This window comes from Jaculus jaculus, chromosome X (genome assembly GCF_020740685.1).
Source record: "Jaculus jaculus isolate mJacJac1 chromosome X, mJacJac1.mat.Y.cur, whole genome shotgun sequence".
NCBI classification, from domain to species: Eukaryota; Metazoa; Chordata; class Mammalia; order Rodentia; family Dipodidae; genus Jaculus; species Jaculus jaculus.
In genome coordinates, this window is record NC_059125.1 from 99832200 (window position 1) to 99904288 (window position 72089).

The 72089-nt window shown below is 38.7% G+C and overlaps 1 protein-coding gene across 8 annotated transcripts; it reads left to right on the top strand.

Annotated features, from left to right (window-relative positions):
- Positions 1 to 26339: 26339 nt before the first annotated feature.
- Pwwp3b (PWWP domain containing 3B) lies at positions 26340 to 56499 on the top strand. 8 transcript variants are annotated; one of them, XM_045141054.1, is made up of 8 exons: positions 26340 to 26391; positions 27110 to 27225; positions 27598 to 27706; positions 28181 to 28243; positions 29002 to 29182; positions 46712 to 46846; positions 52413 to 52592; positions 54071 to 56499. In XM_045141054.1, the coding sequence occupies exon 8, from the start codon at positions 54291 to 54293 to the stop codon at positions 56322 to 56324; it is 2034 nt and encodes a 677-aa protein (XP_044996989.1). In that variant the 5' UTR covers positions 26340 to 26391; positions 27110 to 27225; positions 27598 to 27706; positions 28181 to 28243; positions 29002 to 29182; positions 46712 to 46846; positions 52413 to 52592; positions 54071 to 54290; the 3' UTR covers positions 56325 to 56499. The 8 variants fall into 8 exon arrangements, with proteins under 8 accessions (XP_044996989.1, XP_044996988.1, XP_044996993.1 ...); XM_045141053.1 differs by having other exon boundaries at positions 28181 to 28238; XM_045141058.1 differs by having other exon boundaries at positions 28181 to 28238; positions 46715 to 46846.
- The last annotated feature ends 15590 nt before the right edge of the window (positions 56500 to 72089 follow it).

Consider the following 72089-nt stretch of genomic DNA (forward strand, 5'->3'; position numbering starts at 1 on the left):
CATAGGTTCATAAAGGCTGTGTAAGCTAGGCAATGTGTGGCAGGGTCAGAATCACTGAAACAGTGGCCCCGAGAAGCCATCTGTGAAGCTGTGAAGGTAGTTTCAATGGAGACCTCATGGTGTTGAAGACATTATAACTACAAAAAAGCATCAAGCAAAGTGTAGAAAGAGGTTATGTGTGTTGCAAATAGCAGAGGTAAAGGGGTGGGTACTCCAAGCCCTTTGAAGTCAAATCTTCCTTTCATGAGCCTGACATAGAGCTACAGAATTTCGTGTTTGTCCTGCTAGATTTTCATCTTACTTTGGTTCTATCTTTTCTTGCTTTGTATCCCCATCCATACTTTTTGGAACTTGAATGTTTATTTTGTAACATTGTATGTTCAAAGCATATAATTTCCTTTTTTTAATTTTCAAGGACCTTACAGTTGAAAAAGTGCCTTAAGTCTCAGAAGTAGTTTTGGACTTGGAACAGTTTTTAGACTATTAACTACTTTGAGAACTTTTGAAGGAGTACTAAATGATTTTTGCAGTATAAGATGAACACTAGACTTTAGGGAACATGGGTAGAATATTATGATTTTAAAATAATATGTTTGGTTGTCAAGTGGTCAAGGGGTGTGATGGTTAGTGTTGTCAAGTTTATGGTCTTTGGAATCATCATGGAAATACACCTCTACGTGTATCTATGAGGATGTTTCCAGGAAAGTTTACCTGAAAAGTAAAGATAAACCCTGAATGTGAGTGTCACCATACAAATGGCTGGGGACCCAGAATATAAAGGAGAAAGATAGATGAGCACGAGCTTTCAGGTTTCTGCTTCTTAACTGTGGACATACACTGACTAACTCCCTCATGATCCTGCCACTATGATTTCCTCTCCATTATGGATGATTCTCTCAAACCGTAAGCCAAAATAAAACTCTCTCTTCTTAAGTTGTTCCTTGTAACATATTTTGATCTTTGCAGTGAGAAAAATAACAAATGTGGGAGGCTGTTACGAACCAGAGATGAAGAACTATGTGTTCTTGTCCTTGGAAGGGCTCCAGGGATCTGTCATGCATTAAGGCCAAGTGTCACGGACAAGCCAAGAGCTGTAACACTAGTCACTGTCAAATGTTCAGACTCCTTATACTTTAGAGTTGAAACATGTAACACTAGTCATTGTTCTAATACTCAAGGCCCATTTAGGAACTATAATTTTAGCAGTCAGTGCATACAGCTGTCTGCTGCTTGTACCATTCACTATGCTATAACTTGATGTTATAACTTGAGGATTACAGTATCTGCCAAGTGCCAGAGTCCCTGGTTGTTAAATTCTAGAGCAAAAACAAATCTTCAACCAGAGTTTCTAGGCTATAAATCTCTGCCTGCTAAAGCCTACGGCAACAGGTCTCTAGACCTTCTGGCTTCAGGCAATAATCTCCCATGACTTGGGTCTTCAGAAGCATGTGGTTACCAACAGAGAAGAACTTGTCCTTTCTTACCTGTGATTTCTATCTTGGTTGAGCAGAAGGACTCCAGCCAGCTAATTGTTAACACAGTTGGATCTGGCGAGGTTTTTTTTTTCCCCCCTTTCCTATCCTTTTGTATTTTAAGTTAAAGAAGCCAATTGATTGCCGTTCCTAGACTCCCTTGCCAGCTTGGTATCTGCTATATTCTATCAATGGGAGACATCACTAGGAGATTGGAAGGTAAGAGAAAAGCCACTGTTGTTTTTCTTCAGTTCTTCCTTCCCTCCTATCTGCCTCCTTGCCTCCCTCCATCCTTTATTCTTTCTCTTTCCTTTCTTTTCCTTCTTCACTCCTGGCTTCCTTTACTTTCTTTCTTTCTCCTCGTTTTTTCTTTCTTCCTTCCTTCCTTTCTTTCTTTTCTCCCTTTCCTTCTTTCTTTCTCTTCCTTTTGTACAAGGTCTCATGTACTCAAGGCTGGCCTTATTCTCTCTTTGTAGCCAAGAATGACCTTGAGGACCCTCTTGTCTTCCCCTTTTAAAGTATGTGCTATCATGCCTTGTTTATGCAGTGCTAGGGATCAAATCAACAGCCTCCCACATGCTAGGAAAGGACTCTAGCAACTGAGCTGTAACCCCAGTCTCTCTTTCTCTGTCTATGAGTAACTGGGTCTCTTTCTTTTTCCCCCTTTCTTCCTCCCTCTCTCTCTCCAAAGATTTGCGAAATTGTGATGGCAGTAGTGTCCTTAGGAAAGTTAGCTCTTTAGCATTATTTCCTTTATCTCTGCTTAGGCCAAAAAGTAATGGGCATGGAGGCAAATTACAGTGTCTCTGGCAGCTTGTAATGGCCTAGGCATCAGCATATTCCTGACTCTAACAGAAGTAATGGAAGTTCCAGCAGCTTTGGTAGAACAGAACTTGTGTTTTTATTCTCATAGCTTTAGGGAACTTCTGGGCTTTGGATCTGATGAAAGGGGGCAGGTGATTTGAACACATAGACCTATATATAAAATCCATGTTTCTTTTACATATGTGAATCCAGACACATGTATGTATGTATGTATGTGTATATATATATTTTTTTTCAAGCCACATATATATGACTTAAGTCAACACTAATATGGCTTTAGGATGTTATAATGCCACTCTTATAGTTCCTTTGTCTAGCATAGTCCAAATGTGAGGCTTCATCTGTATAATCCTATTCTTTTTCTTTATTTTCAGATTTCTTCTATATTCTCAATGACCACTTTCTTCTTTGACATAAGACATTCCTTTGCTGGATCTTCTTTTTATGTTTTGTTCCTTACATTAGTATTTTTGTGAATACTTTTATTTTATTTATTTATTTGATAAAAGGAGAGAGAGAGAGAATGGGCATGTCAGGGCCTCCAGCCACTGCAAATGAATTCCAGATACATGTGCCACCTTGTGCATATGGCTTACGTGGGTCCTGGGTAATCTAACCTAGGCCCTTTGGCTTTGCAGGCAAGCACCTTAACCACTAAGCCATCTCCCCAGGCCACATTAGTATTTTTAAATAGTTCCCAGTCAAAACAAGTATTCAAATTCTTTTGCAGCATTAGGTTGAACAGATAGTCAGTAAAAAGGAAATAAATTGGCTATCAAAAAACAAGAGAGCCGTATTTAAAAGCACTGCTTTAGTAGTGAGTAAGAAATTAAAAACAGATAGATGTTCTGTAGATTTTTTTCTAGACTTCAGAGAATTCTAGAAATACTATCTTTCTATCCTATATTCATATATGCCAATGAGTCATGTCATATGTATTTTTCAATTCACTTGGGTTTGTTTTCCTTTTTCCTCATTTGTGTTATACTGTCATTACCTGGTTGTTACATGCTTATGCATATTACTATAAAAAACCCTTAATCTACTTTTTTACATGACCTCACATACAGTAATGTCAGTTTTCCTTAATTTATGCAATTTTTTTCAGATGTTTCTTGGAAAATCTTACATACCTTAATTTTAGGAGAACTGCAGTATTATTTTGATCACTTCTGTTGACTCTAGAAACAAAAAGTAGTCACATGTTAAAAATGACAAAACTGAAGTATGTACATGCTATGGAACTTAAAATGATACAATAAGTGGTAGAGCAAGGAAATAAGTTGACATTATCAGAATGCCATATGCTGAGGGTATCACATATAGAAAATTCTGAGTATATGCCTCCTTTACTATTTATAAATACTAAATAGAAGCTCTTGTGAACTATGTATTCTCACTAGAAAATGACGATGACATCTGGTTACAGTGGACAGAAGAAAAAAAATGATTCAGCCTGGTCCTTCACTTATGGTTCCTCTATGAAAATATCACATGGCTTCTTCTTGCTTTAGGTTCCCCAAGATTGGCTGCATAAGACACTACTATTTGCTTGTCATGTTGGAACTGTTTATCACTGTTTATAATATCACAGTGTGTCATGGGCAGAGTTTGTTTGGTAATCACCCATGCACTGTGATGATATACTTGTCAGGGTTTTTTTTTTTTTTTTTTTTTTTTTTTTGGTTTTTCGTGGTAGGGTCTCACTCTAGCTCAGGCTGACCTGGAATTCATTATGTAGTTTCAGGGTGGCCTCGAACTCAAGGCAATCCTCCTACCTCTGCCTCCCAAGTGCTGGGATTAAAGGCGTGCGCCACCACACCCGGCTACTTGTCAGGTGTTTTTTTTTAAAATTTATTTATTTATTTATTTGAGAGTGACAGACACAGAGAGAAAGAGGTAGAGGGAGAGAGAGAGAATGGGCGCGCCAGGGCTTCCAGCCTGTGCAAACGAACTCCAGACGCATGCGCCCCCTTGTGCATCTGGTTAACGTGGGACCTGGGGAACCGAGCCTCGAACCGGGGTCCTTAGGCTTCACAGGCAAGCGCTTAACCGCTACGCCATCTCTCCAGCCCTACTTGTCAGGTTTTTAAGAGCCTTATTTATATTTAAGATATTTGTATAATGCCACCTTATACATTCTCATTCATATCACTATTGGTCATTAACAGTGTGTAGGTCTTAGTATTGATTAAGAAGTACAAAACCAACAAATGTGGCCAATTCAAAGTAGTGTATCTATGGGTCATGGGTTATAAAGTATGGAAACTCATCTGTCTCTGGGAGCACTATTGCCACCCCATTCCAGCATATTTTATTAGAAATTGCTTGGCCCCCTTTGGTTCTAGCAGTGACAATAGTGAGGCAAACAATGCATACATTAAAAGTAGGATTTTAATTTTTTTTTCTTTTCATTTATCTGTTCATGATTGATAGATAGATAGATAGATAGACAGACAGAAAGAAAGATAGATGGAGAACCAAACATGCCACAGCCCCCAGCCACTGCAAATGAACTCCAGACACATGCACCACCATGCGCATCTGGTTTACATGGGTTCTGAGGAATTGAACCTGGGTCCTCAGGCTTCACAGGCAAATGCCTTAACCACTAAGCCATCTCTCCAGCCCAAAAGTAAGTTTTCTCAGTAACTATTAAATCACAACTTACTCTATAAGCTTTGGCTTGACCTGTACACTCCAGAAACCTAGAATTTTATTTCCAACCATAAAGCCCATCTTATGGTCACTCATTCATTCCCACAGAGAAGGAACTGAAGTGCCACCATTCTGAAGAAAAAGGACACCCTAGCACTTAGCAATGTCTTCAGGACCAACAATCAAAATCCTGTTGTCCAGTTTCCTCATATCCAAGAGCTTTGCATCTGTGTCTAGTGGCTCCTATCTTTACACCAGAAATAAATGACTTGCTGCTATTTCTGTGGCTGGTGAAAATCCAGCACTGCCCTCAATGGGGCCCATGCTTGAGAAGTAGCATTCCAACCTCTAAGGCAGCAGAAGTCCCAACAGATTTTAGATGTGTGGGGCCCAAATCTGGTAACCAGGCCAAGGTAAGGTAACCTCCAAAAGACCCTTGCTTGCCTAGACACCCAGCCCAGAATAGCAAATTTAGTAAGCAACCCAGCCAGTACCAACAAAACTTCTTTTAGGGGCTACCACATCTCAATTCATACCTCAGCCACCTTCTTCACAGAAGTAGGGGTCTGCCTTAAGCAGCCATCTTCTCTAAAGTCTGGGCCCAGTCCTCAGCTGCCATCTTCTCAGAAGTCTGAATCTGCCCCTACTAAGTGGCTATCTTCTCTGAAACCTCAGCTCAGCAGGAGTGACCAACATCAGCTTGCTGTGAGAAGTCACCTACCCTTTGGACCTGCCCTCTGCAGCACCACTATCATGTCAGGCCATACTCTTCGACAACAGCTCTCTATTGATCTCCAAAGCCAAGCCAATCTGCCAGGGTCTGGTCTTCAAATCAGTGTATCTGGGTCTAAACGAGTAGGCCGTAATCTCCACAGACAGGCTGCTCCAACTGTTCCTGATCCTTGCAGCAGTACACAGGGGCCTAGCCCTCAACTGGGCTGCCATCGCCATGGACGTGCCACTCCTCCAGTGCTTAATGTACATAGCAGTGCATCAGGGTCTAGTCCTCAACTAGGCCATCTCTGCAGACAGGCTACTCCCAATGTTCCTGGTCCTTGCAGCAGTGCACAGGGGCCTAGCCCTCAATTGGGCCGCCTTCTCCGCAAACGGGTCTCTCCTCCAGTGCCTGATCTTCGCAGCAGTGCACCAGAATTAATCCCTCAACTCAGATGTCTCCGCAGACGGACCACTCCTCCTGTTCCTGGTTTTCGCAGCAGTGTTCCCAGGTCCAACCTGGATTTTGGCAGCCGCCGTGGTGGCTTGAGAGCAGGTGGTAATCTCCGCCAAAGGGCCACGCCTCCTGTTCTGGGTCTTCGAAGCAGTGCACCTGGGTCCAGCCCTGATCTGAGTGGACAGGCAGGCCGTGGTCTCCGCAGATTGGCCACTCCTCCAGGTCCTACTCTTCGAAGTCGAGCCACGTTCACAAGCCTGGATATTTGCAGCAGTGCATCAGGGCTTGGTCCTGACCATCTATGCCAGGCATCTACATCTACCCTTCCTGGTACCACCACAATGACACACAGCTCTGTTTCCAGGGGATGCTCCATCCAACAAAGGTCAGCACTTCCCAGGGGACACTCTATGTCTGGGTCAGCTGGAGAGAATACTACCTCCCATTCTACCTTTGCACAACTTGTCTTTCCAAGAACCTCTACCTCTTCTCACCCGGAAGCCAGAAGCCAGCCTTCCCATTCTGTTTGGCATGCAGTCCGTATGCGTGCCTCCTCCCCATCACCTTCTGGTAGGCTCCTCGCCTCAACTACTCATTATAGTGAAAGTTCCTCTTCCTCCTCCCCATCTTCCTCTCCTGGGTCCTCCCCCTCTGCCTCTCCCTGGTCCTCCTCCTCCAGTAATCCAAGCCCCTCTTCTATTCCCAGTAAGTCTTCTGGTCAGAGCTCCTGTTCCTCTAGTAAGTTTGGTGGCTTACGATCTATCTCCACTCCCAGCCCTCGTAGCCTTAGGCGTGCCTTTATGTCTGACTAATCTGGATGTCCTGGGTTCTGCCTCTCCAGAAAAGCCAGACAAAATAGGGGGTGCACCTCACCCTCCTACACCACCTGTTTTGTGACTCCTTTTGTGATTATCCTCCCTGACCCACAAAAGTAATTAGCATCCACACACTGTTTGAATGGTTGTTCTGTGCTTATCTGTGAGATATCTATACCCATTCACCAATATTTTGAGCATTTTGAAGCCTACTGTACCCCTGACCCACCACTTACTTCCTACGGGGCTGTGATTCCATGCTCCTTTAGCTTTACTCAAAATTATCTTTGCCTTCCCCCAGTTGAGAGTTCTGTTTTACAAGTTGTATTGTTAAAAATTACACATTTAAATAAATAAATAAAATGTTGGTTTCAAACAAAGAGAATTTATTCTTTAACAAGGTCTCTAACACAAAATGTTCTTGGCAGTTGTGGCCATAGAAGATTAGGAAGTAGGATGCATGCTGATTATTAGATAAAAACAGTGTACATAAGTAGCAAGTGCTAAGACTTGATCTGTTGAAGTAAAGTTTCTGTTCCCCTAGAATACTGTGTAAGAGGAACATCTAAAAAGAAAACATGAAAGATAATATATATTATAGGTAAAAAAAGCTATTGATAATGATTTATTTTCATTCTGAGAACAAAGATGAGGAATAAAAATTTGTACGTTTCTTCTTGCCAACAATTGTTTTCCCTAACTATCCTTTTGAGGCCTTTATCCCCACCAAAGGAATAGTTATTATATTAATAACTATTTATTATATTATATATTTATTATATTAATAGTTATTATAGCTTATTGTGGGAACATTTAAAATTTAAATATGTACCACATCTTCATTATCCATTAATCAGTTGATGGGCATATAGGTTGAGTTCAATTTCTTCCAATTGTAAATAGGGCAGCAGCCTACACAATCTCTAGCCTAGTAACATTCCACCATGTGTGCAAAAATCATACAAACATTAAAGTAGAAGAGGGACTAGTTGAAAAGGAGAAAGGGTTCAATAGAAGGGGAACAGAAATGAGAACATATGAAAAGACATTTATGATCAAGATACACTATGTACATGTAAGAAAATGTAAACTACTTAAAGAGTGAGATACTTCTATTTTCTGTGATTTTGAGAATTAGAATGAAAAGGATAGAGGGAAGGAAAAGCTTAAAGATTTAAGCTGGTATAAGACTGTCAGAATATAGAATACTAAGTGCAATATTTAAAACATACCAATAAAACAATCACAACAACACTTTTTACTTGTGTTTGGTGTGATGTGTGGGGGCTAAGGACATGTGTACAGATTAGTGAACTGCATGTACATGCAGGTGGAAACCAGAAGAAAATCAGGAGTATTTCACTGAGATGGGGGGGGGGGTATTATAGTTAACCTTTTCATTGCTGGAACAAAATGGCTGACCAAAATGATGGGAGAAATGGATGATGTATTTTGGCTTACAATCTCAATGGAAAATTTCAGAATAGCCTGGTATAAGCAGAGGTTGGAAATCACAATGTGCCACAGCAGGTGGAAAACAGCAACAAGAGAGTGAACTGTACTAAAACTGGCAAGGTAAGGGCTAATGAATCTCAAGGTCCACCCCAATGATACACCTATTCCAGAAACTTTCTACCTCCCAAGTTGACATTGGGAACCAAACACTCAAAATACATGAGTAGACATATATGACCACACCCAGGGGGCCTGAGACCTACCAAGTTGTAATCTCCAGAACCCACATAAACAGATGGGTGTGGTCATACACATTTGTAATCCCAGTCCTGTGTGGCGTGGAGACTGGAGAAATACTAAGATTACAGAAAGGCAAGTTCTGGACTCTGTTGCAAGGAAAAACAGGCAGGAGTGATGGAGAGGGAAACCTAATGCACTTCTCTAGCCACCACAGGTGAGCTCAAAGGGTACTGAACCAGCATGTACATGTGCCTACAACACAGAGCACACATACTGCAGACACATACACACACACACACACACATACACATGCAGAATAAGGGGTTAAATTTCTCAAATAGTGTTGCACACCTCCTGTAATCTAAGCTGATCTCACTCTTGCTTGGAGCATCTGTTCTATTTAAAGATGGCCCAAAGATATGACAAGAAGATAGTTGACTTTCCACCATTAGACTTGCCACTTCTACCACATCTGCCAGGGCCCAGGAAAAACTGCAGAAAAAATGGCAACATAAACATTGCTCTTACTGCTAGCCTGACAACCAGATCCAGGGTAATAGTGACAGACACAATGACCAATCAAAACCTATCAAAGCAGAAATCCAGCCGGGAATGGTGGGGCATGCCTTTAATCCCACCATTAAGGAGGCAGAAGTAGGAGAATAGCTATGAGTTTGAGACCAGCCTGGGACTACATATTGAATTCCAGGCCATCCTGGGCTAGAATAAGACCCTACCTCAAACAAAACCAAAAATCAAACAACAAATAAAGCAGAAATCCAGAGGTTACAAGGAACTCATCATTAAATCAGACTGCCAATAGGCCTACCATGGCTCAGGGAACATTGCAGAAGCAGAGGCAGAATGACTGTAAGAGCCACAGAGTGGGTAGGAATATTCTGAGGCAGTCCCCACCCCACAACCCTGCTACCCCATAGGGACAGACTGAGGCCTTCATGACCCCACGATGAGTACTATAACCCTACTGAGGAGGGCTCCCAGGGTAATGGGAGCTGAGGTGAGGGGAGAGGATGAAAGAGTATATAAATGAATTTAAATTTTTAAAATGTAACTAGACAGAACTCTTGAGAAAATGATACAAATACAATATTTATTGATTTCATTTAATTTGAGCTTTAAAACAGAAATACTGCTATATGTAAGAATCTAGGTAAAGGTTGTTATGCTACAACTTGATATGCTGATATTCTTGGGAATTTTCTTTTTTAAACTTTATTTTTATTTATTTATTTGAGAGAGAGAGAGAAAAAAAGAGACAGAGAGAGGGAGAGAGAGAATGGGCGAGCCAGGGCCTCCAGCCGCTACAAACAAACTCCAGACGCATGCACCCCCTTGTGAATATGGCTTATGTGGGTTCTGGGGAATCGAATTGAGGTCCTTGTGCTTATTATTGGAAATTTACTAGCTACCAACATTTTCATTCATTATTTTTAAGGACTCTAAGTTATTTAGAGAACTCAGTATTTAAATTTAGTGTGATTGTAGCAGACAGCTACAGGTTCACTGAGATGAACTTCCAGACCAGGCACAGTTATGGAGGAAGGGATATTTATTAAAGCCTACAGATTCAGGAAGTTCCATAAATGGCAGAAGAAGCTGGCCTGCCTTCACAGGACCAAGAAGAGAGAGAAGTACAAGCCCAAAAGCCAAAAGCCACACAGCACACTTCAGGAACTCCAGCTAGGCACACTTTGCATATCTTTAGATTGAAATCTGAAACCCACCATCACACCTTCAGATCCACCCAGTGACACTGCCTCCACCCAGGTGGCTGCAGATGCAAACTACAAACAAATAAACAACTGAATATATTGGGGGCCATCTATTCTATTCAAACCACCACAATGATGTTAAGAAAATACAGAGTTGGGCTGGAGAGAGGCTTAGTGGTTAAAGCACTTGCCTGCAGAGCCTAAGGACAGAGGCTTATTTCCCCAGTGCCCACATAGGCCAGATACACAGGGCAGTGTGGGCTTCTGGAGTTAATTTACAGTAGCTAGAAGCCCTGGCATGCCCATTATCTCTATATCTGCCTCTTTTCTCTCTCTCTCAAATAAGTAAATAAATAAAATATTTTTAAAAGCAAAATTGAATTGTTGATAGGAAAATGTTGGCTTTATTGTAGTACAGTCTACTGGAATAAATGTACACCTGTATCTTTTATAACATTGTCTGAAGTTTATAAAAGTTAATCTTCAATAAAACATGGTATATTATGATTAAATTTCACATTATCTTAAATATTTAATTATCATATAGGAAATTTAAGAAGTTAAATTAGTCATTATGATAAAATAATCTAAATGTTGCAAATCCAGCAAAAGGCAAGTGAGATGAATTATGTGGGCTCTGATTCTATACACACATTTTTTTAAATTTATTTATTTATTTATTTATTTGCACGAGAGAGAGAAAAAGAGAAAGATGCAGATAGAGAGAGTGGGCATGCTAGTTCCTCCATCCACTGAAAAAGAACTACAGATGCACGCACCATCTTGTGCATCTGGCTTATTGGGCCACTGGGTAAGTTAACCTGGGTCCTTAGACTTTGCAGGTGAGTAACTTAACCACTAAGCAATCTCTTTAGCCCACTTTTTTTATTGAAATTTTTTTGTGTGAACATCTTCTGTATTGACCATATTCCCATCCAGATATAATCTTATGTTCCCTCTCCTTCAAGCCCATTGTAACGATGGCCCCTCTCAATGAAGTTATATAAAAAATTGACACCCCAACAATATGTCATTTATAAAATCAATAATGCATCATGTATATTTAAAACATATTTATAAATTGAAGTTTATAATGTAAATCAAAGTGAAAGTAAGCAAATTTTGAACATTTACCTTCTATGTAGCATCAGATGACCTTACATGTGGTCTGGAGCACCCATACCTTTCCTTACAGACCATTTCTTAGCTATTATTTAGACATGCTGTTCTTCTTAAAGCCTTAAATGGTTTTCTGTTGTCCTACTTTTTTTCTGTTAATATTATTTTTATATTTTATTTATTTTTTAAAATTATTTTTGTTTATTTATTTATTTGAGAGCAACAGAGAGAGAAAGAGGCAGAGAGAGAGAGAGAGAGAGAGAGAGAGAGAGAGAGAGAGAGAGAATGGGGGTGCCAGGGCCTCCAGCCACTGCAAACAAACTCCAGATGCGTGCACCCCCTTGTGCATCTGGCTAATGTGGGTCCTGGGGAACTGAGCCTTGAACCAGGGTTCTTAAGCTTCACAGGCAAGTGCTTAACCGCTAAGCCATCTCTCTAGCCCTTTATATATTATTTTTTATTTATTTACTTGACAGAGAAACAGAGAGACAGACAGACAGAGAGAGAGAGAGAGAGAATGGGCACGCCAGGGCCTCCAGCAACTGCAAACGAATTCCAGACACGTGTGCCCCTTGTGCATCTGGCTAATGTGGGTCCTGGGGAACTGAACCTGTGTCCTTTGGCTTTACAAGCAAAGGCCTTAACTGCTAAGCCATCCCTCCAACCCCTCTGTTGATATTCGTAATGTTCAGTGGTAGAAAATAATGTCAAAATTCCTGAGAAATATAAGTTCCAATTGACACTCCTATCACAATCATGTGAATTTTACATTTGTTCCTTACCAGTATTTGTAATATTTCAGTATTTTAAATTTGGCATGATTATGTCTACTAGGTTTAAAAACATTTTAAATACCAAATAAGATAAACTAATAATATCTACAGCAATAAAAGAATACCTCATCTGAGAAGAGCCGTTGTGTTCCAAAATAGCAATGTGCTTCATTCAAGGTCTTGTGATTATAAAACCAACAACAAAGTTTATTAGTTCCCTCTTCTTAATGTTGTTATGCTTCTTAACATCATGCCCTTGATAAAAATTAACAGAACTGGTTTAATAATTTTCCACATTCTCATGAACAGAAACTGTCTTTATAGAATTGATGTATTGAGAAACTTTCATTTTTTATGTTATTGTAGAGCTATTGAAAAACTTGCTGCTAGATGCCATACGAATGAACAAGCAAGACTCCAGCAAATTAAGCAGTTTCTTTACAGCACAAGAAAATAAAATCAACATAATGGAAAAGATAATCCACAGGAGAAAATATTTCTAACCATATGGCTAATAAAGCATTATAATTCAACAGTAACTCCATTAAGCAATTAAGCAACACACAAAAAGTTATTCAGTTTAAAAATGGACAATGGACCTTTTTATTTTTGCAAAAAATTACAAATTACAATATATATATATATATATATATATATATATATATATATATATATATATATATATAAAAGCTCTTCAGCAGCATTAATCAAGAGGAAAATGTAAATTTAAGCCATTCTAAAATATCGCCTTAGCTGGGTGTGGTGGCGCACACCTTTAATCCCAGCACTCGGGAGGCAGAGGTAGGCGGATTGTCGTGAGTTCGAGGCCACCCTGAGACTCCATAGTGAATTCCAGGACAGCCTGGGCTAGAGTGAGACCCTACCTTGAAAAAAAAAAAAAACCAAAAAAAAAAAAATATCGCCTTATGCCTATTAGGGTGCTAACAACCTAAAATCTAAAAGTTAACAAATGCTGATGATAGAAAAAAGTAAAATAAAGAAAATTGCTTTTTGTGGTTGTTGGAAATGTAAATTGGCATGCTAGTTTAGGGAAGAAGCATGAGCATTCTTCCAAAACCTAAAAATTAAATATCATATGATCTAGCAATTCCACTCTGATATAGTCATTTCAGCCCTGTTCACAATATTCATGATATGGAAACCATTTATGTCCATGGCTATGTTAAGAGTAATAAGCCAACACAGAAAGCTAAACAACATGTGATCTCACATAAGGAATCTTTAAAAAAATTAAATTTGAGGACTTGGGAGATCTTCATCGAGTTGAAAACGCATAAAAAGGCTGGAGAGATGGTTTAGTGGTTAAGGTGCTTGCCTGCAAAACCAAAGGACCCAGGTTTGATTCCCCAGTACCCACAAGGTAGCACATGAGTCTGGAGTTCATTTACAATGTCTGGAGGCCTTGGTAATCCATTCTCTCTCTCTCTCTCTCAAATAAATAAATAAAAATATTAAAAAAAATAAAAGCAGGAAATTGAAGGATGGTTCCCAGGGATTATTACCAGCTTGAGGGAAATAGGAGGATGTTTGTTAAACCATACACACTTTCAGTCATAAAATGAATAGATTCTGGAGACTTGAACAACGTTCAGCGGAGTGACTCTAGTCATTAATAGTATAGTGTATATTTGAAATTTGCTATATAAGGTGATAAGTCTTTTCACCACACCACAAACAAGTAAGAGGCCCAGGGGACTATATAAACTGGATCACTATTGTATAAAAAAGAGATCAGATACCTCTTATTTTCTTCCAAATTCATCTGTCCTGTAGGGTTGAATGGAAACTGAACGGATATACCTTGCCCTGACATTTCAAAATTCTTTAAAAGCAACAGTTCGTCCCCTTGAGCTGTGTGTTGGTTTAACTAGCGGACTCCCCTCCGTTTGCACGAAGTAAGACCATCCTGCGCAGGAGGCGGAGCATCATTCAGCAGCTGGTAAACTCCAGGAGCCCAGTCCAAGGGGAGGAGCCCTGCATATACACAGGCTTCCGCCCAGAGAGGCACAGAAGTGGAGAAGCCCTGAAACCTCATTCAGGTCAGAAAACCCCCAAAGCAGCGTCCGGAGAATCGCTTTCAGGCTGTGGCCTTTATTTTCGGAGACTTTTTAGATTTGGCGTAAAGGTGAGAAAAGCCCGGGCTGTGGGTTTAAAGTAACAGAAAAAAAAAGTGGCGTTTTGTGTGTTGTTTCTGCGAACTTCGTGTTCTACCAGATATTTTAAAACTCTAAAGTGGGGGTGGTGGTGATCATATTACACCTGCGGAAAATCATTCTTCATGCGGGAACAAATGGCAACTTTAGAATAGGACATTTTATGTGATCTGAAAACAGTAGTAGCTAGGGGAAATGTTGAAACAGAACTTGGGAAGTTAATCTTTACTTTGAAAAGGAAGCTGTAGTCACAAATAAAAAAGAATTGTGAAGGATATTAGATTTTATATAGCACTTTTGATGTGCTCCGTGTATTTTCAACAATTATTAAATCTTTTATGGAATTTGCATAATAATATAAATCAATTTATAACTTTGTAGATTCAAACACCTCAGAGAATTAGAAAAGTGACTATGTCAAGGGATTGATGCTCAGTGTTTTAAAAGAATGGCTTTTTAAATGATGTGTAAAAGGTTATCTTTGTCTACACCTCTAGATTAACATCAAAACAATGTTTCCTATTTGTACTACAACATATTTTCTCAAGTTTGAGGGACAGGAGTGGGTGTGGCATAGCACATAGTCCCATCTTTTGGGAGGTGAAGGACGGAAGATCTGTAGTTATAGGCCAGCCTTGGCTAGAAAAAGTTTGAGGCCATTCTATCTCAAAACAAAACAAAATCTGAGAATCACAAAACTAATAGTTGTATCCAAATATAATAATCACAATGAACCATATAGCAATAAAGTATATCTAACAGTAAAGGATATTGAGGGGGAAAATAACATTTTATTTTTTTTTCCAGATTTCACTGAACCTATAGTACTGTGCACAAACAGGCAACCCTAATTAAACTCAGTGGGTCACACCCACACACAAGAAAAAAGAGACAAAGGTAGAAGTGGGACTAGGTGGGAAGAAAAAGAGGTTCAGCAGAGGGGGAATTAGAAGTGTCAAGAGAAGGTAATGGGAAGGATTATGATCAAAATACATTATGGAAAATATCAGGAAATGAAAATGTACCTGAAATAAGAATTTAATTTATTTAATAAGCCAGGCATGGTAGCACATGCCTTTAATCCCAGCACTTGAGAGGCTGAGGTAGGATAATTGCAAGTCCAGCCTGGGATACAGAGTGTATTTGTTGCTAGCATATAGGAAGGCTACTGATTTCTCTGTGTTTATTTTGTATCCTGCTACATGGCTATAGGTGTTCATCCGCTCTAACAGTTTGCGGTAGAGTCTTTAGGGTGCTTTATGTACAGAATCATGTCATCTGCAAATACTGATAACTTGATCTCTTCCTTTCCAATTTGAATGCCTTTTATGTGTGTCTCTTGACTTATTGCTATGGCTAAGACTTCCAGTACTATATATTGAATAAAAGTGGGGGCAGTAGGCACCCTTATCTTGTTCCTGATTTTAGTGGAAAAGCTTCATGTTTTTCTCCATTTATTGTTATGTTGGCTATAGGCTTGTCATAAATAGCTTTTATTATGTTGAGATATGTTCCTTTTATTCCCAGTCTCTGTAGGACTTTTATCATGAAGGGATGTTGGATTTTGTCAAATGCTTTTTCTGCATCTAATGAGATGATCATGTGATTATTGTCCTTCTGTATATTTATATATTATATTACATTTATCGATTTGCATATGTTGAACCATCCCTGCATCTCTGGGATAAAGCCTACTTGATCGGGATGAATGATCCTTATGATATATTCTTTTTTTTTTAAATATATTTTATTTATTTATTTATTTGAGAGTGACAGAGAGAGAAAGACAGATAGAGGGAGAGAGAGAGAATGGGCGCGCCAGGGCTTCCAGCCTCTGCAAACGAACTCCAGAGGCGTGCGCCCCCTTGTGCATCTGGCTAATGTGGGACCTGGGAACCGAGCCTTGAACTGGGGTCCTTAGGCTTCACAGGCAAGCGCTTAACCGCTAAGCCATCTCTCCAGCCCATTATGATATATTCTTGTATTCTGCTTGCCAATATTTTGTTGAGAATTTCTGTATCTATGTTCATGAGGGAGATTTTCTATAATTTTCTTTTTTTTGTTCTATCTTTGTCTGGTTTTGGTATCAGGATGATAATAGCTTCATAGAAGGAGTTTGTTAGGAGTCCTTCTTTTTTCTATTTTAGGGAAAAGTTTAAGAAGAATTGGTGTTAGTTCTTCCTTGAAGGTCTGGTAAAATTCAGCAGTGAATCCATCTGGGCCTGGACTTTTTTTTAGTTGGGAGATATTTGATAAGGTATAGGTTCTCCATACTTGTTATAGGTCTATTTAAATGGTTAATCTCATCTTGATTTAATTTATGTAGGTCATATACATCAAGGAAATTATCCATTTCTTTCAGATTTTCAAACTTAGTGGCATATATATCCTTATAGTATGTCTCTATGATTTTTTGTATTTCTCTGATATCTGTTGTGATGCTGCCTTTTTCATATTAATAATATTAACTTTTGTCTCTTCTCTCTTTTGGTCAGATTTGCTAAGGGTTTCTCAATCTTCTCTATCCTTTAAAAGAATCAACTCTTAGTTTCATTGATTCTTTGGATTATTTTTTGGTTTCTATTTCATTAATTTCTGCCCTAATCTTTATTTCTTCCGGTCTACTGATTTTCAGTTTGCCTTGTTCTTCTTTTTCCAAGGCTTTAAGGTGAAGCATTAAGATGTTTATTTGAGACCTTTCTAATTTCTTAATATAGTCACTTAAAGCTATAAATTTACCTCTTAGGACTGCCTTCATTGTGTCCCAAAGGTTTTGGTATGTTGTGTTCTTATTAACATTTTATCATTTATTTATCTATGAATTTTTTCATTTACTTCTTAATTTCTTCATTGACCTGTTCATCATTTAGTAATGTATTATTTAGTTTCCATGATTTTGTGTATGCTGTATATATTTTCTTGCTATTGATTTGTGGTTTGATCCCACTGTGATCAGATAGAGTGCAAGGAATTATTTAAATTTTCCTATATTTGTTAAGACTTATTTTGTGTCTTTATATATGGTCTATTTTAGAGAATGATCCATGTGCTACTGAAAACAATGCGTATTCTGAAGCATTTTGGTGAAATGTCCTGTATTTATCTGTTAGGTCCATTTGTTCTATTACCTCATTTAATCTAGATACATCTCTGTTTATTTTTTGCAGGGATGACCTGTCAATTGATGAGAGTGAGGTTTAGATGTCATGCACTACAACTTTGCTTGGTGTTATCTGTGACATTAGTTCTAAAAGCATTTGTTTGATGAAGTTTGGAGCCCCAATGTTAGGTGCATATATGTTTAAGATTGTAATGTTCTCCTGTTGGAGTGTTCCTTTAAGCAATATAAAGTGACCTTCCTTATCTTTCCTAACTAATGTTGGACTGATGTCTACCTTGTCAGATATTAGGATAGCAACCCCTGCTTGTTTTCCAGGCCCATTTGCTTGAAACACCATTTTCCAAACTTTCACCCTAAGATACTGTCAACCCTTTTAGAAAGGTGACTTTCTTAAAGGAAACAAATTGAAGGATCCTGCTTTTAAATCCAGTCTGCAAACCTATGTCTTTTTGTTGGGACATTTAGGCCATTGATATTAGGAGTTATTATTGAGAGGTGTGTATTAATTTCTGCCATTTATCTTGTTTTGTAGTTCTTCTGGTTTTACCTTTGCTTTCTTGTATTAACTAGTATTTGGGTATGGTTTGTTTGTATGGTTTGTTTTTTCCAAGTTCCTTATATGTGTGTTTTTCTTTCTCTTCAGCATGGGGGATACATTCAAGTATTTTCTTTAGAGCTGGTTTTGTCTTCAAATATTCCTTTAACCTGCTTTTGTTGAGGAATGTCCTTATTTCTCCAGCTATTTGAATGGATAGCTTTGCAGAATAAAGTAACCTTGGTTGACAGTTGTTGTCTTTCAGAACTTGGAATACATTATTCCAAGCCCTTCTGGCTTTTAAAGTTTATGTTGAGTATCCTGCTGTGATCCTGATGGGTTTGCCTTTGTATGTGACTTGACTTTTCTCTCTAACTTCTTTTAATATATTTTCTTAGGTTTGTATGTTTGATAGTTTAATTATAGTATGGCGAGGAGAGGTTCTTTCTAGGTTTTGCCTGTTTGGTGTTCTAAAGGCTTCCTGTATCTACATTGGCATCTCTTTCTCAATTTGGGAGAAGTTTTCTTCGATGATTTTGTTGAAAATACCTACTATGCCTTTGGAGTGAAAGTCTTCTCCCTCCACTATACTGTGAATTCTTAGGTTTGATCTTTTTCATAGTATCCCAAATATCTTGAAATTCCCATTCATACTTTCCTATTAATTTGTCTTTTTCCTTTTTGGACTGTATTAGATCTGCCACCTGGTCAGTTTAGATATTCTGTCCTCTCCTTTATCCATTCTACTGGTGAGATTTTTCTAGAGTTTTTTTTTTTTTTTTTTTTTTTTTTTTAATTTCATTGACTAGTAATTCATTGCTAGTAATTCTGACTGGTTTTTCTTTATTATTTCTATTTCCTTATTTTTGTCTTGTATTGACCTCCTTATTTCATTAAATTGATTTCTTGTGTCTTCTTTCATTTCTTTGATGTCCTGCTTGATTTCTTTGAACATATTTATAATCATGCTTTTAAAATATTTCTCAGGCTTCCTCTAAATCAGTGTCATTGGAGGTTATTTTTGATGCATTATACTTTTTGGTGGATCTAGATTGTCTTGATTTTTTGTGCTTCTTGTATTATAATGTACATTTTTTGCATCTTGGATTAATTTAATGCTTGGATTTTCTAATTATCTGCAGTATTATTAGATGTATCAATCAATCTGATGTTATATGTCTTCAGGGTAGGAGCTTAAGGTGCTAGGTGTGGCTCTTAAGACTCTCAGAGTAACTAGAAAAATGACCCTAGGTGTTGGGTTTGCCTGCTATGAGAGTATTCAGGTAGACTGAGTCGAACAAATTATAGGCAGATTCTAAAATTTAACTATATGGTATACGCATTCATGAAATGCAGCACAGAGCATTTATGAAAGAGTAGGTATTATGACAACCAGATACTCTAACAAAGTCACAGTCCCTTAGGATGTGTGTTGTCCCATACCCTTAATCCTGTCAACTAGGAGGCTAAGATTTCTGGTCTGTTGAGGGTTCCAAGTGAGCTTGTGACCAAGTGAGACCCTTTCCTAATGAATGACAGAAGAGAAAACAAAGGCACTATAAATCAGGAAACAACAAATGAAAAGCCCAAAATATAGTTTATTTAAGAATGGAAAATCCTGCCGGGCGTGGTGGCGCATGCCTTTAATGCCAGCACTTGGGAGGCAGAGGTAGGAGTATCGCCGTGAGTTTGAGGCCATCCTGAGACTACATAGTGAATTCCAGGTCAGCCTGGGCTAGAGTGAGACCCTACCTCGAAAAAAAGAAAAAAAAAAAAAAAAGAAAGAAAGAAAAGATAAAAGAATGGCAAATTAAACTATCCATCAGATTTAACATGTAATTTATTCTGACATGGAAGGTGCAATTAGCACTTCTGATTCAAGACTGTAACAGGCTTATTTGGTGGGTACTGACCTTGTGTAATCCCAGTTACCTTTTGGGATCGTTTTGTTCTCAATTATGCTGTGCTCCTGCTTGGGTCTCTTTGCTGCATTGTGGGTTCAGGTAGGCTGGCTGGGTTACTGGATCATTCCTCTGATAGCCTGTGTCTGGTGGTGTGTAGGTGAGCTCCTTTCTTCAGGTCTCTGATGCATGCTGGTGTTTGTGCTGGCAGTGGGGGAGGGGAGGCTATGGATATTGGCTGAATTTCTCCTGCTGGTACTCATGATCCTCTTCCTACAAAGATGATCCTCCATTAGTCCCTGCCATCCTACCTTCATGTTTCTTGAGTTTGCAGGGAGCTCTGGTGTGAGAGGACAATCCTCTCACTTGGCTTTGCCTGCAGCTCAGGCCAAGCCTTGCAGCTGTGGCCACACGGACCTGGTTCTGCTGCTGCTGGAGCAGCTTCTGCCTGCTTCTGTGGACTCTAGATGCTGTAGATCTCTCCTAGTTCTCTGCTGAAGTGAATAATTTCTTATACTCTTCACATTTTAGTAGAAGAATGTATTTGCTTGGTTTATTTTTAACTTTTTTTCCCGTAGGCTGCTTTGGCGTGGTTCCTATGCCGCCATCTTAACCGGAACCAGGGAACTGTTTTTATGAAATGGACAGTCAGAGCAAAATGTGTATAAATATTTTTTTTAATTTATTTATTTATTTATTTGAGAGCGACAGACATAGAGAGAAAGACAGATAGAGGGAGAGAGAGAATGGGCGCGCCAGGGCTTCCAGCCTCTGCAAACGAACTCCAGACGCATGCGCCCCCTTGTGCATCTGGCTAACGTGGGACCTGGGGAACCGAGCCTCGAACCGGGGTCCTTAGGCTTCACAGGCAAGCGCTTAACCGCTAAGCCATCTCTCCAGCCCTGTATAAATATTTTAATTTACTTATTTGAGAGAAAGAGGAAGAGGGAGAGAGAGAATGGGCGCGCCAGGGCTTCCAGCCTTTGCAAACGAACTCCAGACGCATGCGCCCCCTTGTGCATCTGGCTAACGTGGGACCTGGGGAACCGAGCCTCGAACCGGGGTCCTTAGGCTTCACAGGCAAGCGCTTAACCGCTAAACCATCTCTCCAGCCCTGTATAAATATTTTAATTTACTTATTTGAGAGAAAGAGGAAGAGGGAGAGAGAGAGAGACAGAATAGGTGCACTATGGCCTCCAGCCACTGCAAATGAACTCCAGACACAAGCACTACCATGTGCATCTGGCTTATGTGGGTACTGGAGAATCGAACCTGGATCCTTAGGCTTCACAAGCAAGTCCCTTAACCACTAATCAATCTTTCCAAGTCCTCAAAGATTCTTTTGCAAAGCAGCTTCACAGAGTTTGGTTTATAGAACACACATGAGAGTCGTTTCCTTTCTTTCATACCTTCACCTCACAATTTTCTGAAGGGAGGGCATTTCATTATGGACCAAATCTATAACTCTCTCCAAAGCACTTCAAATTATAATAACACATGGAAAATAAACACAATATATTAGATGTGAGATTTCACTTCACATCTGTTTCAGAATGGAATGTCTGCTAGAATTCAAGTAGAGAAGTTCCTTGGTACTTTTTCCCATGTTATTGGTTTGATTGTTTTCTTCCTGCACAGTCTAGGTTGCCATCAGAAGTGCACATAGTGTGGACAGTCTGTGTGTAGTAAGGCAAGGCAATCACAGAAGTGCCCAGCAGGGTGAAGGCTCTGTGGAGAAAGCAGCTGGAGTGGCAATCAAGACAGCTATTTCATGGGGGCAGGCCATCATATCCACATGACAGAGACAGACTGTCCATCTCATGAAATATTTGAATTTAAAAACATGTTGAAATATTTAAGGATCATTTATTTTACTTCCTGTTTTGCATCTATAGCATTTTAATTTTAAAGCCAACTTTTACATTAAAATTATATTCAGTTGAGAATTTGGAGTACAGTTTGCCTCCCTGATCTGCATCTTTATGACATATAATTAAAAGGTAAAATTTGGGGCTGGAGAAAGGGCTTAGTGGTTAAGTCACTTGCCTGCAAAGCCTAATAACTCATGTTCCAATCTCCAGGTCTCACATAGCCAGACACACAGTGACACAAGTGTGTAATGTTGCACATGTGCACAGGGGCACATGCATCTCCAGTTCTTTTATAGTGGCTGAAGGCCCTGGTACACCCATTCTCTCTCTCTTTCCTTCTCTCTCTCCCTCTGTCTTTCTGCCTCTCTCTCTCAAAATGAATAATAAAAGTTAAAATTTCTAGTCTTGAATAATCTAGTGCTTTGAATAGAAGGAATCTTGCAAGTGACTATTCACAGTCAGCCCATGGCCTGACCCTCCAGTATGTGAGAATTACACTAGGTTGTCATCACTACATACTAGCTAACACAGTTACACATTTTGTTAAGACCTGCTTAAGGTCTTACAGCCTTCCATAGATAAAAATCTGTATGCTCGCACAAATATTTATAGTGGTTTAACTTAGTCTATTTTTTTTTTCCAGTGAGAAATCTCTGACTTCTAAGTTTGTGCTTTTACTTGAGTTCTTCTGGTGGGCCAATGTCTGTGTCTCTGAGATTTCTTCTGGTCACCTTGGATAAACAGGACAGCAAATACAGCTCAGAAAAAAATTAAAACCTAGCATTCCTTATGATAACCCAAGAGATCCAAAAGTCTCCAATTATCCAGGAACACAAATAATGACCCTGATACTAAGAAAGATCCTCCCCCACACATGCCATTCTCCTTTTATAATAGAAAAAATAAAGATAAGGTATCCAGTTTGGGTTTTCATGGTATTTCTCTGTTTTCATTGACTCTTCTAACATGCATTCCTTGTCTCTGTCCTCTTCTTTCTGGTAATGTTTTACTGACTTGTATCTTGTCTACACTCCCATTGTCCATCTTATCTCACATAGCAGAGTAAACTTCTACCTGATACCTTTTATTTTTTGCTGTTTTAATCTAATCCAATAATCAGTGATCAAAAATATTTTATTCAGACTAACTTAGGAAGTTTTAGGGGAACAAAAAGAGGCTGTAGCAAGTAAAAACCATTTTATAGCTGTATATCCATCTTCCAAAACACTATCTGGGACAAGGTATCTATACCTTTTTATTATCTGTCACAAAATGTCATTAAATATTTGATATTTGGACAACCTAAATTAACATCAGATGCACATGGGTCATCTTCATTAACTATTCTACCTGAGGTGTGAAGGTGATGTATGGATGTGAAGAATTTGAAGGTGTTCCTTTTTTTTTTTTTTTTCACAGAGCTAGTAAAGGACAGACCCATGGCTGTCTGACTTCTTGCTGGTCAGAATAAAAACTTCAATAATATAATGTCATAATACCTCCACTGTCAACTCTTAAATTTCCGACATTGTGTCCTACCAACAGAGATCCACATCTCATCAAAGAACCTAGGGCTCCCTTCTCCGAGTGGTTTCAGAATGACTTGAACCCTGTCTAACCCTTCTGTTTAAGGTTTCTAGTAAAATGATGGTGTCTTCTTTCTTTGGAAGTTGCCACACAGAAAGTTTTCTTTCTGTTTGTTTATTACTAAAGGAGTGCTATACTTATAGTGCTGCTCTGTTTCTCTAGTCTGAATGTCTAGCTTGTGGCAAGAGATATGCTTTTGTTCACTGTAATAATGAATGGACTTTAAAAATGATTAGAAGTTTTGTGTTTAAACTTAACACCTTAAGATACATGAATCCAGAAACTTTATCCACTAGCACTGTTTAAGTTTTAGTTCTTTCTACAAGGTAGAAACTCAAAGGTAAAGTCAATAACACTCTAAATGTCAATCTTAATTTCTTTTTTTAATTTTTTAATCTTAATTTTTTTTCTATTGACATTTTATATGTATATACAAAATGTTTTTTTTAAGTTTGATTTATTTATTTGTAAGAAGAGAGTGATAGAAGAGAGACAAAGAGAATGGGCATGCCAGAGCCTCCAGCCTCTGCAAATGAACTCCAGATGCATGCAGTCCTTTGTGCAAGTGCCTTTACTTGGGTTCTGGGGAATCCACTCTGGGTCATTAGGCTCTGCAGACAAGCACCTTAACTGCTGAGCCATCTCTTCAGCCCTACAAAATGTATTTCAATACAGTCCTCTCCCATCCTTCTCTCTTGTTTTCACTTTCACATTCAAATTCCATTGAACCCTTTCCTTCCTCCAACCAATCCCTCTACTATTTTGATGTCTCTCTTAATTTATTTTTGCCTTGCTTCAGCACCTATGAAGACATATTGTTGGGCCCAATGTCGTATAGGTGCTGCTGTGAGTATGCAAAAGCCACCATGTGTCTGGAGTACAACATTCCAGAGCACTTCTTCCCATCCTCTGGCTCTTACATTCTTTTCTGTCACCTCTTTCTTAATGTTCCCTGAGTGTTGGTTGGTGTGATGGAGATATCTCATTTAATGCTGAGGCCACTTACTCTCAGGATTTTGATGTCTCCAGTATCCCTGTAGTGACAGCATATGTGAAATGAAGCTTTTTGAATAAAAAGTGAAAGCAGGGCTGGAGAGATGGCTTAGCAATTAAGCACTTGCTTGTGAAGCCTAAGGATCCCGGTTCAAGGTTCGATTACTCAGGACCCATGTAAGCCAGATGCACAAGGTGGCACATTCATCTGGAGTTCCTTTACAATGGCTGGAGGACCTGGCACGCCCATTTTCTCTCTCTGCCTCTTTCTCTCTCTATCGCTTTCAAATAAATAAATAAAAATAAAAAAGTGACGGCAGCACTATATACAAACATAAACATGAGTATTTTAGGGTAATTTGAAGGACACTTAATTTCTGTTGTTGTTCTTTATTAATATACATATTTAGTTTTGTTTAAGCCTCCTTGTCCTCTACTCAATCTCCCTGTTCCCCTACCCTGCTTTACTTTCCATCCCCACTATTCTCCCTGTTATAGTTACCATTTTGTTGCTAGGAGAAATATCCCACCAGAAGCAGCTTATGGAAGGAAAGGGTTTATTTCAGGCTTCCAGATTCTAAGACCAACATCCATAATCAGTGATGAAAAACTCTAGTTTACAATGCCAGCCCTCCAGCTGGGCTGAGCAGTTTGGGGAAAATTCCATCCTGAGGCAGCCATGCTCCATGGTATCTGTCCCACAGTCCTGGTATATTCAAAATATCCCCAGGCCTACACTGCACACCACAGTTCATCTTCATTGCTCTATCATCATCCTTACTTAGTTTCCGTAAAGGGCTTCACCCTGTTTCATTATTGCTGCATCTCAGCAGCTCTTTAAAATGTGCACTTCATGACCTGCATCCCTGCATTTTCAATGTTTCCAAAAGAGCTATTATAGGCTGGCCTTGAAATACTGATTTTGAGATTGTTTGTTTGTTTTGTAGGATGGCCTCATTCTGTAGCTCAAGCTGGCCTCAAACTTGTGGCAGTTCTCCTGCCTCAGCTTCCCCAGACCTGGAATTGCAGGTGTCAGCTACCACTTCCAGCTAAGAACTACTCTAGAATAGGAATAGTTTGTGATATAAATAATTCTGCTAAATTTGTTGTTTTCAGCTTTGATGTTTCTGTGTTCTCCCCAACCCCCGTTTTAGTATATTCAGACATAATCATTTCTTTAAAGAATTTGAGTTGTTGATTTAAATTTAGAAAGCACTTTATTTGAAGAAAATAGTGTGAAACTTTGTTAAGAATGAATGAGAGCTGAACTTTTTTCTTTTTTTTTTTTTTTAAAGAGGAAGAGATAGCATGTCAGCACAGATCCAGGAGAACTAACCTTGTAGAGAATTAATTCTCCACAAAAAGGTATTAATTTGTTGCAATCTCACACAAGAACCTGGCAGCTATTATTAGCAGAATTTGAGTACCTGGATCTTAACCTAACTCATCGAAATAATATGGCTAAATAAGCCAGAAAATTATGTGAAAGATGTAGCAATCTGAATTATTAATATATGGTCAAAGTTTCCCTGTATCCCCTTCCCTCTCCCTCTCTCGCTTCCGCCCCCGCCTTTTCTTTTGGAAAGCATCCTTGCTTGTGTTTGAAATGTAAAGGAAAAAGACACGTTGCCATCACGTTGGTTAGCGATTTTAAAACGGACTTTTTTTTTTCCCCCATTGAAGTGCATTAGGGCTTGGGTTGGCGGCCTTCCCAGAGGGACGGGCTCCCTGCTCCCCGCGCACGCACGAGAAGGGGGCGGAGCTCCTTGCGCTCTGAAGCCCATCCCGCTTGCTCGTGCTAGGGGTGGGGTCTCCGTCCACGCAGAGGCGGCGCGGCGGCTGCAGCAGCTGAAGAGGAGGAGGCGGCGGCGGCGGCGGCGGCGGCGGCGGCGGCGCGGTAGCGGCTGCAACGGCGACGACGACGCGACGGAGAAGCAGAGGCTCTGAGGTAATGGCTGTATTAATGCCAGTTATTTTCTGGTGATTTCTTGGCGTTTTGGTGTTCAGGGGAAAAGAAGAATAGAGTTACTTGGGACAAGTGAAGGTGGGATGCGGTCCGGGTCGTATTTCCACAACTTGGGCGGAATGACCCCTGCTAGAATTTGCGTTTGTCCGGGTCGTTTGAAAGTCCGTGGCAAGGTACTTGTGGCCTGATGGCAGCGCCTACGTGAAGACCTGTGAGCCATGCCGCTCGTGTTCATGGTTTTACGCCACGTTCCGTGTTTTGGGGAGTCTTCGGTATGAGTTGTATCATATTTTGTTTTAAACATTTTAAATTCTACCAAAAACGACTGGCAGAAGATGGAAACATTTAAACGAACGGCGTATCGATGTGCGTGAGTCCCGAAGGGGGTTGAGATACGTCCGAGAGTGATATCACTTGTAAAATAAAAAAATGCCCGTTTTGGGGAAGCAGTGAAGGAAACCAGACTCCAGAGGTAGCAGCCAGCATCTCTTGAGTGTTGGGAAGACGGAGGAGGGGGAGGGGGGACGCAAAATGTTTTTAAACTGGTTTCAGGATTTTTAGAATTGCTTTATTCCATGGTGATTTTCACAAAAAGAAAAGCAAAATATCGTTTAGATTAAAGGCATTTTATTTCAGACACAAACGTTCATACACACATAGAAAGCCATATGCCTGTAACCCCCTTTGCTCTTGCTGATAGAGGAATTTTCCCTGGACCTGGTCAAGCGAATAGCCAAATTGTGTATAGATACAGCCTTGCGTGTGTCCTGCTTGCAACGCATCCTGTCAAGCCACAGGTCGAGCTGTGGTCAGCAAGTACATTCTTTTTCTTTTTTTCCATATCATCTAAATGTTAAAGTGAGTTAGAAGATTTGATTTATTTCTGTAATCTGTTTTAAAGGTATTATTAAAGTAACTCTATACAGTGTAATCTTGTGTAGCTGACAAGCAAATGTATAAACCTGTAGTAATCAGAAAAAGATGTCTGCACTGTAATAGTGGGTAAAAAGTAAGTTTCAGAATGGCAAGCAGCATATTATGTCATTTAAGAAGAAAAAAACAAATTGTTAAGAAAAATTGGGTAACCAAATCAGAAAAAAAACAGTGCACCCTGAACCCTATTAATGGAATTATTTTATGTGAGGCAGTCAGAACAGGCTTTACTATATCCTCTTTTTTTTGAAACAGAGTCTCACTCTACAGACCAACCTAGCCTAGGATTCACTTTGTATTCCCAGACTGGCATCAAACTTGTGGCAGTCCAACTGTTTTAGCCTCCTCAGTTCTAGGATTACAGGTATGAGCCAACATGATCAGGTTAAGATAAAATTTAAATATAAATATAATTACTCATTTTTAACAATAACAGAAAAAAACACTGAAAGGCATTTGGGATGGGTGCATTTGGAATGATTCATTAAAGACAGGCACAGTGGCTCACTTTTTAATACCAGCACTCAGGATGCTGAAGCAGGAAGATTATGCTAGTTTGAACTTAGCCCGAGACTGCATCATGAGTTCCAGGGCAGCCTATGCTGCAGAGTGAGACCCTGTCTCAAGAAGCCAAATCCACACCCCCCAAAAAAATAACATGGGCAATATTGATTGATATGAAAAGCTCAGACCATAAACTTGGGCAGGGTTCAAAAGATGTTTTGAAATGAGATAATTCATGTATATGTGTAAAAAATATGAAAAAATACAGGAAATTGTTGTCTGTACAGAATTATACTTTATTTTTATATATCATTCTCATATTTTCTATTTTCAGTACGTATGCAGATTTTACAGTGAAACCTAAAGTGAAGACATTTGGAGTCCAGTTTTGTGTAAAGTATAATAAATTTTTAAATTTTAGCCTGGTAGATTCTAGAATCCTGAGAAACCTAGAGGCTGATAGGATACAATTCCCACCCTTCTCCAAACACAGGGTAGCTCAGTTCTCATTCTGGTCACAAGATGGCGCTTGCCAGATAGCCGAATTTTTCTCCAGACACCTTTTTTTTTGTTTATTATTATTGATGACATATTTCGTATGAATACATCATATGTTGGTACCCTCTTTTCCCTCATCCCTGCCTCCATTCCGTTGGGGATGCTTCTCAGTGGGGTTGCAGGTATTCCTCATGGGGTTATGGTTTATGCCAAACAACTGTTTTAAGGAAGTGAGCAAAGCAAAGAAGCATTTTGTATTATAAAACTGAAAGGCAGCATGTAGTGTTTTTTTTTTAAATTTTAAAAAAGTGCATGTATAGTGGATAAATCCCCACCCAGAACTGATGTAAGCATTTAAAACATTAAAACATTTTGACCCATAGAGGCCACTCTTTATTTCCATTTTCTTCAGCCTCTGCCTTGTTATTTTCCAGAGTGAGACAAATTCAGTATAAACAAAATAGCATAGCTGTTTCCCTTGGAGCATTTCAATTATAAGAGCATGAGGGGAAATAAACATGGCATATACGTCAGGCATGAGATTTCACCTCATCCCCATGTTTCAGAATGGCATGCCAACTCATGTTTTATAGAAAAATGTCTTTCTGCTTTATTCCCCATGTTATTGGTTTAATTCCTTGTCATCCTCCTACACAGTCTAGGATACCATCAAAGGTGCAGTGACGAGGGCAGACTGTGTATTATACCACAGCCCCAGGAAGGCAGGGCAACTATAAAAGTACCCAACAGGGTGAAGGTTCTGTAGGGCAAGCAGCTGGAGTGACAATCAAGACAGCTGAATCACAGGGCCAGACCATCACCATCCATGTGAGAGAAGGTAAGAGCAGTCCCATTTCATAAGACATTTTATGTTAAAAACATGTTAAGTTGAAATTTTGGAATATGCCTTATTTGTTTCTGGTTTGGTAGCCATAACATTTTACATTAAAAGCCAAACATTACATTTTGGGAAAATAATTAAACACAGATGGTCCCCAACTTGTGATGGTTCAATTTATGATTTTTCAAATTTATTATGGTACAAAAAACATTGGCATTCAGTAGAAGCCATGCTTTGAGTTTTGAATTTGGATCTTTTCCCAGACATGCAGTTTGTAATACAACACACACACTCAGTGCTGGGTAGCAGCAATGAGCCACAGCTCCTAGTCAGCCACATGGTCATGGCAGGAAACAAACAAAACTATATAGTGCATTGCCCTGTATTATCAGTGATCTTTTTGCTTGTTTCATTTTTTTACTTTTTCAAGGCATGATCTCACTGTGTTGCCCAGGCTGGCCCAGTACTCACTTTATAGATAAGGTTGTACTTGAACTAGTGATGATCCACCTGCCTGTGTCTCCCTAATGCTAGGTGTGAGCTACTACTCCAGTCATTACCACTGTTTTCTGGATATTGTTTTGTGGTTTGTATTCTTGTCTGTCTATTAGACATGTTAAATGAATTTTAACTGATACTTTCAAGTTATGATAAGTTTACTTGAACATAACTGCATTATAAATCAAAGAACACATGTATGTTAAACCTTTATAAAGAAATCAGATAGCCAGGCGTGGTAGTGCACACCTGTAATCCCAGCACTTGGGAGGCAGAAGTAGGAGAATCACCATGAGTTCAAGGCTACCCTGAGACTACATAGTTAATTCCAGGTCAGCCTGGACCAGAGTGAGACCCTAACTCGAAAAAAAAAAAAAAAAAAAAAAAGAAATCAATTAGACTAGGGCTGGGGGGATGGCTTAGTGGTTAAGGCACTTGCCTGCAAAGCCAAAGAACCCAGGTTCAATTCCCCAGGATCCATGTTAGCCAGATTCACAAGGGGGCACATGCGTCTGGGGTTTGTTTGCAGTGGCTGGAGGCCCTTTTGCAGTGGCTGGAGGCCCTGGCGTGCCCATTCTCTCTCTCTCTCTGTCAAATAAATAAATAAATAATAATAAAATATAAAAAAAAAGAAATTAGACAAAGTTTCATTATGATGCCTGCTTAGGGTGATCAGAATGTCCAACTAACTACCAAACTTTCAATAAATCCTTAAAAACAATTCTGACAATAGGTCAGCCATTCCAAATCTCTGCCCACTAAACTCATCCTTTTAATGAGGTTGTAGTATCTAGGGTAGTATAGGATATACAGACCCCAGTATCTGTCGAGCTGCCTTGGGTTATTATGCAGCACTGGAAGCTTAAGGATTTACCACAGGAGTTCCTACAATAAGCTTTGTGAGGCCTCAATACTAAAACTAATAGAAATTACAACCTGAAAGACTCACAGTTCTCCTTGCCTGTTTCCCATCCACCACCAGCAACGCACTCATTTCTTTTGTTCAGAAGCTATAATAAGGGCTATATATTAGATTATGAAAATATAGGGAGGGAGCTGGGGAGAGGGCCTAGTGATTAAAGAAGCTTGCTTGCAAAGCCTGCTGGCCTGGGCTCAGTTTCCTATCCACCCACTTAAAGCTGGATGGGTGTTCTTTGCAGTAGCAAGAGACCATGTTGTGTACCACCAACACTCATGTGAATGAATAAATAAATAAATCTTTAAAAGTATATTGGAACATTATAAAATACCATTTTACAGAAAACAAAAGCAAAAACAAAAAACATGGGCCGGAGAGATTGCTCTGTGGTTAAGGCATTTGCCTTCAAAGCCTAATGACCCTGGTTTGAATTCTCCAGTGCCCACTTAAAGCCAGACGTACAAAGTGGCACATGCATCGAGAGTTTGTTTGCAGTGGCTAGAAGCCCTGGTGTGCTCATTCTCTCCCCCTCCCTCCCTCTCTTTAAAATAAATAAATAAAATATTTTTTAAAAAAACTAAATAATTTTCCCAGACAGTTTTTGTTTTGGTCTCATTCCAAGTTTGTTTGTTTGTTTGTTTTCCCAAGTGTGGTGTGTATGTGGATTGGGGGTGTATGCACATGTGTGCGCAGATATGCATTCACAATGGGTATGGGTGCAGAGGCCAGAAGAGAACACCAGGTGTTCTGTGAGGCTAGGGGTTCTCCATCAACCTGGAACTGCTGTAGGTCAGTGAGCCCAAGCGATTCTCTGGCTTCTGCCCCACACAGACTGGGTTTGCATACATGTGGGCCCATACCCAGCTTTTTATGTGGCTTTTGGGGAGTCGAAGTTTGTAGTCTCCAGCTCAAGAGGCCCTAATGCTTAAGAGGCAAGCACTATTGACCATTGAACCATCTCCTCAGATCTCATGAGTTTTTATTCTTCCTTTTTATATATATTTTCGCTGCCCAGCTTTTTTTCCTCTGACAGAAAGAACTCTGTGTTTATTCTTTTCTTTATATTTACTTTAAAAGAGTGTATTCTAATATTGCCCATTCAAATTATTTCTTGAAGTTTACTTGTGAGATTTTTTTAAAATATCTTTATTTGCAAGCAGAGAGAGAGAAGAAAAAGACAGAGAATGTGTGTGCCAGGGCTTTCGGCAACTGCAAATGAACTCCAAACAGCAACCGGCATTATATGGGTACTGGGGAATGGAATGCTGGTTGTTTGGTTTTGCAGGCAAGCACCTTAACCTTAACCACTGAATGATCTTTCCAGATCAAGTATTTACAAATATTTTAATCAATATATTTATTTACTTATTTATTTTGGTTTTTTGAGGTAGAGTCTCACTCTAACCCCAGCTGACCTGGAATTCACTATGTAGTCTCAGGGGGGTCTTGAACTCATGGCAATAGGGCGTGAGCCACCACTTATTATTTTTTCTGGGAGAGCGAGAAGTGGGCACACCTGGGCCTTCAGATGCTGCACGCGAATTCCAGATGCACACGCCACCCTGTGCATGTGGCTTACATGGGTGCTGGTGAGCCGAACCTGGGTCATTAGGATTGGTAGTCAAGGGCCTTAAGTCTTATCACTTATCTCTCCAGCCCCAAGGTCAGGAGTTTTTTTTTTTTTTAAGAACTTAACCTATTTATTTTTAACATGAAGAAGTTTCTCCATGATACATTAAAGATAGTCATGCATACACTAAACAAATCCAGTAGATTACCCACAGAATGGGAGAAAATATTCGCTGGATATTCAACTGACAGAGGCCTAATCTCTAGAATCTACAGAGAACTCAGAAACCTAAACAATAAAAAGTAAACCCACTCACAAAATGGGGCAAAGAGCTGGACAGGCAGTTCACAGAGGAAGAAATACAAATGGCAAACACTTGTGAGATTTTTTAAAATATATTTTGTTTATTTGATACAGAGAAAGAGGCAGAGAGGGAGAGAATGGGCACAGCAGGGCCTACAGCCACTGTAAATGAACTCCAGATGCATGTGCCCCCTTGTGCATCTGGCTTATGTGGGTCCTAGAGAATCAAACTGGGATCCTTTGGCTTTGCATGCAAATGCCTTAACTGCTAAGCCATTACTCCAGCCCTACTTGTAAGTTTTTATAAGCATATTCATAAGCCACAGGAGAAACTTTATTTGCCCTAAAGTAATAGAGGCTGCTAATACCACTGCTTTTCTGGTTAAACCAGGAAATCAATACAAATGAGAAATCTCAGGACTTTTCTAGATGATTGTAAGTTCACTAATTCATTTTAGGCCTCTACCTGTCTGTCTATTCAGATCATTTGTTCATATTAATTTTCTTCTTTTCATCATCATTTTATGTCAGTGTCTATACTTGTGTTACATGCTTAGGTTACTAGAAATATTTACAATATTATTGATATACTTTGATACTTGGTAGTTGTACAGCCAGTGTACTAGTACACTTAGAATCAAGGTCCAAACTCCATGTCTGTAATCATTCTGTTTGAGGATTTAACATATTAACAACCTTTCCTTAATGCTTGCTAAGAAGTGAATGGTTTGACATTTGATCTTTAATAGTCTCTCTTTTTTCTCACTAAAGAATTGGATAGGGCTAGAGAGATGGCCTAGCAGTTAAGGCACTTGCCTACAGTGAATAAGGACCCATGTTTGACTCTCCAGATCCCACATAAGCCAGACACACAAGGTAACACAATTGTTCAAGGTCACACAGGCACACAAGATGGAATACACATCTAGAGTTTGATTGCTGTGGTTGGAGGCCCTGGTGTGTCAAGTCTCACTCTTGTTCTCTGTCTGTGTCTCTCTGTCATAAAAAAATACAGAAAAGCAGAACTGAATAAATATTAAACAATCAGAGGGGGATGGGAATAATTTTGGTCCTGCCTGGATCTTTTTCCATGGCTGTCTCAGGAAAATGCAGGGATTAGGAGGAGTTTCTCTCCCCGCTTCCTTCCTAACTTACTTCCTTCTTTCTTCAGTTTTCAAGGGCAGATCTGGATAGGTCTTATCTATCTGTTAATGCAAAGAAGAATTCTACAGCTCAGTTGCTATACTCAGAAACTGAAATAGACCTTTGTGTAAGTGTTGTGATGATAGGTGGTGAGATCCTTTCCTTTGACTCTATTATAATTTTAAAAAGATTTTACATTCCAGAATGCTATTAATTCCTAGTACTTTTATTTGTTTACATTATATAGGTTTCACTATTACTGGGTGGAGAGCAGATATTCAGACCCTCTACACATGGCAGATTTATCCTTTTGTTACCTCTAGGACATGGGTTGGTTACTTTATTGTTTATTTTCTTTTATTTAACTTTTACGTCATCTCAAACATATTTGGTTTGCAATTAATTTTTTCTAGTTGGTAATGATTCACTGTGGTTTGTCAGTTTCCTCTGTCATTTTTATGTGCCTTTGTCTTGAGGGTCATTGAATATTTTGCATGTCCGTTAAATGTCTAAAGTTTATTGACAATGTCCATAGGCACCCCTAATGGTCTTTGGGAGCATTCTAATTTGACCTGGTTTTCATATGGACCTAATGAATTAAATACTGACATTCTGTAACCACTCTCTCTTTATTGTGTTATCAGCTTCTCCTTTTCATGGGAAAAGTTTTTCATAGTTTTAACCATATCCCAGCTCCAAATGTAGAATTTGGATTCTACTCCTTCCTCCTTCCACCTCTCTTTCCTTTTCTTTTTTTTTTTTTCGAGGTAGGGTCTCACTCTGGTCCAGGCTGACCTGGAATTAACTCTGTCATCTCAGGGTGGCCTTGAACTCATGGCAATCCTCCTACCTCTGCCTCCCGAGTGCTGGGATTAAAGGCGTGCGCCACCACGCCCGGCTTTCTTTCCTTTTCTTGTATGTATATAGTTGAGTGCCATGAGACAGCTTCAATGTGGCTAAAAGATTTGCCAATGGGGGCTGGAGAGATGGCTTAGTAGTTATGGACTTTGCCTGTAAAGCCAAAGGACCCAGGTTCGATTCCCCAGTACCCATGTAAGCCAGATGCACAAGGTTGCTCATTTGTTTTGAATGCTTGATTCATTCCTGGTGACAATTTGGGAGGTGGAGCCTTGCTAGAAGTAGTAGTGTTACTGGGGGAGGGAGGACTGAGGTATTATAACCCAGCTTTTTCCTTTCCCGAGCTCAGATTACTCTTTTGCTGCCCTCTTCTACCTGCTTTGGTAATGAGGTGACGTCCAGCCTCTGCTCTACCATCTTTTCCCTGTCAAAATGAAGCTTCCCCTCAAGACTATAAGCCAAAATAAACTATTTCCTCCCATTAACTGCTTTTGGTTGGGTGTTTTGTCCCAGAAATGTGAGGGTAACTACAACTCCCCAATACTTTGAAATAAATTAAAAAGTAGAAGTTAAAAAAAAATTAATTACATGATAAAAATAGTTTAATTTCAGGCTTGAGAGATGGCTTAGCAATTAAGGTTCAATTCCCTAGTATCCACAAAAGCCAGATGCACATGGTGGCTCATGTATCTCGAGTTTGTTTGCAGTGACTAGAGGCCCTGCTGCACCCATTGTTTATTTCTCTATCTGCCTTTCTCTCTCTCAAATAAATAAACATTAAAATGTTTTAATAATAAATATTAGTTTAAGAATCTAATAGACTCTTTTTACACATCACAGTACACAGCCTGCTTTGGTAGTAATTGGTCAAAAGCAAAGTTACAAATATGTATCTCTATTACTCTGAGAGTAAAATATAAATGTGTTCTGTAGGTTATATTCTGATTTATGCCTATATTAGTTAGGGTTCTGTAGGGTAATGGAACTGATTGAATGAATATGTATTTTAAAGAGGATTTGTGGGCTGGAGAGATGGCTTAGCAGTTAAGCGCTTGCCTGTGAAGCCTAAGGACCCCAGTTCGAGGCTGCATTCCCCAGGATCCGCCTTAGCCAGATGCACAAGGAGGCGCACGCATCTGGAGTTCATTTGCAGTGGCTGGAGGCCTTGGCTCACCCATTCTTTCTATTTGCCTTTTTTTTTTCTCTCTCTCTGTTGCTGTCAAATAAATTTTAAAAAAGTTTAAAGAGGATTTGTTGGACTAGTTTAGCAAATACAGGGTGGGCAGTACAACAACCACTGCTTACAGGCTACAGAGTCAGAGAACCTGAGAGCTGTTCAGTCTATGAAGCTAGATGACTTAGTAGTCCCAATCTGACACTGAAGGACTGGAGGATTCCTAGAGAGCCACTGGTATTCAGTCCATGTAGGAAGGCTGATGAAACTGGGTTCCAGTGTCCATGAGGATAACCGAAACAGGACAGATGCATGCAGGAGTGAGCAGCAAGGGCACCCAGGCAAAAATCAGACCTCAGCAAATAGCAAAGTCAATCAGGCAAAAGAGACTGTTTTCTTTCAGAGCTTGTTCATATGTAGTCCACCACTGAAAGGGCCACCCACTCTATGGGAAGGACTTCCTTGTCCATCAGTCCTTCCTGGAAATGCCCTCACAGACCCTTCCAAGAGTCATGCCCTAATCTGATCAGGTAAAAGCTGACTTTAACCATCATCATACCCTTTTCTTATGAAAACTTAGATTTGTTAAGGTATGGCCTACTTAGAGTTAAATTCATTAAATGTATAACTGGATGAGCTTTGACCATATACACGCAATAAGTTGAGCTACAGACTATTTCTTTAAATACAGAACAATTTATGCCCACACTATAGTCATTGTATTCTCTCATTCCTGACAGTGCACTTATTTATTTCCCTGTAGTTTTTCTTTTTCCAGGATAACATATGCTTGGAATAATACAAGTAGAGAATTTGAACATACTGCAACATAGTCAAAATCCTCTCCTATTACCGTTACATCTTCTCTTATCCCCATTCCACTTTTGCAAGTAGTCATTCTATTTTAGCCTCTCTCCTCCTTCTCTTCTTCCTCCTTCTCTCTCTCTCTCCACCCCATCCACCATCTACATCAAAATGTGGATGAAATTAATATTGTTCAGGTCTCATGAGGGTAGCAACCTCTACTGGGAAATCACGAATGAACTAGTTGCTTTATGTCAAGAAGCTGGTGCTCCAAAATAATCCTCCCCATCTTTGGCTCTTAAATTCTTTGTACTACTTCTTTCACAATGTTCTATGAGTCTTGTGGAGGGGGGAGGGCTGGAAGTGATAGTAATGTCTCATTTAGTGCTGAGATTTCAACAGCCTCTTGTTTTCAGTACTTTTGTGGTTTTTATTGAAAATAAAATTAAAAAAAACTGTAGTGTTTGTTTTTTTTACCTTTTTCTTGACAACTTCCATAATTACAGGTAATAAGCCATAGTAATTCTCTCCTTTCCATCCCTTTCCCTTCAAAAATCCACACTCTATCATATCCCCCTTCCCCTCCCAATTAGTCTCGTTTTTGTTTTGATGTCACCATCTTTTCCTCCTATTATGATGATCTTGTGTAGATAGTGCCAGGCACTGTGAGGTCATGGATATCCAGACCATTTTATGTCTGGAAGAGTGCATTATAAGGAGTCCCATCCTTTCTTTGGCTCTTACATTCTTTTTGCCTCCTCTTCCGCAATGGATCCTAGGCCTTGGAAGGTGTTCTAGTGATGTTTCAGTGATAAACTCTCCTCTGTTACTTCTCAGCATTGTGGTTCATTTTGTGACTGGAGCAGCAACAAACATGGACAAGCAATTATCTCTAAGCTATTGAGAAGAGTCCTTAGGACATAAGCCTAGGAGTGGTATATCGGAGTCATGTGGTAATCTATTATTAGCTATCTCAGTAACCTCCACACTGATATCCATAATGGCTGTACCACTTTATATTCCCCCCAATCGTGTAGAAGTGTATTTCTTTTTTCCACATTCTTGCTGGCATTTATTGTCATTTGTTTTCTTGATACTACGCATTCTGATAGGATTAAGATGGAATCTCAAAGTAGTTTTAATTTGCATATCCCTGGTGGCTAAGAATGTAGAATATTTTTGTAAGACTGGTGTGAGCAGGATATAGAACAGAAAGAAAAATCTTTGGATGAATTGTTGCCCATAAGCTGCAATTGTGAGATTACAACCTTTGAGACTGGGCTATCTGACTTGCACTGGGGCAACAGGAAGAATGTAGACAACTTTGGAGGAGCTTGAGCGCTCAAGAAGTGTCCTGTTTTTCAAAGTCTGCTTTATTCTTCCCTGGATTAACAAATTGGCACCCTACCTGGTATTGTGGAGTATAAGAACTGCAGGTTTCAGGTTTTAATTTTTTTAAATATTTATTTATTTGCAAGGAGAGAGTGAAGAGAGGCAGACACAGAGAGAATGCCAAGGCCTCCAGCCACTGCAAATGAACTTCAGATGCATGCACCTCTTGTGCATCTAGCTTACATGGGTCCTGGAGAGTTGAACCTGGATCCTTTGCCTTCGCAGGCAAACACCTTAACCACTAAGCAATCTCTCCAGACCAGTTTCAGGTTTTATATTGTGGTCCTTGATCCATTTCAAGTTGATTTTTATGTGTGGTGAGAGATAGGAGTATAGAGTTATTCTTCTGCATGTAGATACCTAGGTTTCCCAGCATCTTTTGTTTAAAATGCTGTCTTTCCTCCAGTGTGTTTTTGGCCTATTTGTTAATGATCAGGTGGATGTAGGCTTTAGTTACTAGAATTTATACCTGGATCTTCTCTTCCATTGATCCACATGCCCAGTTTTTACCAGCACCATGCTGTTACATTATTATTGTTGACCTGTGCATAGCTTAAAATCAGTATGGCCACTTTTTTTTTTTTTTTTTGCTAAGGACATTTTTGGCTGTGTGAGGTCTTTTGTTCTTCCCTACGAATTTTAAGATTATTTTTTCTGTTTCTATAAGAATGGTGCTAGAATTTTGATTGTAATTGCATTGATTGATTTTGTATATTGATTGTGGTAGGACAGTTATTTTCACAATATTATTTCAATACATGAGCACGTGAAATCTCCCCATCTTCCTGTGTGTTCTTCTGTTTCTTTGTTCAGTGTTTTGAACAGCTCTTTCACTTGTAAAGAAGTTTTTAAAAAATATTTTTAATTATTTGCAAGTAAAGAAGGAGTGAGGAGAGGGGGAAAGACAGAAAGTATGAGAAGGGGTGTAATAGGGCCTTCAGCCACTGTAAAGTCCAGATGCATGCACCACTTTGTGGGCATTGGCTCATTAGGCTTTACAAGCAAATGCCTTTAACTCATAAGACATGTCTCCAGCTCTCTAGGAGGTTTTTTTTGGACTCTTTAGGGTCTGTTTCATAGTGAATTGTATCTGTAAATCAGGATAATTTGATTTCTTCCTTTCTAAATTATATACCTTTTTTGCTCTTATTACGCTAGCTGATATTTCAAGCACAGTATTTTATAACAGTAAAGAGTGGGCACCCTTTTCTTGTTTCATATCTTAGTGGGATTGCTTTATATCTTCTCCATTTAGAATTATATTGGCTACAGATTTGTTACATAGAGCCTTTATTATGTTCCCTCTGTAACTAGTCTCTCCAAAGTCTTTATGAAGAAGGGATGTTAGACTTTGTTGAAGGCCTTTTCTGTATCTATTGAGATGCTCATGTAATTTCTGTTGTTCAGTCTGTTTATTTTATTGATTGATTTACCTATGCTGAACTATTCCTGCATCCCTGGCCTAAAACCTACTTGAACATAATGGATGATTGTTGCAGTCAGGTTTGAGTTGCTGGCAGAAAACACCCAAAAGAGAGCAGCTAGTGGGAGAAAAGGTCTTATTTTGGATTAAAGACTCGAGGAGAAGCTCCATGATAGCAAGGAAAATTGATGGCATGAACAAAGGTTGGACATTACCTCCTGGCCAACATCAGATGAACAACAGCAACAGGGCAGTGTGCCAAACACTGGCAATGGGAAGCTTGCAATAACACCCATAAGCCTGCCCCCAACAATACTCTGCCTCCAGGAGGCATTAATTCCCAAATTGCCATCAGATGGGGACATGAAATTCAGAACACATAAGTTTATGGAGGACACGTGAATCATGCCATCAAATTCTGCCTCTGGCCTCTTTACACTGATAACCATTCATCCATTCATGATGTAAAATGCAATGCATTGAGTCGAACTTTAAAAGTCCCCATAATTTTTATCAATCCTAGTTATGTTCAAACATCCCCACAATCCAAGATTTTTTAACTGAGCCACAATATGCCCCCCCACTACAAAACAGCAGCAATATGGGAGTATGCAAAACACTGGCAAGAAGAAGCTGGCTATGTTGGGTAGAAATTAGGAACTCACCCCCAGTTGTAGTTGAGCTAGGTTCTCAGACCATTAAATGGATGAAGGGAGGATTCTGAGGAAGTAACAAGGAACTCATTGCTGGCAGTGTGGGTTAATGATAACAATCCAGAAAGATATGTGGCTGGAGGATGATGTGGAAATGAGAAGCAAACGTAGCGCGCGCACACACACACACACACACACACACACACGTGTGTGTGTGTGTTACATAATATACTCAGTAGATTTGTAAAATTTGGTGATTATCATTTTATCATTAGTTACCAAACATTTCAAAACAAATCTTGTATTTATATCTGTTTTCCTTTTTATTGAGTAAATATCTAGCAGTGGGTTGAATAGAAAAGTGTACATTTAACTGCATTAACTACTACCAGATTGTTTTACAAAGTGGTCATGACATTTTTATAATATATGCCAGTTGCTCTACTTCTTTTTCAGAGGTTTATACAGTGAGACTTTTGTCCCTTTAATAATAGCTGTTTTTTGAGGAATGGTCTTACTCTACCCCAAGCTGACCTGGAGTTCATTCTATAATCCAGGCTGCCCTCAAACTGAATTACTTTCCTACCCCCACCTCTTGAGTGATAGAACTGAAGACTTGAACTACATTCCCAGCTAATACAATTTTATTTTTATAAAGGAGTTAATGGTGTCTCATTGTGGTTTTCCCTACATCATCTTCATTACTAGCGGTCTTGAGCACATTTTCATATCTTCATAAGACTTTATGCATCTTCTTTGTACATCTGGCTAACATGGGTCCTAGGTAATAGAACCTAGGTCCTTTGGCTTTGCAGGCAAATGCCTTAACCACTAAGGCATCCCTCCAGCCATTGTAATATTATATATATGTGTATATGTGTGTGTGTGTGTGTGTGTGTATATATATACACACATATACATATACATATATATATATATATATATATATATATATATATTATTTATTTATTTCAGAAAGAAAGAATGGGTGTACCAGGGCCTATAGCCTCTGAAAACAAACTCCAGATGCATGCACCACCTTGTACATCTGGCTTATTGGGTCCTGGAGAATCAAATCTGGGCCCTTTTGCTTTGCGGGCAAGAACCTTAATCACTAAGCCATCTCTCCACCCAAGACTCTTTATCTTTGCTGCTACTTTTAAATACGCCTTAGAAAGAAATAGATGGTTTCTAAAGTATACTCATAAAGAAATTTTAGTTTAAATTTTGATTGTTTAAAATATTATACATTAAAATTATAATAGCATGTACTATAACTTTTTGTATGCAGTTTTCTATATTTTAACTCATATTTCTGACCTTCAATCAGAAATCAGAGAATTCTATTACCTTCATGACATCATTTATAGCTGTCCTTCCCTCCCATAACACCCAGAAACACTGACTTTTTATCATTAATAAATGTCATCATTATGAAATTTTCATATATATATTTGATCATGCAGTTTTATGATAGACATATCCCATCTTTTTTTTGATTATTTATTTGTTTTGTGGCAGAGTATCACTTGAGCCCAGGCTGACCTGTAACTTACTCTGTAGTCTCAGGTTGTCCTCAAACTCACAGCAATCTTCCTAACAATGCCTCAAAAGTGCTGGGATTAAAGGTGTGCATTACCATACCCAGCATTATACCCCATCTTGTATAGGATCTTCCCATATGTGTGTAGGCTCTATTCCTTGCGCTTGCATTCTGCAGAATTTAGCAAGATCATAGGATATCACTTATTTATATGATTGTATTATGTTAGATTCTGTCTCAGTTGACTAAAGAAGAAATAGGAGAGAATGAGAGGAGTAACGAGTCAGGTTGAATATAGAATTGGGCTACAAAAATAAGTAGGGCTGGAGAGATAGCTTAACAGTTAAGGTGAAGCCCAAAGACCCAGTTTCGATTCCTCAGTACCCTTGTAAGCCAGATGCACAAGGTGGCACATGTGTCTGGAGTTTGTTTGCAGTGTCTAAAGGCACTGGCATGCCCATTCTCTCCCTATCTGGTTCTCTTTCTTTCTCACAAATAAATAAATAAAAATATTTTTAGAAAAGAATTGGGCTGTAGTATTTTCTTCTAAATTTTCATTTTTTCCTGAAGAACAGAAAATGACATTCCCTGAGATCTGTTGCCTTGGAGCTTTATATCTGATATCTGAATAATGGGTAGTGGCTACCATTTAAAATTTGCCAAACATGGGCTCTGAAAACAAAAACAGAACTATCTATCCTTCTTATTCTTAGATTTCTGGGCAAATACAAATTGTTAGCAGAATGACTTAAAGCCCAGGAAGATGGTAAAGCCATAGAATTGAACAAGATAGAGAACCTTAATGATGGCTTAGAACAGAATAGCTACTCCTTTTTCACTTGATGACCTACATTAAATTTTTTCATCAGGAAGATCAGAATTTTTGTGATTAAACCTCTGAGCCTCTGAGATTTGTGGTTCTTTGTAGCACAACCATTATGTGATAAAATTATTAAAGACCCAAATGGTATACCAGCTGTAGCAGACAGCTTCAGGTTCACTGAGATGAACTTCCACACCAGACACAGTTATGGAGGAAGGGATTTATTAAAGCTTACAGATCCAGGGGAAGTTCCATAATAGCAGAAGAAACTGGCCTGCCTTCACAGGTCCAAGCGGGGAGAGAGAAAAGTACATGCCTAAAGGTCAAAAGCCACACAGCACATTTCAGGAACTCCAGCTAGGCACACTTTACATATCTTTAGGTTGAAATCGGAAAAAGTTCCACCCAGTGACATTGCCTCCAGCCAGGTAGCCAGCAGATGCAAACTACAAACTACTAACTGAATATATTGGGGGCTACCTATTCTATTCAAACCACTACATCAGCCTACAATGACTTTTATGTATTTACTAGTATTTATTACTGTTATTTGAAAAATATAATATATATAAATACTGCTATATATTGGCATAGCAAAGCAAATAAAACACTTATCAACAATTCTTATATCTGGATTCCTAATTTAAATCAGAAATTTAAATTTGAACTTGAATTTAACATAGGAACTTTTAAAAATATTTTACTTATTTATTCATTTGACAGGGAAAGAGGAAAAAGAGAGAGAGAGAGAGAGAGAGAGAGAGACAGACAGACAGACAGAATGGGTACACCAGGATCTCTAGGCACTTGAAAACGAACTCCAGATGCATGTGCCCCCTTGTGCATCTAGCTAAAGTAGGTCCTGGGTAAATCGAACCTGGGTCCTTCAGCTTTGCAGGCAAGTGCTTTAACTGCTAAGCCATCCCCCAGCCCGACATAGGAACTTTAAATTAACAGAGTGCATAAGACATGTTTCAGTTATAAAAATAAAGGCATGTGGGCTGGAGAGATAGCTTAGTGGTTTAAGGTGCTTGCCTGTAAAGCCAAATGACCCAGGTTCAATTCCCCAGGACCCACATAAGCCAGAGTTCATTTGCAGTGGCTGGAGGCCCTGGTTTGCCCATTCTTTTTCTATCTTGCAAATAAATAAATAAAAATAAAATGTTTTAAAAATTAGGGCATGTGAATTGAAAGAAAAAAAAAAAAGACATTCTCCCAAAGCTGAATTTCTCAGGTGAAAAACAAAAACAAAATATATAAAAAGTAATTTTGTGATATAAGTAAGGATATATGAACTGGGCAGTTTATTCCAAAATTAATGATTTTCTGCCTCTTGTTTGAAATAACCATGTATGTGAATAAATCTATGAAGCTTTCCTGAAGGGCTTAAGTAAGGGAAGTACTGAGAAAAATGAGAGACTATGCAGTAACTTTAGAAACAGAAAACAATAGTTCTTCAAAAAATGTACAATTTAAGGTAATCCTAATTAGTGTCCTTTGTATTCTGTTTTAGAATAGATGCTTGGGCAGAAGGTTTTTTGCTTAATATTGAAAGTTTTCATATCTGAACATACTGCAATTTGATCATAGTACCCTCCAATTACCTTATTTTTGTCCTCCTTGCCCTGCCCCTTCGATTGGACTCCTTTGAAGTTAGCTCCTCTTATATTTTGATGTCATCTTCTTTTCTTTTCCCTCCTCCATCATCCATGTTGAAATGTTGATGGACACAGCCCACCCGCCCTCCCTCCCTCCCTCCTTTCTTTCTTTCTTTCTTTTTTTCTTTCTTTCTTTCTTTTTCTTTCTTTCTTTTTCTTTCTCTTTCTTTCTTTCTTTCTTTCTTTTTCTTTCTTTCTTTCTTTTTCTTTCTTTTTCTTTCTTTCTTTCTTCTTTCTTTCTTTCTTTCTTTCTTTCTTTCTTTCTTTCTTTCTTTCTTTCTTTCTTTCTTTCTTTCTTTCTTTCTTTCTTTCTTTCTTAAGGAGAGAGAACAAGAGCGAGCATGCTGGAGCTTCTTACCACTGCAAATGAGCTTCAAATTCATGCACCACTTTGTCCATCTGACTTTATGTATATAGTGAGGAATTGAATCAAGGCAGGTAGGCTTTACCAGCAAGTGCCTTTACCCACCAAACATTCTCCCCAGCCCAAATGGGCTCAATAATGTGCAGGTCTTTTAGAGGTAAGGACAGCTGACACCAGCTCTGAGATCATGAATGTGAAAGTAACTTTATGTCTGGAGGATATTGTCCCAAAGTACACCTTCCCATCTTCTGGCAATTCATTCTTTCCATTCCCTCTTCTGCAATGTCCTGTGAGCCTGGGAGCATGTGCTAGAGATGTCTTGTTTAGCTTTGAGTACCCAGCAGCCACTTATTTTCAGTACTTTGGCAAGTTTTGAGTCTTCTCAGTATCCCTAGCCTTTTGCAAACAGAAATTTCTGTGACCATTTGTGAGAACAGCACTAATCTTAATCTATGGGCATAAAGATAATATGGGGCGGGATATTGATGATCACCATCAGGAATGTAAGTCCATTTATAGATTCATTTATAGTTATACTTGGTTTGCAAATATTCTACTGAGATTTTTTTTCTCAATTTTTATTAACATTTTCCATGATTATAAAAAATATCCCATGGTAGTACCCTCCCTCCCCCACTTTCCTCTTTGAAATTCCATTCTCCACCATATCTCCTCCCCATCTCCATCAATCTCTCTTTTATTTTGATGTCATGATCTGTTCCTCCTCTTTTGATTGTCTTGTGTAGGTAGTGTCAGGCACTATGAGGTCATGAATATCCAGGCCATTTTATGTCTGGAGGGTGTGCATTGTAAGGAGTCCTACCCTTCCTTTGGTTCTTACATTCTTTCCACCACCTCTTCCACATTAGACCCTGAGCCTTGGAAGGTGTGATCAAGATGTTACTCAGTACTCCAGTCACTTCTTTCCAGCACTATGTTACCTTATGAGTCATCCCAAGGTCACTGCCATCTGAAAAGAGAAGATTCTCTACCCAAAGTGAGAGTGGCATTAATATAAGGGTATAAATATTAAGAGAAGTGCTTACTGGGCAGTTTGATAAGCATAGTATATACATTTATCCAGACAACAGCAGATGTTACACCCTTAGGGCTCATGACTACCCCTGTTTGAAGTTTTCCATATCAGGGATGTATTCCCTCCCATGGAGCAGGCTTCCCGTCCAATTGGAGAGCAGTTGGTTTCCACCATGACAGACGTGTCACTATTGCACCCGTTGGCTCATTTGGCCTGGCTGGCCAAGTATAAGGCTTGCAGTGTCCACTGTTGAGTATCTTCACTGGTGTTATCTCTTTCTCCCATTGACCTACATGTAGAATGGCTTCTTCCAGCTTTCTGTCAGCTGGTCTACATGGAGTTTATCAACTCAGTTCCAGCAGGATTTCTCATTGGCCTTGCAGCCCAAGTATGTGGAGTATTCAGAAATAGGGTCTTACCATCTATTCCTGGTGGGAAACCAAGGGCCTCAGCAATGGCCTTTAATGTTTTGGGGTCATCAGGGACCTCCCTGGCCAACAACTCACTGGAGGTATCCCATCCCTGGCACTGAAAATTTTCTAACAATGATCTATGGCTTCTGAGTGTTCCATTGTCCAAAACCAGAGGATTCTACATGATTTATTTGTATCCTCTTAGATTTTGATTAGCCCTCCCTCCACCTTTGCTGTACTCAATCTCTTCCCCTGACCTCACTTTAGGCCTTTTCACCCCCATTAATCTCTTCTTCTACTTACACATATACAATGCCAACCTATTAAGTACACTCCTCCCCTCCTTCCTCTTCTGAGAATTTTTACAGCTGCTTATCCATGGAATATAGTTTCCTCTTTTTTTTGTTTTATTACATCCTTGTTCCAAGCGTGTGTGTGTGTGTGTGTGTGTGTGTGTGATGAAAGTAGAAGGTAGGGTATTGAGGAAGAGGAAAGGGACATGTAGGAATGGGTGGGGAAATGAATGAGGGCAACAGAGGAATGAATATGAGCACAGTATATAATATATTTGTTTTATGGGGGCAAGGATGAAAGAAAAGAGGGTACCAACACATGATGTATCCATGCAAAACATGTTGGTAATAGTAATATTATTATTATTAAAAAGTCATAATGTGGTCCATCATTTTTTGTGATGAATTTATACTAAGAAAAATAAAACACCTGTTAGATGTAAATTTTCAGAGAAGGCAAGGAATTTTAAATGAATATTTAAAATGCATTTTATTTATATGATAAAATGATTTGCTACCATTTTTCCTCAAGAAATCAACTACTCTAATGGTTTGAATAAAAGTTAGTTGTTGCCATTATACTATAAAATTCTTTAAAAGGGAACATTTCCACATCTTATCACTTCTGCTGTTTATCCTGACGAGTCTCTCACTCCCAGTAGGGAGTGGCCTTCTCCTCCTCATCACAGCCAAGGGAGGAGCCCTTTCTGAACAGCCTGCCTCTGAAAGCTCCGTGACCAAGCTTGGGGGAGGAGCTGCATTTCACCAGACTGCAGCTGACAAGAAGCTTCACGGTAATGTCTGTCTTCAGTTTATTTTCTAGTGACTTCTCAGAGCTATGAAGTAAAGATGAGAAAATAGGGATGGAAGAGTATGGTAGGAATGGTGTGTGGTTTAGAGAGAATTGCTGGCCTTTTGAAGAAATTATTCCTCTGGAATTTTTGTATCTCCCAAGGTTTCATAAATCCATAGTAGGCAAAAGAGCGATCAGATTACAGCCTCTAAATTAAGCTTCAGTGCAGCATGGCCGTTCATGCTAATTTTTTTAACTTGGCATCCCTTGTTTATATTACTAGACATACTGTTATTTGTGAAGTTGTAAGCATATATTACTTTACACAGAAATAAAACTGATAGAAGTATTGAACAACACAAGGGGTATTAGTTCTGCCAACTGTTTAAGACACAGAATACACACACATTCACACACACACACACATGCACGCACAGAGAGAGAGAGAGAGAGAGAGGGAGAGAGAGAGATATGCCATGTGCATATGAGCTTGGCAAGGGGATCAAATGTGTATTTAAGTGGAGACACCACTTAAATATAATATATGCATGGATATATGTGATTAGAAAAAAAATAAAAGCCATGTTATCATTTAACATTTCTAGCTAGATTTCTATTTTAATATTCACAATAAATTTCAGTATTGTTAAGAGTAAATGTCCTAATGATTACATGTATAATTGAAAAAGAAAATAAAGCTGAAACAGCATACCCATTTTTGTTTCAGACTTAAAATCATTCATAGACACACAGAGAGATACTTTTCCCTCACCACCTGCTTGTGCCAATTGTGAAAAATTTTCAAAACAGGATCAAAAGTGTAACCTGATTGATGTTTTGATTATAACTTTGTGTATCTTCCTTTTGTTTCATTATTTAAAGCCACACATAAAGTCATGGTCCACAAGAACCACTTTTGTGAGTCATTTAGATTTGTTACAAAAACAGAATATTTTGTTGGTTTCTGTTAGTAATTTAAAAATATATGGTATTATATATCCTTACTATAGAATTTTATGTATCTGGTAGACAGAAAGAAGGACATCCACATGAAGTAATTTGAAAATACTTCAGAAATAATGAGAGATAAAAACAGAAATTTAAGGAATTATGTGTGTGTGCGTATATGTATGTGTGTGTATGTGTATATATATGTGTGTATGTGTGTGTGTGTGTGTGTATTTTTTTTTCCACCAGACGTGGAAGTATCTATCTAACCAAAGTACATCTATTTGTATAGTTGGAGAGACAATGATAGCTTTACTAGTCTGTATCCTTGCCAGCATTAGTTTTCATTTGATTTTTTGCTATCCTTACTGGGGTAAGGTGGAATCTCATAGATGTTTTAATTTGCATTTCCCTGATGATTAGGGATGATGAGAATTTTCTCAAGTGTGTGTTTGACATTTGTATTTCTTCCTCTGTGAACTGCCTGTCCCATTCTTTGCCCCATTTTAGGAATGGGCTGTTTGACTTTTTATTGTTTAGGTTTTTGAGTTCTTTATAGATTCTAGAGATTAGGCCTCTTTCAGTTGGATATTCAGCAAGTATTTTCTCCCATTCTGTGAGTAATCTGTTGGCTCTGCTTATTGTATGTTTGTCTGTGAAGAAATTTATCAGCTTCTTAAGATCTCATTGGTTGAGTGATTGTTTAAGATCCTGTGATACTGGGGTTTTGTTCAGGAAGTCTTTTCCCATTCCTATATCATGGAATGTTACTCCTAAATTTTCTTCCAGTAGTATCTAAGTTTCCAGTGTTATATTGGGGTCATTGATCCATTTGGACTTGATTGTTGTTCATGGTGAAATGTGTGGATCAAGTGTCAATGTCCTGCATATGGTTATCCAGTTTGTCCAGCACCATTTATTGAAGATGCTGTCTTTTTTTCCCAGCCTATATTGTTAGGGCCTTTGTCAAATATCAAGTAACTGTAGTTACTTGACCCAAAGTCCGGGTCCTCAATTCTATTCCATTGGTCTATACTCTTGTTTTTATGCCAGATCCATGCTGTTTTTATTATTATGGCTTTGTAATATAGCTTTAGATCAGGCATGGTGATGCCTCCAGAGGTGTTTCTTTTGCTGAGGATATGCTTGGATCTCCAAGGCCTTTTGCTTTTCCATATGAACTTTTAGATCATTTTTTTCCTATCTGTGAAGAGCAATGTTGGGATTTTTATTGGAACTGCATTAAATCTGTATATTGCCTTTGGTAGGATTACCATTTTCATAGTTAATTCTGCCTATCCAGGAACATGGGAGGTCTTTCCATTTTCTCAAGTCCTCAATTTTTTTTGAGGGTTTTTTATGTTTTCATTATATAGATCTTTCACTTCCTTGGTTAAGGTTATTCCAAGGTATTTTGTTGTTGCTGTTGTTATTGAAAACGGGATAATGTCACTCAGTTCTTTGTATCTTTGTCATTGCATATAGAAAGGCTACTGATTTTTGTGCATTGATTTTGTAACCTGCTACTTTGCTGAAGGAGTTTATCACCTTTAAGAGTTTTGGAATGGAGGCTCTCAGGTCTCCTACATATAGAATCATGTTGTCTGCGAATAGTGCTAACTTAAATTCTTCCTTTCCAAATTGTATCCCTTATATTTCTTTCTCCTGTCTTAGTGCTTGAGCTAGGACTTCCAGTACTCTATTGAAGAACAGAGGTGAGAGTGGACAACTCTGTCTTGTTCTGGTCTCAATGGGAAATCCTTTAGTCTCTCTCCATTAAGTATTATCTTGACTTAAGGAGCTTTGTATATAGCCTTAATTGTGTGAAGATATAAACCGATCATGCTGAATCTCTCCAGTGTTTTGCTCATGAAGTGATGTTATATTTTGTCAAAGGCTCTTTCTGTGTTTATCGAAATCATCATGTGGTTTTTGTGTTTAGCCTTGTTTATGTGGTGTTTTACATTGACAGATTTCCATATGCTGAACTACCCCTGTGTTCCTGGGATGAAGCCCACTTGATCAAGGTGGATAATGGATTTGATGTGTTGTTGGATTTTGTTTGTGAGGATTTTGTTTAGGATATTTTCGTCTAAGTTCATCAGGGAAATAGGCGTATCGTTTTCTTTTCTTGTGGCATCTCTGGTGGTTTTGGTATTAGGGTGATAGTAGCTTCATAGAAGGAGTTGGGGAGCTTTTCCTACTCCTACTTGTATTGCACAGTTTCAGAAATAATGACTGTGAGGTTTGATTTGATCCCTGCCATATTATGTTGATTTATGTGGGTTTTGTGTTTTCATGGAGTTTGAAGTTTTTTTGTGCCTCTCTGAGTTTGGTTATTGTGATCTGCTTCTTGTAGGCACTTGAGGTTGATTATTTGATTCTTTGTGGAGAATTTCCTGGAATACTCTCTGTAGGTTTGGTTTTGTGTTCATATATTTGTAAATCTGAGTTTTGTCATGGAAAGTTTTTCTTTCACCATATATTATGAGGGATACCTTTGCTGGGTGGAGTGGTTTGAGTTGGAAGCCACAGGTTCTTAGAATTTGCAGTGTTCCTGTCCAGGCCCTTCTGGCTTTCAGGGTTTCCATTGACAAGTCAAAAGTAATTCTGATGGGGTTATCTTCAAATGTGATGTGTTGTTTTTTCCTTAGATGCTTTTAGGAATTTCTCTTTGATGTCAATGTTTAGAGTCTTAATGCCAAGTTCTTTTAGCTTCTTGTATCTTGATGGGTCTTGCTTTTGAGAGAGTGGGAAAGTTTTCTGTAATTATTTTGTTAAATAAGTTCTCCATGCCTTTGGTTTGAATTTCTTCCCCTTCTGGTATTCCCATGATCTGAATGTTATGCTGTTTAAGGGTATTCCACATTTCCCTCATGTTCTATTCACAGAAATTTTGGAATTTATTGAAACTTTTGAACTCTCACTTCTAAAGAGTTTTTGGCAGGGCAAAGCATTCCAAAGTCATGCAGGGCTGAGTGGAGCAGTCTGAAGTCATGGGGGGTGGGGCAGAGTGGAGCAGATCCATAGTGTGGGAAAGCAGGGTGGGTGTGGGGCAGAGCAGAGAGGGTCCAAAGTCACCGGGTGCAGGGGCATGGCCGAGTAGAGCCAGTCTGAAGTAGCGGGGGTGGGGAGGGCAGAGCAGGTCCAAAGTCGCAGAGAGGTGGGGGAGCAGGGCCAAGTGGAGCTGGGCCCAAGTTGCAGGGACAGAGCGGAGAGTGTCCAAAGTCATGGGGTAGGGCTGAGTGGAGAGGGTTTGAGGACACACAAGTGGGCAAGGGGATTCAGGCAATCGTACCCGGAGGCACAGGTAGAAGTACTGGCCTGGGTCCCCTTACCTGCAGTTAGCACAGGAGTAGCCTGAGGCTGGGACTCTTGCTAGGATGGCTGCTTGGGGGATTGGGAGACTTGGTGGGTTACCCGAGAGCATGAGAATCAGCTGATTCCCTTTTTTGCCCCTCTGTGCTCTTCCACTGACAATCTATTAAGAGATTGCTCTCCTGTAATAGACCCAATGACCCCTTAATGCTTTGCCTCTCCTTCCCTGGGAGTTGCAGCTTAGGCAGATGCCATCTTGACTGGAAGTCCATGTCATTTCAATTTTTTTTTAATTTTTAATTTATTTATTTGACAGCGACAGACTCAGAGAGAAAGACAGATAGAGGGAGAGAGAGAGAGAATGGGCACGCCAGGGCTTACAGCCTCTGCAAACGAACTCCAGATGCGTGCGCCCCCTTATGCATCTGGCTAACATGGGACCTGGGGAATCGAGCCTCGATCCGGGGTCCTTAGACTTCACAGGCAAGCGCTTAACTGCTAAGCCGTCTCTCCAGCCCTCATTTCAATTTTAATAAGCTTCTGGGTAATCAAAAATGCTGTGGAAATGACATAGTCCTATTACAATCTTACATAACAAAATGCTTAAATTTATTTTATTTTCATTTCTGTGTGGTGATGGGGATCAAACCCAGGACCTTGAACATTCCAGGAAGCACTGTATCACTGAGCCACTTGCCCTGCCCCAAACCCTTAAATTTAAGAGTTCTAGAACTCTAGAAGGCACCTGGATAGTTAGTGTTCTTCCTTTCCTTGTACTGATTAAGGTTCTGCATAAATATCACTGGCAAGCTATAGTTCGGGTTCTGGTCCAGAAATGGCACTAGCCAGATAGCCTAACATTCCTCCAGACAACCACATATAGGAAGTCGATAACTAAACCATGAAACTGTTTTTTCTATTAATAGACTATGAGACCAACATGTATAGTATAACTGCAATTCCATCCAAATTTGGAAGTAAAAATAAGAATTTCACATGATGATCAATGGGAAAATTCAAACAGAAAAAAATGTATAATCTGACATATTAAAAACAAAGTAACTGTTAATTTCACTGTCTCATGACTTTTATCTCACATCTTTTCTGGAGTGAGATTATTTCAGCATGAACTGTGTTCAAAATTACAGTTCATTTTATAGAACAAGAGAAGAAAATAGACATGACAGCTATAATTGGGTTAAGATTTCATCTCATCCCTGTGTTTCAGAATGACATGCTTGCTAGAATTTGAGGAGGAAATTTTCTTTATACTTTTTTTTTCCATTTTATTGTTTTGATAGGTTAATACCAGAGGTGCACATAATGTGGGCAGTCTCTGTGTGATACCATTTGAGCCTTAGAAACACAGGACAGCTCATAAAGTTTCCATCAGGGTGAAGGTTCTGCAGGATAAGCAACTGTAGTGACAATCAGACAGCTAGATCACTGGGCCTGACCACCACTGTCCCCCCTGAGGGAAGGTAAGACCATTTCTACTTGGTAAATATTTAATATTTTAAAACATGTTGAGACCATGAGGGATTTGCTTTACATCTGTGGAACTTTTAAACCAACTTTTTTATGTTCAGTTAAACTTTGGTGTATGATTCACTTGGCCTTTGCCATGACATTTGCAATTAATGTAACTTCTAGTTTTGATAAACTTATGCATTAAACCACCATGAAAAAATCATATGGACTATTCAGATATCTACTGAAAGGTTCTATCCAGTGGCCAAACATTAACATCCTTCACATGCCCTGTCTGGTAATTGGCCATATCAGCCATTCTGTGCCTTTGTCTTCTCAGAGCATGACATTTAAAAGATCTTTATGTTTCTGAAAAATATTTTATTTATTTATTTGACAGAAAAAAGGGGGAGGGAAATGGGTGCATGCCAGGGCCTCCTTCATCTGCCTCCCTGCAGATGAACTCCATATGCATGCACCCCCTTGTGCATCTGGCTAACAAACCTGGGTCCTTTGGCTTTGCAAGCAAATGCCTTTACCGCTAAGCAATCCCTCCAGCCCTTAAAAGATCTTTTTGTTTTTGACTGGGTGGAGGGGATACATAACCTATTGTCCTTGTCAGTTGTCAGCTTGGCTTGGTAGAATAGCAAAGCACATATAGATTAAAAATTACAAATACATGTATTCAGCCAGATTTTCATTGTAAATGGAACATTTAGAATTGTTTTGAGCACAATCCAGAACTTCTGAGTCAGTCAGGATGGGGCCTAAGAATCTAAGAAGTCATTCATGTCATTTTCATGAATGCTATATTGTCAGAGCTACTACCACAGGTATATGATTAGGAACATAGAAGATTCAATGTATGAACTGTGAACAGAACCTAGTGAGTGTTTACCATACAAGTATGAGGACGGGAGTTTGTGTTTCCAGAACCCATGTAAAAGCCATGTATGGCAGTGTGTGCCCGTAATTTCATTGCTAGGGAGGCAGAAACAGGAGGATCCCTGGGACTTTCTAGCTTACTAGTCTATCTAAATTGATGAACTTTAGGTTCAGTGAGAAGCCTTGTCTCAGAAAATAAGATGGAGTGTTATTTAGGAAGATAGCCACCATCTACCATTGACCTCTGGTCTTCAGATGCATGTACAACATACATGTACACTCATCCACATATAAACAGGTATATATTCCACATACAAACAAAAAACAGCTAAGTATCCAATAACAAATATATTTTGTCACATACCACTATAAGCTCTCCAACCTCTGCCAAGGTGTACATATATGGACTCAGTAAACATGTGACAGTTCTTATAGTTGGCATATTGTATAAGTTTTACTCAGTTTTTTATCTTCCCATATGTCATAATTTTGTATGTCTGGTTCCCTAATTGAGCATTCCTCTTTCTATATTATCTCTCTATTTGCAGTTGTTCACTTTCTACTTTGGCAAGATGATTTTGTTAATACATTTTCCCTATTTCAGTATCTTCCAGAGCTATCTGATTGAAACACCATGTTCAAGCATCCTGTGGAATTACTTGTTGAAGAGAACAAGCCACATATGCTATAAATATTTTGTAGTCCTAAATCAAAAGAAACTACAGTAAGGCTATTATTTTTGATAGCAACTGTTTACAGTGACAGGGATAGCTAACCACTTCAACCTCTACTGATAACTACTTGATACAGTAATCTAAATCATAATGGATACTGAATATGTCCTGTGTAATTGGAAAGACCAGGCATGGCCAGCAAAAGTTTTGAACAAATATGAAACATCCTCAAACAGTAAGAGGAAGAAAACATTTTCCATAGAAGTTCAAATACTTTCACTAGGTGAGAAAATTACTTTGGATAGCACAGAAACAAAGATCCTAAATATGTCTGAAATTGAATCCATTGCTGCCTCCCTAGGAGTACAGTCAGAGGTTAGTTCACCTAGAGAGGAAACAGCCTATGAAAGATCAATAAACATGGCACTGGATCTCCTGAAAGAGAGAGCAAATTTGAATCAAGAAAGTATGGCAGATGAAGAAGAGACTACTACACTGTCTGAAAATGCACCACAAGATCTTTCTGATTCGCCTCCTCGTAAAAAGTATCGGGAAGATGAAACAGATCTGAAGTATATGGAGGAATATGATGACCCAACTCCCCTATTAGTAATTTCAGAGAGTGACAATGATTCTCTCCCTGATGAAAAGTCACAGGTGCACACAACCACTGATACTATTCCAAGTGAAATGGATACAGAGTCACCACAAAACTTGAGCTCTTGCCAGACTTTCCCTTCACTTTCAGATGATGTTGATGAAGATGATAAAAAGGATAAGAAAAATATTAAAAAATATATCCCAATCAAAGATGACAGTGAGTATGTTAAAGAAGAAAAATTTGTTCCATCACTTTTACCAGAAGACCTCACTGTGCCCCAAGCTCCGAAAGCAGAGTCAAAAGACTCCTGCCCAGATGCCTTACCTGCTCCTTCTCAGTGTTCTCACTTAGAGAATACTATGGATGATCCTGGAGAGGGTCCATCAAATCTGAATCCATGCTTACATATTATCCAGAATCAATCTTCTGTAGAATCAGATATGGGTGCTGAGATAACCCTTTCCAGTTGTTCAGGGGAAAGTCAGGTTCATGCCTCTAATCTTCCCCAGAGAGATATAGTAATTGAGAGACTGAATTTTCAGGATCTTGAGGAAGAAGCTCGAGCTTCTGGCAAGTTGTTATGTCAAAATCCTACTTGTGCAGCTGCAATTGATAATGATGATGAAGAAGAAGAACACCTTCCACGCTTCATTCTTAGTTATGAGTCACGTGCATTTGAAATAGGAATGATAGTGTGGTTTAAATATCAAAAATACCCATATTGGCCAGCAGTGATAAAAAATATCAGGCGAAAAGAGAGGAAAGCAAGTGTGGTTTTAGTTGAGGCAGACATGAATTCTAACAAGAAAGGAGTTAGAGTATCTTTCAGAAGATTAAAAAAATATGATTGTCAAGAGAAACAAGCACTAGTGGAGAAAGCCAGAGAGAAGTACCGTGAAAGTATTGACTGGTGCATCTCGCTGATTTGTGACTACAGGGTTAGATTAGGTTGTGGTTCTTTTTCAGGTTCATTCTTTGACTTTTATGCTGCTGACATTAGTTATCCAGTCAGGAAAATAATCAGACAAGATACATTCAGAAATATATTTCCAAAGCTACATAATGAAGATGCACCAGAACAAATGAGTGTGACATCCCAGGCCAAGAAAATGTCCTTCCAGAAAATTCTCCCTGACCGCATGAAAAGTGCTCGAGACCGAGCCAACAAGAATCTACTAGACTTTATTGTTAATGCAAAAGGAACAGAGGACCATCTTCTGGCCATTTTAAGAGGCACAAAAAAATCAAAGTGGCTTAAATTATTTTTGAATACCAAGAGTTTCTCACGCTGTATTGAAACATACTTTGAAGATGAAGATCAATTGGATGAGGTGGTGAAATATCTACAAGAAATTTACAAGCAAATAGATCAAAAAATGCTGGCTTGGATAAAAGATGACAAAATTAAATTTATACTGGAAGTTCTTCTACCAGAAGCAATTATTTGTGCAATTTCTACTGTTGACGGGTTAGATTATGAGGCAGCTGAAGCAAAATATCTAAAGGGACCATCTCTAGGTTATAGAGAGAGAGAACTATATGATTCAAAAATCATATTTGAGAAGAGAAGGAGGTCATTATGAATAAACAAAGCTCACTAATTATCCTGAATTGAAACTTCCATATATACTAGTTGAAAAATTTCTCTAATAGTTACAACATGTTAATATTTTCTGAAAATGGAAGTTTGGGCAATGTGATCATTTTTTAAATATCTGTATGATCTGCATATACTGCTGCATTTTATTTTCTTGTTCTTCAGAATCAACCTTTTCATTTTATCTTTAAAGTTTAAAGTTTTGTTTTCTCTTACATTTCAGACTGCATAATTCCTAAATACTTTAAGGAGAAAGTACTATTTTATTTCATAATATTTTTGTGTCTTTGCTGTATAGTTAAATGCAGTGTACACAACCAATTTTAAAATTGCACTTGTATTAGGTATTATGCAAGATAATTAGAAGAGATGTCTAAGAGAAATAGCAGTTATATATTTTTTGCTCAACTTTTATAAAATACTAAGCTTTCTTTTAAGATAGTGGAATTATTTTTTTCCTGTTATGCCTATTTATTTTTGGGAAAGTATCTCTGGAATATAGAACCAAAGACAGATAAACTTTACTATATATTATAACTATTCTCAAGTGCTTTTGCAAGAAAACATGTGAAGTTCAAAAATAAATGGGTTATCTGCATGTAGTCTATATGTGTGTGAATAACATCTCAGCATGCAGAAAATAATTTTGGCAGCTTTGAACAGAAATGTTCATTCTATACTTCCCTGAAATTCCACTTTAGGGAGTGTCTATTTCCAACGGTTAAATAGTTTCTTAAAACAGATAGGCTTCTGGCTGTCTTCATTAGTAGCAGTGAGTGAACATTCTTAATATAGTGATTTGACCACATGTAGAAGGCAGCTACAATCATATCAGTGCATTCACAGTCTGCTCCCTCTAGTGTCCAGACTTGCTGCTTAAGAGCCCTTCTATTTTGTTATAAACTAGAAAAAACAAGCACTGTGTTGTGAATTTTGTCTCCAAATATAAAGTCATTCGTCTCAAACCAAGTAAGCGTTAGCATCTGGCTTATTTGTAGAATGGTTTTAATTGGTTCCAGTACATAAGTGCCAACTGGTAAATCATTCCAACCAACTAGGAGTAGTTGGACCAGAATCTGGAATTTTGGAAAGTCTCAACTGGGACAATGTGACAGTTTTCTACATACAGTTAAACATATAAAATTCAAAGTATGAATCTGAGTAATTGTTTTTCTAACTTCAAACAAGATTTTTTTTATGAAACTATATCTTTAAAAAGGCTAGCTTTATTTCAAAAACTTGATATGAAATGAAGTACTAAGGGCTACAGTTTTACCTCTTAGAGTGAGACAACTTTCACTCTTGGGATCTTGTTTTGTGTTCATATGACTACATGTTTATATGACATTTGCAAAATTTTGATATTTGTTTTGTAATAAAATTCTAGCCTCACCTTTGATGTTCACTTCATACTTTAGATTGTATAACTACATAGTGATGTTTGTGTCAATATACATATATACTGTTTGTAACTTTAGCTTATTGTAGTTGTCATAATTTCAATGCATATTATAAAGTGTTATAAATAAATGCTAGCTTTCATAGTTGGTTTTATATTATTTCAATGTAAATCTTCTCAATTCTATAAACTAAAGAACCCACAAAGCCTTTTTTGGATCCTGCTTCAAAATAAAAGGCAAAGGCTCCTTGGATATAGAGATTCACTTAATCCACACACCTTCCTTTTTATTTTTATTTTTAAAATGTTTGATTATTTATTTATTAGTGAAAGAATGAAAATTAATGGGCATGCCAGGTCCTCTAGCCACTGCAAACAAACTCGAGAAGCATGAGCCACCTTGGGCATCTGGCTTATGTGGGTACTGGGGAATCAAACCTGGGTTCTTTGACTTCTCAGGCAAGTGTATTAGCCACTAATCCATCTCTTCAGCCCCCATTTTTATTTTTTATTATTGATTTTGTGTGGAGGTGTGGGTGCACCCATGTCATGGCGACCATGTGGAGATCAGAGGACAACTTTCAGGTCTGTTTTCACCTGTCCACCTCATTTGAGGCAGGGTTTTTGGCTCGGATTCTCTATGCTCTTTTTTTTTCTTTTTTTTTTCTGTGTTCACTATGAGCTCCTGGGAAAGTCTTTGTCTCTGCCTCCTATCTCACAGTGTATTATCAGTGTGCTAAGGTTATGGAGACCTGACAGCTTCTTGCTTTTTATGTGTGGTCTTCTTGAGCTATGAGTATTTTATTCTCTGAGCCATCTCCCCTTAGCCATTCCTTCCTCATTACCCTGAGAGTTATTTGACAGAACACCATAGCACACATGTGTGAATCCCATACCCTGAAAAAAGGCATTTTAGTTTTGCTATAATACTGTATGTCCTTATGATTCCAATATATTATCCACCTTTTTAATATATGCTGTTTATTTATTTGAGAGAGAATGGGCATGCCAGGCCCTCCAGCCACTGCAAACAAACTCCAGATGCATGTGTCCCCTTGTGAATCTGGCTTACATGAGTCTTGGAGAATCAAACCGGGATCCTTTGTCTTTGCAGGCAAGCAAAGCCTTAACTGCTAAGCCATCTATCCAGCCCTGTTATCCCCTTCTGATGGTTCGGGTAGCTGTCTCTTGGTATATCTATATGAAGGAGTGAATATGGGTGTACTAGGGCCTCCTGCAAATGAACTCCAGACACATGCTACTTTGTGTATCTGGCCTTACATAGGTACTGGACTCAAACCCAGACCATTAGGCTTTGCAAGAAAGTACCTTTAACCACTGATCCATCAGTGCAGTCCCTAATGTTTTATTACCTCATTGATTCATAATATTGTGACTTAGGGGCACAAGCATATGTGTTTTAAATCTCTTCTCTGAGTATCTATCACTGATGCTATAGAAACATGGGTGAAAATTCAATTTCTAAAATGACTATTATATACTAGACCAGAAAGAGTAAATATTAACCTTGTGAATTGCCTGTATTTGATAGTAACACCTCAGGTTCCCTCATACTTGTGAGTTCATGAGTATTCGGTTCAGGATAAAATATAGGCATGGGCAGCTGATCCTTGTGAAGTTGTCATTTATCTTTTGGGATAAGTTGAAGTGAGGCATCTATTCTCTGAATAAGTATTTAATGGTACCAAATATGGAAAAGTATCATCTTGGCTTCTAATTCATTGGTGACTCAGTAGTTTCAGCCTGCATACATAAGGCATACTCTCCGTGTATCCAAAGTGGGATCTCCAGCATAGGGTTTAATGTCTGAGGGGAAATCTTGGCCTTCCATTTACCTTACCCCATGAGCAACTACCGTCATCAATTATATGAAGACTGCTGAATAACAGACCCAGATTCTACTTGGTAGGCCTGTAGATATGCATAGGGATTATATACTATATTCAGGAGTTTAGATCTATATATCCTGATAAGGAAAGAGTAAAACACTAAGACATAGAATAAAGACAAAATTGAACACTTTTGAGGCATTGTCTAACGTAGCCCCATTTCCCTGAATCTCATTATGTAGCTTAATCTGGCTTTGAATTAACTCCCTGCCTCCACCTCTTGAACGCTTAGATTACAGGCATACACCAATCACTCCAACGAAAATGTGAGACTTGTTTATTATATGCATGTATGTTTTTGTACTTTATGTGGTAGAGTGTGGGGTGTATGTAGATGTGTGTGCAGATATACATACCCCATGCACACATATGAAGGTGAGAGGATGATATCAGGTATCTTCCCCTATTGCTATTGCTCATCCATGCTTTTCCTTGACACACAGTTTCACTGAACTCAGAACTTCCCCTGTGATTCTACAATCTCTCCTTCCCACAGGAGTGGGGTTATAAGAATGTGTGGCATGACAAGCTGTTTACACAAGTGCTGGAGAATCAAACTCAGGGTGAATCAAGCCCTCTTAGGTCCTCATACTTACACAGCAAACACCATCTGAGCCATTTTTACAACCCTAAAATATCCCATGAGCCCTAAACCAAGCATTAGCAGTTCCAAATTCTGATTCCAACCTCCAATTCCAAACTTCTAAGAGTATATGTTTACGTGAAAAAAACCTCCATTTGGTTAAATAGGAAAATTTATATATGCAGAATTTAAATAGGAAATCTGGATAGTTTTTTTTCTAAATTTGAAATTATTTCTGTGAGAATAAATGTTAGCAATGCTAGTTTATATTAAAAACAGTCATGTTAAAATAAATGCTAAGGGCTTACCTAGGGCCTGATAAGTTTTAACTTATCTGTATCTCATTTGTGATGGCATTTGACAGTTATGACTATATTAGTTTGCTGCAGTCAGCTTCATGTTTCCAGCAGAAATCGCCCAATGAAGAACAGCTTGTGGGATAAAAGGGTTTATTTTGGCTTACAGACTTGAGGGGAGGCTCCATGGTGGCAAGGAAAAGAATGGCATGATCAGAGGGTGGACATAACCTCCTGGCTAACAAAGTGGACAATGGCAACAGGAGACTGTCAAACACTGGCAAAGGGAAGCTGGCTACAACACCCATAACCTCCTGTCAAACAATGCATCACCACCAGGAGGCTCCAATTCTTAAATTGTCACCAGCTGGGGACCTATCATTCAGAACACATAAGTTTATGTGTTAAGGGAAACCTGAATCAAACCACCACATAGTTCACAGTACATCTTCCAGGATATATGTGGGGATGATACCCTTTTTCTAATTTCCCTTCTCACCTTACACAAGCTCCCTTAAGAATTTGTAACATTTCTTATTGGATAGGTGATTGCCTGTTTTCCTTTAACTCAATAAATTTATGATTTAAGAATGAGACACATTCATCCAGGATAACAAATATAAAAAAATTCAACATGTATTCATTTATGTTATATATTTCAAAGTATAACTAGGAGTTAAAAATACATGAGTAGAGTCAGTGAAACTGGATCAGGGAGTCCTAATAATATGTCGGTTCATCAAAGCAACAAACATGATTGCAAGCAAAAACAAAGACAGTGTTAACTCTTCTGGGGCACAGGAATCTAATGAAAAAATAGCAACCACGATATCCATTGGTAGATAAATAGATAAACAAATTGTGACTCAAATCACTTAACAATGGGAATATGGGGCTGGAGAGATGTTTAGCAGTTAAGGCACAAGCCTGCGAAGCCTAAGGACCCAGGTTTGATTCCTCAGGACCCACATAAGCCAGATGCACATGGTGGCACATGTGTCTGCAGTTCATCCTCAGTGGCTGGGAGCCCTGGCACACCCATTGTCTTTCTGTCTGTCTGTCTGTCTGCATCTCTCTCTCTCTCTCTCTCTCTCTCTCTCTCTCTCTCTCTCTCTCTCTCTGCCTCTAATAAATAAATGAATGAATCTTTAAAAAACAATGAGAGTATGTTCTTGGAAATACATTGTCATGCAAAACATACTTGACAAAAAAACAGAGATAAACACCAACACCATCATAGTTAGAGACTTCAATACTCCACTATCATCCATAGACATCATCATAGCAAAAAATCAACAGGGAAATAATGGAGCTCAACAACACCATAGATCAAGTAGACTTAATAGACATTTACAGAACTTTCCACCCTGACTCTACAGAATACACATTTTTCTCAGCAGCCCATGGAACCTTCTCAAAATTGACCATATATTAGGCCATAAAGAATGCCTCCATAAATTCAGGAAAATTGAAGTAAGTTCCTCCATCATATCAGATCACAGTGCTTTATAGCTAGAAATAAACAACAAAGGACACATCAAGAACTACACCAGCTTCTGGAGACTAAACAACACAATTTTTACTTTTTTATTTTTATTTTTATTTTTTTTAAATTTTTTTAAAATTTTTTATTTATTTATTTGAGAGCGACAGACACAGAGAGAAAGACAGGTAGAGGGAGAGAGAGAGAATGGGCGCGCCAGGGCTTCCAGCCTCTGCAAACGAACTCCAGACGCGTGCGCCCCCTTGTGCCTCTCATTTAATGGTACCAAATATGGAAAAGTATCATCTTGGCTTCTAATTCATTGGTGACTCAGTAGTTTCAGCCTGCATACATAAGGCATACTCTCCGTGTATCCAAAGTGGCTAACGTGGGACCTGGGGAACCGAGCCTCGAACCGGGGTCCTTAGGCTTCATAGGCAAGCACTTAAATGCTAAGCCATCTCTCCAGCCCTAAACAACACAATTTTAAACAATGAATGGGTCATGGAAGACATCAAAAAAGAAATTGTAAAATTCCTAGAATTGAATGATAATGAAAACACAACCTACCAAAACTTATGTGACACAATGAAGGCAGTCCTGTGGGGAAAAAATCATTGTACTAAATGCCAAATTAATAACCTAACTGTCCACTGAAAAGCACTTGAAAAATAACAATCCAACCCTGAGAGCTCCAGACAGAAAGAAATAATCAAGATCAGAGAAGAGATCAATGAATTGGAAACTAAGAAAACAATTTTAAAAATCAATGAAATGAAGAGCTGATTCATTGGAAAAATATACAAGATTGATAAACTCCTGACCAATTTGATCAAGCAAAAAAAGAGAGAGATTGAGAGAGAGAGAGAAGTCTCAAACTAACAAAATCAGAAATGAAAAAGGAACAGTCACAACAGACATCAATGGAATTGGAAGAATCATCAGGGCATACTTATAAAATCTCTACTCCACAAAATTGTATAATATGGAATAAATGGATGAATTCCTAGCCACATAACACCTACCAAAACTAAACTCTGAGCAGATTCATCACCTAAAAAAACCTATTACATCCATGGAGGTTGAAACTTAATAATATAAAAAAAAAACTTCCCCTAAAAGAAAAATCCAGGACCAGATGGATTCTCAGTTGAATTTTATCAAACTTTCATTGAAGAAATGAAACCATTTTTTCACAAACTATTTCACATAATTAGAGACCAAGAAATCCTCCCAAACTCCTTTTGTGAAGCTAACATCACCCTATTACCAAAACCAGACAGAGATACAATAAGAAATCAAAACTATAGGCCTATATCCCTGGTGAATTTAGATGCAAATATCCTGAGCAAAATCCTCACAAACTGAATTCAACAACACATCAAAAGCATTATCCATCTTGATCAGGTAGGCTTCATCCCAGGGATGCAGGGATGGTTCAACACATGGAAATCAGTCAACATAATACACCACATAAATAAGCTTAAGCATAAGAAACACATGATCATGATCAAGATGCTGCAAAGAATAGGTATAGAGAGTTTATATCTCAATACAATAAAAACTATATATAAAGCATTCAAAGACCAATTAATAATGGGGAAAGACTAAAGGAGTTCCCACTGAGATCAGGAACAAGACAGGGGTGCCTACTTTCACCAATGCTCTTCCACAGAGTACTAGAAGTACTATCCAAAGCAATACGATAGGAGAAAGAAAGAAAAGGAATTCAAATTGGAAAGGAATAAATCAAGTTAGCCCTATTTACAGATGACATGATCCTATACATTAGTGATCCAAAATTTTTCATCTCAAAACCTCTAAAGGTGATTAATTCCTTCAATAAAGTGACAGGACACAAAAATCAATGCACAAAAATCAGTAGCCTTTCTACATGCAAAGGACAAATATCCAGAGAAAGAAATCAGTGGGGCTGCCCTATTTTCAATATCACCAAAAAAATTAAAATAACTTGGAATAACACTCACCAAGGATGTGAAAGACCTATGTAATGAAAACATAAAAATAAAAACTCAAGAAAAAAAGGAGGAGAAGACCTTGATAGGTAAAATTAATGTAATGAATATTGTGAAAATGGAAATTCTGCCCAAATCAATATTCAGATCCAATGCAATGACAATAAAAATACCAGCATCAATCTTCACAGAGATTGAAAATGATCTCAAAATTCCTATGGTATAGCAGCAGGCCTCAGATATCCAAACATATCCTCAGCAAAAAAAAAAAAAAAAAAAAAAAAAATCTCTGGAGTTATCAGCATACCTGATCTAAAGCTATATTACAAAGCCATAGTAACACAAACAGCATGGTACTGGCATAAGAACAGAAACATAGACCAACGGAACAGAATTTAAGACTCAGGCCATAGGTCAAGTAACTACAGCTACTTGATTTTTGACAAAGGTACCAATAATGTAGACTGGAGAAAAGACAGTATCTTCTACAAATGGTGTTGGACAAATTGGATAACCATATGTAGAAAAATGAAACTAGACCCACTCATCTCTCCATACTCAAAAACAAGTCCAAATGAATTGAAGACCTCAATATAAAAACTGAAACTCTTCTCCTACTAGGAGGAAAAAATAGGAGACACTCTCCAGGATATAGGAGTGGGGAAAGACTTCCTGACCCCCTCCAAAAAAACCCTGTAGGCCATGAAATTAAACACTCACTCAACCAGTGGGATCTCATGAAGCTTAAAATCTTTTGCACAGACAAATATACCATAAGCAGAGCCAACAGATACCCAGTGACTGGGAGAAAATCTTTGTCAGCTATACTACTGACAAAGCTTAATATCTAGAATCAACAAAGAACTCAAAAACTTAAACAATAAAAAATCAAACAACCCACTCCAAAATGCAGCAAAGAACTGAATAGAGAGTTTTCAGAGGAAGAATTGCAAATGGCTAAAACATACTTAAGAAAATGTTCAACATCCCTAACAATTAAGGAAATGCAAATTAAAACAACCATGGCATTATGATGACAATCATTAAAACATCTAACAATGGCAAATGTTGGCAAGGATGTGGGGAAAGAGGAACCCTCATCCACTGTTGGTGGGAATGTAAACTTGTACAAGCACTATGGGAATCAATTTGGAGATTCCTCAAAAGGATGAACATAGAGCTACCAACAGACCCAGTTATTCCCTTACTGGACATATATCCTATATGCTCCATGCATCGATACAGAGACATTTGCTCAACCTTGTTTATAGCTGCTCAATTTATTATAGTTAAGAACTGGAATCAACCCAGATGCTCAATATTAGATGAATGGATAACAAAGTTGTGGTACATTTACACAATGGAATTCTACTCAGCAGTAAGGAAAAAAATGACACAATGAAATTTATAGAAAAATGGACAGACCTGAACAGATCATACTCAGAGACCTCACACAATCACAGAACGACAAACAGCACATGGTGTCACTTATCTGTGCTTCCTAACATGGACTACCTTAAGTTGCTGTCATACGTGATAGGCCATTCAAGGACCAGACAATAGAGATGGAAGGGTTTGGGGGAAGGAGAAAGGGAGGGAAAAAACAAACACAAAATTAAGTCCAAAATGAGCTGATACCATAGAAACCTTTATCCTTGGAGATAGAATAAAAATACCCTCAAAAGGAGTAATGGGGGGATCAGCTGAAAAATAGGGCTCTGGTGAAGGTGAGTTGAAGCCTAAAGCTTAAAAGAAATTGGTTGCTACCCACATTGAGCTGTTGATCAGAGAGACTTCAAGATCCCCAAATCAAGACACATTTCTGTCAAAGCAGTTGATAACCTGCCTGAGGCAAAAGCTCTGGCTGAAGACACCTTATGCTACTGACACAGAGCATGGAGAGGCATGGCTGGAATTCAGAAGAAAGCTAGTCCCCCAGTTAGCCTGTCTAATGCTGGAAACTGCTACATGAGCTACTGGGGGGAAGTGGCCAACAATTGTCTGAGCAACCTGAGGTCTAAAAGCTACTCAGAAGCAAACCCTGACAAGATGTACACACCAATGGAATAGTGGCACACAGCCTCAATGAGTAACCAATAGCTTTCTGTTTGGCTAAGAGATCTGCTCAGCGTAAGAAACCCATATCTATAATTGGGAACCAGATCAGAATCCTATGAAGACACACATTATGTTCTCCAGCGTCAAGCTCTCACTAGTCTTTGGCTAAAAGAGGGGTTACATACATCAAATTCTCCCTAAATTAATAATGCTTATCCCATTTAAACTATGCTGACTTCACCCTCCATTGGAGAATCTGTTCTTCTTTTACAGAAGGTAGCGAGACCAAAGGAGACAAACTACCCCTCTCTTCAGCCAAGCCACAGGGGAATCCACAGAGACAAACAAGAGTGCTGCTTCCATGCTGTGCCTGATGATGAGGGCCAGGGTGTAGGAGACAGACCTTGAGGATACTCAACACCTACAAAAGCAGAGATCCAGAGGCTCCTAAGTGCTCATCGCTGAAGTAGATTTAAAACTCACCCACTGCGGCTCAGGGAATTTTGCAGAAAAGTTAGTGGAAAGATTTTAAGAGCTACAAGTTGAGATAACATATCCAGAGGCATTCCCTCCCCCATAAAATAACTTACTGCTGCTCCCACAATGCAGCTCTATGGGGAATTCTTGCAATCTCACTGAGGAGGGTCCCTAAAGGAATGGGGGGAGAGACAAGGGAAAAAAGGGCACCAACACGTGATGTATCCATATGAAACATCTTGTTAATAATAATAATGATAATAATAATAATGGACATTAAAAATAGAAGAATCTGGTCCCCAAAAATCATGTAAAAAAATCTAGGTATGGTGGAGGACATTTTTAATCCTAGTGATAGGAAGGTACAAAAAGGTGGAACCCTGGGGCTCACTGGCAAGCCAACCTATGCTAATTAGCAAGCTTCAGAACAGAGTGATATCCTGCATTACAAAAAGAAAGGAATGACACTCAAGGTTGTTCTCTAGCTTCTACATGCAAGTGCACACGCACACATGTGCACACCCTCACACTCAAAGAAAATAAAAGAAAATACAGCTATGATGGGCTCCAATATGTGAAATAAAATATAAGATACCTAATCAAAATTGAATTTCAGATGTACAATACATTTTTAATTAATTTATTTAAACGTGTGTGTGTGTGTATACTTGCCAGGGCCTCTTGATGCTGCAAACAATCATCAGACTCTTGGGCCACTTTTTAATGATTTTTTTCAAATTAATTTTTATATCCCCTCTCCCCCAGCCCCATTCCACTGAGGGCCCTCCTCAGTGGGGTTATTGTTTATTCACTGTGTGGTGCTAAAGGCCTCAATATTCTCTGTGTGTGGGGGCATGCCTCAGGCTAATCCTACTTATCCTGTGGCTATCACTATATTTCTGCCCCTTCTGCAATGTTGCCTAAGGCTTGACAGGCATGTCAGAAATTTGATTTAGTGTTGAAGCCTCTGTATCCTCTGGATTTCTTTTTTCAAGAGAACTGAGTGACCACAGTGTATGTCTCCAGCACCTGGAACTGGTTTTCAGGGTAGCAGTGAGAGCAGTACTTTATTGCCACTGCAATGATTCCTGGGTCCTGGCAGATGTGGTGGAAGTGACCCATCTCATGGTCAGCAGTTGATTATCTTTTCTTATTGTATTAATGTATCCTGTAGCTTCCCAGTATTCTTTGTCTTCTGTAAGATAAAACAGATTCTCCAACCAAAGGTGAGAGTAGCTTGAATAAAAGGCAATAAGCATTGTTATTTGAGAGACTGTGATGTGTATACCCAGTCTTCTTACCCAAAGAGTTGTGGAGCTTCCCTCTGGAAACTGTGAGTTTCCTATCCATGGGATGCTGACCTGATTCCTAGTATCAGGTATGAGTTACCTCATACTGAGTGGGTCTCATGCTCAATTCAAGAACAGTTGGTTACCCATGTAGGTTGTTGCACAGGTATGTATCTCTTGCCTATCTGGTTGATTTTACAAATTTCAGGATCTCCTTCTTGCTACCGATAACCATCATCTACCAGCAGTTCCCATAGCACTTTCCATTACTTTGAGAGCTAGCCATGAGAAAACTGGTTTCCTTCTCAGTTCCAGTGTGCTCTTAAACATTAAGCCATCTCTCTAGCCCCTCACTTGTCTTTTATAATGGTATGTTTCTAGATTTGCAGGGCCCATGCCCAATAGATTGCAGAAATTTTGAGATGGATTTTTTGATGATTTTGTGCCCCTCAGTCTACCACAAAAGAATGCTATTTCTATGCTTGTTGCTAAGAAGCATAACTGTGTACTAAGCAGTTCTATCTCCCTAGCCAGAATAATGATATACTATAGAAAACGTGTGTAAGTGTGCTTGCCCAGTAATTTACTAATGAATTTCTGCAGTTATCATCAAATGAGCCTACATTTATTTGTTAAATAAATCCTAACAAGCATGTATATAAGACATGTACCTCTAAATATATGGTCAATAATATTCTATATAGTTCACCATTGTCTCAGGTTATCAAATAAGCTCTAAAGCCTCATATGTAATCTCGTCTCCTATGGTCTCTTACCACAGAGGACTAACAAGTGATCTATTTTTTTCTTTTTGTCAAAATATTTCATTCATAAAATTGTGTGTATTCAATCTGTACAATGTTGTAATTTGACATATATTCATTGTTTAATTATAGCCACAAACAAATGAATTAACACTTCATTTAACATGAATGCCATTCATTAACTAGTTTTGTAGAGATTGTTCATCTTATAAAGTTTTGTACTCTTTGATCAATGTATCCTCATTTAACCCACTCCACCATCCCCTGCTAACCACCAATCTACTTTCTGCTTCTGTGAGTTCAGATTTTAAGGTTTCCCATAAAAGTGAGATCATACAACATTTGATTTTATGTACCTGGGTTATTTCACTTAAAATATTATTCAAGTTCTTTTCTATGTATAGAACTTGAATTTGTGAATCTTCTGCCTCAGTCTACAGAGTACTGAGATCATAAATATGTACTACCATTCCTGCCTTAAAGAATGATTTTGACCCAATTCTAGACATTTAAAGATTATTTTGAGCCAGATGTGGTAGCACATGCCTTTAATCTCAGCACTCAGGAGACAGAGGTAAGAGGATCGCTGTGGGTTCAAGGTCACCCTGAGACTACACAGTGAATCCCAGATCAACCTGGGCTTTTGCCCCCTTGTGCCTGGGCTAGAGTGAGACCCTACCTCAAAAAAACAACAACAACAACAAAAGATTATACTGAGGTTCTTTAACCTTTATCAATGTTGACCTTCAATAAGAATCACTCTATTTAGGTCTTGCTTGAAGATCCTAGCTAATAATGTGACCTTTAGTTTCTATGGCAATTTAATATTCTTAGCTTGAGCCAGTGTTTTTCCTGTTCACTTTGCTCTGTCTCTGTTAGTCTCCTATTGATCCCTGAAGATGCATCCTGTGTGTTTAATGCCATTGTGTGGGCGTTCATGAAGAACTGAGCCTTGGTAACTCATGTTATGATTGACTGACTCACTGCTGCTCCTTCATGCATAGACTATGGAATGGATTCTGGCTGAGTCTTGCTGACTGCTGTGATAGTGAATCAGGCCATCACTGCTTCAACACATGAACAGGATGTATCTCCCAACATGTTTGCTGGGTATCCTTTGTCTATTCTTTTGACTACAAAGAATAGGATTTTCTTGTTTACATTTTTTATCCTTTATCTGTTGGAGCTTCCTGGTTAAAAGCCATTCTGGTGCCCGGGCAGGAATAAAAGAGATAAAAAAAGAAAGCACAGTGGTTTCACAATGATGTCTTCTAAAATCTTAACGTCTCTTGCCAGACAACTTTTTTTTTTTTCATTTTCAAAACCCTTTGCTCATTGTGTATTGAATTATTTATGTGGTATTACTTAGAAGGAAGGAGAAAGGAACATGAATCTATGTCATTTTGTCAGGGAATTATAAACCAACGTATCTTTTCTGAAACCATTGCCTTCATACTAGCATCTTCATGAATATGTGTCCAAAATGAATCAGTATCCTTAACCCAGTCAAGTCCTCAGTAATTAGTTGTTTTTTTCAATATTTTTTTTCAAAATATTTTTTTTGGTGGGGGAGTTTCAAGGTATGGTCTCACTCTAGCTCAGGCTGACTTGGAATTCACTATGTAGTCTCAGGGTGGCCTCAAACTCACGGCGATCCTCCTACCTCTGCCTCCCAAGTACTGTGCACCACCATGCCCGGCTCAAAATGTTTTATTTTTATTTATTTACTTATTTAACAGAGAAAGAGGGAGAGAGAGTTAGAGAATGGGCATGCCAGGGACTCCAGCCACTGCGAACGAACTCCAAATGCTTGCACCCCCTTGTGCATCTGGCTAACGTGGGTCCTAGGAATCTAACCTAGGTCCTTTGGTTTTTCAGGCAAATGCCTTAACAGTGATGCCATCCCTCCAGTCCAGTAGTTAGTTATCTCAATACTGTATCTGAAGGACTAATAACTCACTAAATTTTGTCCTCCCTGTGCTGCTCCTTAGTTACTAAACATCCCTGAATATGGCCTCATTATACTGATCAGCTCTGTGGTAATTGATTAGGTCCCCTACGTACAGAAAGCTTGCTGGAGAGAACAATCTCATTCTCACATATTATTCAGGATGTGTCCCTTCATTAGTGCCCTGAACACAAAGTGTCCAAATCCCATGTCCAAATTTTAATCTTATTTTGTTCTACCTTATTTATTCATTTAGCTTCAGCATTGTGACTCATATGTGACTCACTGGGCTGTGATGCAAAGCTCTGACCCAGAGGAGGGATTTAAGGTGAGACAGAAAAAGTGTGTTAACCTTGTGAGCCTCCTCATCTGGAGCTAGTGAGTGCTTGTACAAGGTCTGAGAAGGGTTTTGAGATCGATTTTAAGATTTCTTTCAGTACCAGCATCTATTCATTTCAGATTCAACCATAACTAAACAGAAATTGAGATCAAATTTGGGGTGTTTGAAAGGAAATTTGTGGTTAACCACACATTTTTTTTTTAATTTAACCTATTGTTTCAAAGCTTTTATTTTATTCCAATAGTGGTGTTTTGGGAATTGATAATATGATCTCTTCTTTGATAGTCATTAATTCATTCATTGCATTGATTTTGAGAATGAATTTGTATTTCCCAATTTCATTAGAAAGTTAGTATAAAATTGATTATCATGCTGATATTCTGGTTTCTATGACAACTGGGTTATGCTGTTGAATGGCCAGAGACTACAACAGTTTGCAAGGGTATTTATAAGCATCTGTAACAAGCCTATTGGAGTCTCCCATCAGTAGGATTGTTTTTGTGAGTGTCTCTATCTTTGTTTTTTGAAGCAGTGAATTATTTTTTGGAAAATTTGGTTTTGATCCCCCTGTAACTTGAGAGACACACCAGGTATTCATGAGAAGAGATTTAAGTAGCTGAGCAACCTGTTACCCACTTAGTTCCCTTGTTTCAATGTCCTAAAATACTCCAACACCTGTACATAGTGAGCTTCATTAACCTTTGATTCTTGCAACTGAATTCTGTTGGAAGACATAGAATACCCTTTTAGAGAATAGAAAATTAAGCTAAATTCATAATTTTATAAATATTTATAATATTTTTTATTTTAGTAGTATATAATAAAATTTCCTGATGAAATGAGTACTATCAGGGAAAATAGAACTTAAGAAAAATTTAAATGCTCCCTAATATATGATAAATGTTCAATGCTAAAGTTCCTGTAATTTTATAAAGAGATTCTAAAATGCATCTAGTGTCATAAATGTTCTAGAATGGACAAAACACTTGATTACGCAGGGAAGGCAAGCTTTGGCCTTATCTCTTAGAATAACTGAATTGACATAAAACAGAAGTACATGAGAAAAGCATAAAAAAACTTATTTTTATGTGAAACAGAAGCTCTCATAAGGAAACAAAGCCCTAAAGAAGTGCTAAAACATAAATGGTTTTATAGTGTTTTGAACATAGAAAGGAAATTCTGAAAAAACTAAGCCATGTGGGCAGACTGGAAGAAACATAACAACTTT

Coding starts and splice junctions, on each gene's coding strand:
- Pwwp3b (XM_045141054.1), top strand. CDS start 54,291: ATGGATACTGAATATGTCCTGTGTAATTGGAAAGACCAGGCATGGCCA.